The sequence below is a fragment of the Mytilus galloprovincialis genome, chromosome 14 (genome assembly GCF_965363235.1).
Source record: "Mytilus galloprovincialis chromosome 14, xbMytGall1.hap1.1, whole genome shotgun sequence".
Classification (NCBI taxonomy): domain Eukaryota; kingdom Metazoa; phylum Mollusca; class Bivalvia; order Mytilida; family Mytilidae; genus Mytilus; species Mytilus galloprovincialis.
Genome location: NC_134851.1, coordinates 40,144,989 through 40,217,077, shown reverse-complemented (window position 1 = coordinate 40,217,077; position 72,089 = coordinate 40,144,989). Strand labels below are relative to the sequence as shown.

Genomic DNA, 72,089 nt, shown 5'->3' with positions numbered 1-72,089 from the left:
ATTCTTCAGCACGTGGAAAGCTTGTAAGCAAAGGGACTTAACCTCCAAGTGTAAACTATGCTGGCTTGTCTCTTTCTTTACTGTTGTTGAATCAAACACACTCTTTACTTCATAATCAGGAACATTGACAATTGTATTTCCACTCGATTCTTCACATGTCTGCTGAAAATATATTAACCAATAACAAATTGTTTATTTGTACTAATGACAGCATTAGTCACACTTTGAAAAGGACAAATCCCTTTGCCTACAATCCACGTGGAAAACCACTAGGGAATCAGTGTCCCTCGAACTGTAGACAAAGAAATTTAAATTAAAAAATTCAACCATACATAAAATTTAAGTATACATTTATACCAGTATACAAAATCATTCAACATTATATTTATTTATTAATTCAGATAAAACAAAACATGACAAAAAGATTTTTGTGACATATTTCAACACATCAATGAAATTAAATACACATCCAATAGAAAACATCATGAAATTACGGAAAAATTATTAGCATTACTTTTAAATAGGTTCATTTGAACATAAAGCTGCTTCCATCATAAATTTTTTTTTTTTTTTTTTTTTTTTTTAGTACCGTGCCATATTGGCATCTTCTGCCTTTCTCAACACAGACATACATAATTTAGTGTAGTTTCAATATTTTCCCCATTCATTATTTTCCTATTTTCAGAAATCAAAACATTTACTTCAATTGCAATTTGTTCTCACCATATTCTGATTAGAAAAAATCCTTTCCTTTTAAAAAGGTTGTTCGAACTCATTGACATGAATCATCGTGCAATGTCATATTACTTCTCCTTCATTCGTCACCCTGTCAAAGCTGTAGGTAACACCATCTGAAAACAAAAACATTCTATTCAATTATATGTACAATCAAACAGACCGCTGAACGCGGACCTCGACGAAGACACCTTAAAATTCAATACACATCACTCCGATAAAAAACATGAATATCAAGTGATATGTCACAATAAATTATTCCACTTTCTCAATAATTCTATTCTTTTCTAACAAAGTCTTTAAATAGCATTTCTATCAGGATGTACGATGTAAAAATAAATGAAAAGTCCACAACACAGTCAAAAGTAACAAAAGAAACTATTTACTCTATAAACAATTTAATATTCTCCTTTCAACTACAATTTTCCAAAATGGCCAGAGCCCCCATTTCCACATATATTTTTATAAATATAGCAATAGCACTTTGCCCTGTGTTTAACCGGCGCACGGCATGACAAATATCTGACCACCTGGGTTGATAATAACCACCTAAGGTCTAAATCCCAAAACATTTTGCCACCAAGGTCAAACATTACCATCTAGTTCTATCAAGAGGCCGCCAAGGCGAATATAAATAACCACCAAGGTCTTGACGCCCCCAAGGCTAGTATTTTTAATTCATTGTTGCCATCAAGGCAAATGTAAAATATCATAAAAATGACCACCTAGGTCTATTGCCACCAAGGCATATAAAAATGACCACCTAGGCCTATTGCCACCAAGGCATATATAAATGACCACCTAGGTCTTTTGCCACCAAGGCATATATAAATGACCACCAAGGTCTTAAAGCCACCAAGGCTATATTGCCACCAAGGCAAATGTAAGTAAAAGTTAAAGAATATAGTTACTTTGCCGACAACACGTGGAGCACGACCTTCCCACAGCTTGGATATTGAAAGAATGAGGATGTATCACATGTACTTCCGCCAAAGATATCAACCAATGAGGTTACCCTACTTTTGACTTTTTTACCTATAATGTATGTTTGTTTTGTTCACCCATCTTTGTCAATTAGTGTTGTCAACGGTTAACCGGTTTGAACGACCTAATACCGAATACCAAAAACGCTAACCGGTTAACCGGACTTTTATCAATTTTAATAGATTTGAGGTAAATTTGTATTGAAATCATTAAATAATTATGGTTTGAACAAAAATTGTCGTCGTGGTAATTAATTTGACAGATCAATTGTCCAGTATATTGATTGCTTTTGTTAATCAAAAAAAAAAAACAAAAAAAAACATAAAATTAATTAGAATTTGTATCTCAGCTCGGGACAAGATCTAAAGGAAACATATTAGTAGACATGTTTTTTTTAACAGTAACTTTAAATCAGTAATACGATTAAATTTTAAGATTTATTTCATTATTTCATTTTTGATCGAATACTATGTAGACCTACTTCTGAATGTGCGACCTCCGTCGTGCAAGGATTTGTCATTCTTTAAACAAAATGCTAACTCAAAAATTGCGAAATGCAAACCAATGTGAATGTACTCAATGTATACTTGATAGTGCTAATAACATGCTTAATCATTTCAAATTGAAACACACCAGATTATTTTCGGAGACAACAAGAGAAAATGAAAGAATCATCGTTTCAGACATATTCTATTCTATGAGATCAAAAAGTTTTTTTCTTAATATTTTAATCTGAAGTTAGTAAAAACGCCATAGTTGATACGGTGTATTTGATTATCAAAAGTCAAACTTCGCCAGAAATCCTCACAGACAAGCCTTATAATGCCACAACTTCAATTCATCGTATTATAAAAGCGTAAATTTATGACTTGGATGGAAGGTTGTCACATTGACACTCATACCACATCTTCTTATATCTATGTGTAAGGTATTAAAGATAAGGCCTTCAACATGTTCAAACATCAATTTAAACTACCGGTTAACCGGTTAATCGGTCGAACGATTATCCGTGTAACCGGTTAGGCAAAAGTGTACGATTTGACAACACTATTGTCAATATAATTGAATTTTATGCGACTGTCATACAAGTGAGACGCTTAGCTAGCTATAAAACCAGGTTTAATCAACCATTTTCTACAAAACAAATGCCTGCACCAAGTCAGGAATATGAAAGTTGTTATTCATTCGTTTGATGTGTTTGAGCTTTTGATTTTGCCAAACTTTCCTATTGGAATTTTCCTCGGAGTTCGTTTTATTTGTTCTTTTATTTTCTAGAACTTCACCATGGACACTTTACCTGCTTCAACAATATTTTGTTTTCATAAATAACCAAAGGAAGGATGCATAGCAGTTCATTTTACTTTATAAGACACGAATACCTCAACTTTTATTATTTTGATTAACATTAAGAACCAGTATTTGTTAATCATTTGGTTGTCTTTGGTCACATTTGGCATGAAAATGATAAAGAATGTAATTAAACGTTTTATTCAAATACGACAATACAAAGCAGTATATATCATAGAACATACTTAACTATTGGTGAAAGTACAAACTACTGTTTCTCTTATTTACGTGTGTATGTCAAGATTAAACAGATTCGACTTTTGCTAAATAAGTCATTATATGCTTAGCTTAGTACATCTTGGTGGTCGAGATTCAGCATTTATGGTGGAAGTGATCTGCAACATGCAATCGATAAACAATTACAATATTGGAAATAATTGCATCAGATTAATAATAACACAATTGTGAAGGTTTGATGAGCTTTCCTACTTTTTTAAGAGGAACAGATGGAACGTATTATCATACACCATTTTTTTCTTTTCACTTAGAACTGTCTCAAATAATTTATTTATAGGGTATGAGAAAGAAATGTGTACACTCATCAAATTATTCTTATTTTCAAATAATTTTCTTTTTCAGGTATTTGAAGGTCCTTGCAAAAGTCATGAGTGCAAATTAAATGAAGTTTGTCTACCAAAGGCACCTTTGCACAATTGTATTCCGTTGTTTGCACAGTATGATGAAAATGAAAAACGTAAGTTTAATTAGAAATTATATAACTTACCATAGAAGTCCTCTCTTCTACTCTAGCAATAGTATGAACCTATTTCAGACTTAACGTTTTGCACAACTATTTACATTCCTCATTCGCATTCTGTGGTTAAATAAAAAAAGATCATAGATTGTTTTACCTTATAAAATGGCTGTATACGCTATAAATAAATTGCTTTGGGGTACCATAAGGCATATTTTGTTCATAGTGAACAAAAAGGTAAAACATTCTATACAGAGGAACAAGCGATCAGTATGCTGGAGTTCCTCATTGACAACATATTTGTTGGATTTGGACTTTTCAGTTGTCGGCATTCCTATGGGAACAAACTGTGCCCCTCTCCTTGACGATCTCTTCATATTTCATATGAGTCGGAGTTCCTTCAGATACTTGTCAAAATCAAGAAAATCAAAGAAACCGGATCATTCAATTCCCGATTCAGATATATTAATGATGTTCTTATCATTAAAAATACAAACTTTTCTGGGTTCCATTGATATATCCTCCAGAACTAGAAATTAAAATAACATAAGACCCGCTTTCTCCGCCTCTTTTTTATACTAATACCTCGAATTTAACAAAAGCGATCATCTTAATACAGGAATCTATGACAAGCGAACGATTTTAATTTTGAAAATATAAATTTTTCCCACCTTTTGCAACAAAAATATACCTACTTCAGCTGTATATGTGATTTAAATTTCCAAACTCATTCAGTACTGAAGCTGCCACTTAGACTTTATAAAACGTCACCAGTGTCTGAGCAAAAAATTGTTTAGCAAAGATTATGTCAAATAACGTCTCGTTCTTTTTCTAAAAAAAATCATTGGAAGATACCAAGACCTTGTTGATAAATATTTCGTATCAACTTCACATAATACATGATAGTTTTGAAGTATAAATTCAAGGTATGGACGTTGTTTATCATCGTAATTACGTGTTAAAGATCCCTTTTTGTCCTTATATATTGTTGGCCTTTTCTGTTTATCCATTTTTGATTATATATTTATGGTACTTATACATCCCGCCATTGTGTTATAGTGCTATGGTCAATTTTGAGTTCTTATTTTCCATTTTTGCATATGTACTTTGTCTATAAGCCGTTTTGTGTTTCTCATGTTTTTTTGTTGAAATATTTATTTGTTCTTATAGTGATTCAGATTGTATTACAACTTTTACTGCTGTACCCCAATTTTTAACCTATTATGTCTGTTTGTTTTGCTCACATATTGTTGTACCTATAATGTAATAATATGCGACTGTCATACAAGTGAGCGGTTAAGCTAACTATACAATCAGGTTTAATCCACCATTATCTACATAAGTAACTGGCTGTACCAAGACAGGAATATGACACTTGTTTTCAATGCGTTAGATGTGTTCGAGCATTTGGTTTTGCAATTTTATAAAGAACTTTCCGTTTCGAATTTCTCTTGGAGTTCGGTATTTTTGTTATTTTACTTAATATTTCTATGTAGAAATAATTATTTAATACGAAAAATTAAATCTGCATTGTAGAAAAAAAAAATATAGTTATGCATCGATTGATAAAATTTTGAACTGTTCTAAGTTATAGGTGTATCTTTTGTTTCAGACATATTGATAATAACAGTCGACAATGGCGGCTCGTTAGGTGATTGGAGTGATACAGAATATTGTTCAGAAGGACACTTTGCAATAGGATACGTAATGAAGGTTTGATAAGTGCTCTTTCAGTAGGATATTTTAAGATTATTATATACTTAGAATAAATAACATATAAATTTTACCGTATGATAATAGCATTAAATTGACGTAAATTTCATATTTTTCGAATTGGTGCTTAGCGGACTGATATGAAAAGTTTATCACATGCTTCGATTGTTATCACATGCCTTTCCGTAACGTTATCACATGGCATTCCGGTAATACTCGGCCAATTCCGGAAAATACACCTTAATGTTACGTTTTCAGTGAAAAACACTACAAAGTAGTGTACAAAACAATTTCTTGAATACTGGAAAGTATATTGTTAAAAATGATAAAAAAAAACCAACAAAAAAACAAAACAAAACAAACAAATTATTTAATAAATGCAGTTTTTAAGTTTTTCTGAAACATAATTTAGAAAGTTTCTTTAACAATTGACTTTTCCAAACAATGATCATTATGTATATTGTTGACTTATTTTTTTGTCGATTCGTCGATATTAATATGGTTTTTTTTCTTTCTCTCTTTCTGTTGAGGCATATGATAGAAAGATTTCAGATTGAATGTATCAATTGTGGGTCCGACGGCCGTGAACTTTTTTACTCTTTAAACTTCGGGAACCACGTAAAAGGATCAATATATGAATCTGTTATTTTTCTCTACTGTTGAAGCATATGATAAAAAGATCATAACATGCCATTTTTCATATCGCATGTATTATCAGCCCTCGGTCAATATCAGCCCTCGAGCCATGCGGCTCTTGGGCTGATATTGAACCTAGGGCTGATAATACATGCGATATGAAAAATGCCATGTAATAATCTGATATTAAAACCCGAATTTTTTTTTTTTTGATATTGCACTTAATGACTGTGAATTTAATTGCTTAAGGATGCATTCTTTTGACGTTTCAGTCTCATTGGAATCTCATTCTGGAATTGCGTATGAATATTTCTGTTTAAGTTTTCATCTATAAACATGATTTAAGGATGTACACCTCTGAGGAGCCAAATATTTCTATAATTGAACTTTTTTTTCTTAACCTGACTTTTGACTGTACAAAGATAATTGGTAAATAAAACATCATAGAGTGGTGCACTTCTTTTTATCCTACGGCCCTTTGAAAATGCCTAATTTTGATGATTTTCTCATTTTTCATCAATTTTTACTCATTTTTTGGCTATTATCGTGAAACAAATCACATTTCCACAATTAAACTGTTTTTTCGTGCTTTTAATAAAGATGAAGTGGACCAATCTGAATAAATTTAACTTAAAAACACTATAGGTAGGTGTTAATATAAGAAAGTTTTATCATATTGTGATGCTTTTGCGTGTTAAATTTACCATGCTGTCAATTTTGTAAATTGGTGATTTTTCTCTGTTTTAGGGCCAAAATGCATATTATTTCACCTTTTTTGTTATAAATGATTGAAAAAAATACATATCACAGAAATTTGAAAAGAATAAAGGGATATGGGATGTACATCATTTATTGTACCTCTCACCATTTTTTTTAAATTTTGGCTAAACTGACTGACTTGATAGGTAATAAAATTTGAAAAACTTATTACTCATAAACTACTTATTGTAAATACACAGAGTTTAAATTTGTTTATATATTTGTGATTATAGTATTTTGTAAATTCATTGATATTTTATACTTGTTTCACATGTTTTGGAAATAATTCCAGAATGAGATTCCAATGAGACTGAAACGTCAAAAGAATGCATCCTTAAGCAATTAAATTCACAGTCATTAAGTGCAATATCAAAAAAAAAAAAATTCGGGTTTTAATATCAGATTATTACATGGCATTTTTCATATCGCATGTATTATCAGCCCTAGGTTCAATATCAGCCCAAGAGCCGCATGGCTCGAGGGCTGATATTGACCGAGGGCTGATAATACATGCGATATGAAAAATGGCATGTTATGATCTTTTTATCATATGCTTCAACAGTAGAGAAAAATAACAGATTCATATATTGATCCTTTTACGTGGTTCCCGAAGTTTAAAGAGTAAAAAAGTTCACGGCCGTCGGACCCACAATTGATACATTCAATCTGAAATCTTTCTATCATATGCCTCAACAGAAAGAGAGAAAGAAAAAAAACCATATTAATATCGACGAATCGACAAAAAATTAAGTCAACAATATACATAATGATCATTGTTTGGAAAAGTCAATTGTTAAAGAAACTTTCTAAATTATGTTTCAGAAAAACTTAAAAAATGCATTTATTAAATAATTTGTTTGTTTTGTTTTGTTTTTTTGTTGGTTTTTTTTTATCATTTTTAACAATATACTTTCCAGTATTCAAGAAATTGTTTTGTACACTACTTTGTAGTGTTTTTCACTGAAAACGTAACATTAAGGTGTATTTTCCGGAATTGGCCGAGTATTACCGGAATGCCATGTGATAACGTTACGGAAAGGCATGTGATAACAATCGAAGCATGTGATAAACTTTTCATATCAGTCCGCTAAGCACCAATTCGAAAAATATGAAATTTACGTCAATTTAATGCTATTATCATACGGTAAAATTTATATGTTATTTATTCTAAGTATATAATAATCTTAAAATATCCTACTGAAAGAGCACTTATCAAACCTTCATTACGTATCCTATTGCAAAGTGTCCTTCTGAACAATATTCTGTATCACTCCAATCACCTAACGAGCCGCCATTGTCGACTGTTATTATCAATATGTCTGAAACAAAAGATACACCTATAACTTAGAACAGTTCAAAATTTTATCAATCGATGCATAACTATATTTTTTTTTTCTACAATGCAGATTTAATTTTTCGTATTAAATAATTATTTCTACATAGAAATATTAAGTAAAATAACAAAAATACCGAACTCCAAGAGAAATTCGAAACGGAAAGTTCTTTATAAAATTGCAAAACCAAATGCTCGAACACATCTAACGCATTGAAAACAAGTGTCATATTCCTGTCTTGGTACAGCCAGTTACTTATGTAGATAATGGTGGATTAAACCTGATTGTATAGTTAGCTTAACCGCTCACTTGTATGACAGTCGCATATTATTACATTATAGGTACAACAATATGTGAGCAAAACAAACAGACATAATAGGTTAAAAATTGGGGTACAGCAGTAAAAGTTGTAATACAATCTGAATCACTATAAGAACAAATAAATATTTCAACAAAAAAACATGAGAAACACAAAACGGCTTATAGACAAAGTACATATGCAAAAATGGAAAATAAGAACTCAAAATTGACCATAGCACTATAACACAATGGCGGGATGTATAAGTACCATAAATATATAATCAAAAATGGATAAACAGAAAAGGCCAACAATATATAAGGACAAAAAGGGATCTTTAACACGTAATTACGATGATAAACAACGTCCATACCTTGAATTTATACTTCAAAACTATCATGTATTATGTGAAGTTGATACGAAATATTTATCAACAAGGTCTTGGTATCTTCCAATGATTTTTTTTAGAAAAAGAACGAGACGTTATTTGACATAATCTTTGCTAAACAATTTTTTGCTCAGACACTGGTGACGTTTTATAAAGTCTAAGTGGCAGCTTCAGTACTGAATGAGTTTGGAAATTTAAATCACATATACAGCTGAAGTAGGTATATTTTTGTTGCAAAAGGTGGGAAAAATTTATATTTTCAAAATTAAAATCGTTCGCTTGTCATAGATTCCTGTATTAAGATGATCGCTTTTGTTAAATTCGAGGTATTAGTATAAAAAAGAGGCGGAGAAAGCGGGTCTTATGTTATTTTAATTTCTAGTTCTGGAGGATATATCAATGGAACCCAGAAAAGTTTGTATTTTTAATGATAAGAACATCATTAATATATCTGAATCGGGAATTGAATGATCCGGTTTCTTTGATTTTCTTGATTTTGACAAGTATCTGAAGGAACTCCGACTCATATGAAATATGAAGAGATCGTCAAGGAGAGGGGCACAGTTTGTTCCCATAGGAATGCCGACAACTGAAAAGTCCAAATCCAACAAATATGTTGTCAATGAGGAACTCCAGCATACTGATCGCTTGTTCCTCTGTATAGAATGTTTTACCTTTTTGTTCACTATGAACAAAATATGCCTTATGGTACCCCAAAGCAATTTATTTATAGCGTATACAGCCATTTTATAAGGTAAAACAATCTATGATCTTTTTTTATTTAACCACAGAATGCGAATGAGGAATGTAAATAGTTGTGCAAAACGTTAAGTCTGAAATAGGTTCATACTATTGCTAGAGTAGAAGAGAGGACTTCTATGGTAAGTTATATAATTTCTAATTAAACTTACGTTTTTCATTTTCATCATACTGTGCAAACAACGGAATACAATTGTGCAAAGGTGCCTTTGGTAGACAAACTTCATTTAATTTGCACTCATGACTTTTGCAAGGACCTTCAAATACCTGAAAAAGAAAATTATTTGAAAATAAGAATAATTTGATGAGTGTACACATTTCTTTCTCATACCCTATAAATAAATTATTTGAGACAGTTCTAAGTGAAAAGAAAAAAATGGTGTATGATAATACGTTCCATCTGTTCCTCTTAAAAAAGTAGGAAAGCTCATCAAACCTTCACAATTGTGTTATTATTAATCTGATGCAATTATTTCCAATATTGTAATTGTTTATCGATTGTATGTTGCAGATCACTTCCACCATAAATGCTGAATCTCGACCACCAAGATGTACTAAGCTAAGCATATAATGACTTATTTAGCAAAAGTCGAATCTGTTTAATCTTGACATACACACGTAAATAAGAGAAACAGTAGTTTGTACTTTCACCAATAGTTAAGTATGTTCTATGATATATACTGCTTTGTATTGTCGTATTTGAATAAAACGTTTAATTACATTCTTTATCATTTTCATGCCAAATGTGACCAAAGACAACCAAATGATTAACAAATACTGGTTCTTAATGTTAATCAAAATAATAAAAGTTGAGGTATTCGTGTCTTATAAAGTAAAATGAACTGCTATGCATCCTTCCTTTGGTTATTTATGAAAACAAAATATTGTTGAAGCAGGTAAAGTGTCCATGGTGAAGTTCTAGAAAATAAAAGAACAAATAAAACGAACTCCGAGGAAAATTCCAATAGGAAAGTTTGGCAAAATCAAAAGCTCAAACACATCAAACGAATGAATAACAACTTTCATATTCCTGACTTGGTGCAGGCATTTGTTTTGTAGAAAATGGTTGATTAAACCTGGTTTTATAGCTAGCTAAGCGTCTCACTTGTATGACAGTCGCATAAAATTCAATTATATTGACAATAGTGTTGTCAAATCGTACACTTTTGCCTAACCGGTTACACGGATAATCGTTCGACCGATTAACCGGTTAACCGGTAGTTTAAATTGATGTTTGAACATGTTGAAGGCCTTATCTTTAATACCTTACACATAGATATAAGAAGATGTGGTATGAGTGTCAATGTGACAACCTTCCATCCAAGTCATAAATTTACGCTTTTATAATACGATGAATTGAAGTTGTGGCATTATAAGGCTTGTCTGTGAGGATTTCTGGCGAAGTTTGACTTTTGATAATCAAATACACCGTATCAACTATGGCGTTTTTACTAACTTCAGATTAAAATATTAAGAAAAAAACTTTTTGATCTCATAGAATAGAATATGTCTGAAACGATGATTCTTTCATTTTCTCTTGTTGTCTCCGAAAATAATCTGGTGTGTTTCAATTTGAAATGATTAAGCATGTTATTAGCACTATCAAGTATACATTGAGTACATTCACATTGGTTTGCATTTCGCAATTTTTGAGTTAGCATTTTGTTTAAAGAATGACAAATCCTTGCACGACGGAGGTCGCACATTCAGAAGTAGGTCTACATAGTATTCGATCAAAAATGAAATAATGAAATAAATCTTAAAATTTAATCGTATTACTGATTTAAAGTTACTGTTAAAAAAACATGTCTACTAATATGTTTCCTTTAGATCTTGTCCCGAGCTGAGATACAAATTCTAATTAATTTTATGTTTTTTTTTGTTTTTTTTTTGATTAACAAAAGCAATCAATATACTGGACAATTGATCTGTCAAATTAATTACCACGACGACAATTTTTGTTCAAACCATAATTATTTAATGATTTCAATACAAATTTACCTCAAATCTATTAAAATTGATAAAAGTCCGGTTAACCGGTTAGCGTTTTTGGTATTCGGTATTAGGTCGTTCAAACCGGTTAACCGTTGACAACACTAATTGACAAAGATGGGTGAACAAAACAAACATACATTATAGGTAAAAAAGTCAAAAGTAGGGTAACCTCATTGGTTGATATCTTTGGCGGAAGTACATGTGATACATCCTCATTCTTTCAATATCCAAGCTGTGGGAAGGTCGTGCTCCACGTGTTGTCGGCAAAGTAACTATATTCTTTAACTTTTACTTACATTTGCCTTGGTGGCAATATAGCCTTGGTGGCTTTAAGACCTTGGTGGTCATTTATATATGCCTTGGTGGCAAAAGACCTAGGTGGTCATTTATATATGCCTTGGTGGCAATAGGCCTAGGTGGTCATTTTTATATGCCTTGGTGGCAATAGACCTAGGTGGTCATTTTTATGATATTTTACATTTGCCTTGATGGCAACAATGAATTAAAAATACTAGCCTTGGGGGCGTCAAGACCTTGGTGGTTATTTATATTCGCCTTGGCGGCCTCTTGATAGAACTAGATGGTAATGTTTGACCTTGGTGGCAAAATGTTTTGGGATTTAGACCTTAGGTGGTTATTATCAACCCAGGTGGTCAGATATTTGTCATGCCGTGCGCCGGTTAAACACAGGGCAAAGTGCTATTGCTATATTTATAAAAATATATGTGGAAATGGGGGCTCTGGCCATTTTGGAAAATTGTAGTTGAAAGGAGAATATTAAATTGTTTATAGAGTAAATAGTTTCTTTTGTTACTTTTGACTGTGTTGTGGACTTTTCATTTATTTTTACATCGTACATCCTGATAGAAATGCTATTTAAAGACTTTGTTAGAAAAGAATAGAATTATTGAGAAAGTGGAATAATTTATTGTGACATATCACTTGATATTCATGTTTTTTATCGGAGTGATGTGTATTGAATTTTAAGGTGTCTTCGTCGAGGTCCGCGTTCAGCGGTCTGTTTGATTGTACATATAATTGAATAGAATGTTTTTGTTTTCAGATGGTGTTACCTACAGCTTTGACAGGGTGACGAATGAAGGAGAAGTAATATGACATTGCACGATGATTCATGTCAATGAGTTCGAACAACCTTTTTAAAAGGAAAGGATTTTTTCTAATCAGAATATGGTGAGAACAAATTGCAATTGAAGTAAATGTTTTGATTTCTGAAAATAGGAAAATAATGAATGGGGAAAATATTGAAACTACACTAAATTATGTATGTCTGTGTTGAGAAAGGCAGAAGATGCCAATATGGCACGGTACTAAAAAAAAAAAAAAAAAAAAAAAAAATTTATGATGGAAGCAGCTTTATGTTCAAATGAACCTATTTAAAAGTAATGCTAATAATTTTTCCGTAATTTCATGATGTTTTCTATTGGATGTGTATTTAATTTCATTGATGTGTTGAAATATGTCACAAAAATCTTTTTGTCATGTTTTGTTTTATCTGAATTAATAAATAAATATAATGTTGAATGATTTTGTATACTGGTATAAATGTATACTTAAATTTTATGTATGGTTGAATTTTTTAATTTAAATTTCTTTGTCTACAGTTCGAGGGACACTGATTCCCTAGTGGTTTTCCACGTGGATTGTAGGCAAAGGGATTTGTCCTTTTCAAAGTGTGACTAATGCTGTCATTAGTACAAATAAACAATTTGTTATTGGTTAATATATTTTCAGCAGACATGTGAAGAATCGAGTGGAAATACAATTGTCAATGTTCCTGATTATGAAGTAAAGAGTGTGTTTGATTCAACAACAGTAAAGAAAGAGACAAGCCAGCATAGTTTACACTTGGAGGTTAAGTCCCTTTGCTTACAAGCTTTCCCCGTGCTGAAGAATACTTAGATGTTATTAGAATAATGACAATGTTCATTTTGATATGAGTTCATTGCCTTAACTCAACTTTTAAAAGTCCGTATGTGGTCAAATTCATGAGAATTTATTGAATAATGAACGATTTATAAAGAACTGTTTACATGCATCTTTAAATGTTTAGAAGTGTTTTACAGTAATTTTAAAATGAATAATTTTTAATAAAAGTGTTGAATTTGTTTTGAGTATTGGGAATACTATTCCTTAAGGGAAAGCCTTGCTAGTAGTGTATTTTGAGATTGGCCTGCAAATATGCTGTACGGACTATAGAGTTTTCTATGCCCATAACTTAACATGAACTGGATGCAAGATTATATCAATCACTGAGGATATGTGTATAACCTCATTGGTTGATATCTTTGGCGGAAGTACATGTGATACATCCTCATTCTTTCAATATCCAAGTGGTGGTTGGTTTAAGGGCTATGTTTGGTCAGGCAATACATATTGCCTGTTTGGGTTGATGAGGTTATTGATAAGTTCCCCCCTCTCCCACCCAAAATGTGGATATGTTTTTATATTTATATTTCAATATTGGTATTACATGAATGCATTTTGGGTTGATGAGCACGAGACAGCATTAGAAAAACATGAGCATTACCATGGTATCATGTTGACAAAAAAAAACTTCGCTTTATCGATTTTCAAGGGAAAGGTCAATTAGGGCAAGTGTATTGGCAGTTTGTGTTTGCTTTTTCATTACAATGGTAAAAATAAGATTATATATCTCGGATGACAATAATGTTGATTATAATGCTTCATTTTATGAGCTCCAGAGTAGTTTTATAACTGAAAAACAACTGTGCACTATATCCAGTGAGCTCTTCTGCATTGCATTGTGCATGGTAGTCCACATTTTGGTTTCTGAAACGTTAAGATATTATCTTGTATTCGGTTCTTTCCTCTAGAGTTTTCTTTGGTTTTTGATGTTGGTGGTTTGCTAGTAGAAATATCTGGTGAATAGACTGTTGATGTTGGTTGTTCGCTTTTAGAAATAACTGGCGAATTTGCTGTTGATGTTGGTTGTTCGCTTTTAGAAATACTTGGTGAATTGGTTTTTGATGTTGGTGGTTTGCTAGTAGAAATATCTGATGAATTGGCTGTTGATGTTTCTTGTTCGCCTGTAGAAATATCTGGTGAATTTGCTGTTGATGTTGGTTGTTCGCTTGTAGACATATCTGGTGAATTGGCTGTTGATCTTTTTTGTTCGCCTATAGAAATATCTGGTGAATTGGCTGTTGATGACGGTTGTTCGCTTTTAGAAACATTTAGTGAATTGGCTGTTGGTGGTTGTTGTTTGCCTGTAGAAATATCTAGTGAATTTGCTGTTGATGTTTGTTGTTTGATTGTAGACATATCTGGTAAGTTGGCTGTTGATGTTGGTTGTTCGCTTGTAGACTTATATGTTGAATTGGCTGTTGATGTTGGTTGTTCGCTTGTAGAAGTACTTGGTGAATTGGAAGTTGACGTTTGTTGCTTGCCTGTAGAACTATCTAGTGAATTTACTGTTGATGTTTGTTGTTCGTTTGTAGCAATACCTGGTGGATTGGCTGTTGATGTTTGTTGTTTGATTGTAGACATATCTGGTGAGTTGGCTGTTGTTGTTGGTTGTTCGCTTGTAGTCTTATCTAATGAATTGGCTGTTGATGTTGGTTGTTCGCCCGTAGATATATCTAGTGAATTTGCAGTTAATGTTGGTTGTTCGCTTTTAGAAACATTTTGTGAATTGGCTGTTGACGTTTCGGGTTCATCTGTAGACATATCTAATGAATTGGCTGTTGATGATGGTAGTTTGCTTGTAGAATAATCTGGTGAATTGGCTGTTGATGTTGGTTGTTCGCCCGTATAACTATCTGGTGAATTGGCTGTTGATGTTGGTTGTTCGCTTTCAGACATATATGGTGAATTGGCTGTTGAAGTTGGTTGTTCGCTTTTAGAAACATTTTGTGAATTGGCTGTTGATGTTTGTTGTTGGCCTGTAGAAAAATATGATGAGTTGGCTGTTGATGTTGTTTGTTCGCCTGTAGACATATCTGGTGAATTGGCTGTTGATGTTGGTTGTTCACTTGTAGACATATGTGGTGAATTGGCTGTTGATCTTTGTTGTTCGCTTGTAGACATATGTGGTGAATTGGCTGTTGATGTTGTTTGTTCGCCCGTAGAGATATCTGGTGAATTGGCAGTTGATGTTGGTTTACATGTAGTAGAAATATCTAATGAATTGACTGTTGGTGTTGGTTTATATGTAGTAGAAATATCTGGTGAATTGGCCGTTGATGTTGGTTGTTCACTTGTAGAAATATCTAATGAATTGGCTGTTGATGTTGGTTTATATGTAGTAGAAATATCTGGTGAATTAGCAGTTGATGTTGGTTGTTCGCTTGTTGACATTTCAGTAGATAAGTCTTTATATGTCATTACATTTGCTGTAAATCCGTGTGTAGAAGATTCAGGCTGTTCTTTCGTAGACATTTCAGTAGATAAATATTTAGATGTCACTTCATTTGCTGTTAATCCATGTGTGGACGATTTTGGCTGTTCTATTGTAGATTTGGTTGTTACTGTTGCAGATCCTTTAGATGTCATTTCATTTACACTAATAGAATACGTAGAAGAAATTTGCCTTTCTGATATGGTTCCTGTGGTAGTTCTTTGTGAATGGTTGTTTGGTTCCGCTACAATAAATCAGAAAATTTGATTATATTATCAATGTGATAAAAAAATCCATAGGACGGCGAAAAAAGAATCTTGGAATACTAATACCCTTAAATTCAAACAATTACTAATTCGATTTTTAATCCTATAAAATCTATTTAAAAAAACATACAATGGTTGAGAAGGACAGTAAATCAATTATTAAGCGTGAAAAGTGGTTTTCCACCCGGAGAACATGAGATCACTCCAGATTTTAGGTGGACTTCACTTTGCTAGTTTTGTATGTTGTGTTTTGTATACTGTTGGTTGTTTTTTGTCTTTTTTATTGCTTTAGCGTTGTCAGTTTTCTTTCGATTAATGTGTTTTGATGTACATTTGGTTACGTTTGCCTTTTTTATTACCATCAATAATTCTCAACTATCTGTTAAGATGTTTGCTATATCTCTGACGACGGTACACTATAATGACTAAATTATTTTTTAATTTATGGAAACTATCAACAGATGTATTTAGTACCACAAAGTCTTTTTAAGTTAAAAACAATGTATGTTAAATTCAATTTATCTTTTAACTTTACTTTCCGCTGTATAGATGATTTTGTCACACTAAATATTTCATAATTTGGTGACTGTTCAACGCATCTATCTGATCTAATTTGAAATCAAGAATACAACAGAAACAGTTGAGTCTGCCTGATATCTTGACTAACATCTAGAAATTGACAATGATCATGAGGAGATTCGATTTAAATAAGACTTTATATAAAAAAAGAGGGACGAAATATACCAGAAGGACAGTCAAACTAATAGATTGAAAATATCATAAATATACTGCCAACGCAATGGCTTAAAAAAAAATGATGCCTGCTTTCTAATTTTGAAAATTCCATTACTATATAGTAACACACCAGCAGCGCCTGCATTTGGAGTTTATATCTCCAAATTTATACGATATTCCCAGGTTTATTTTCCCTGTAGTAGTTTCCATAATACAGGTTTGCTGTTTACAAAGAAGCTATGAACCCAAAAGTTCCAAATGGTGAAGTTAAAATCATCCCTTCGCAAAATTTACGAACGCCATCCCGAGTTGGGTTATCGTAATGAAATATCCGTTTGTCTGTTGGTATTTTTTCTTTTTCAGTCATGGCGTTGTCAGTTTATTTTCGACTTATGATTTTAAATGTCCCTCTGTTATAATTCGCCTCTCCTTTATAACGCTTATTTATATAATTGGTGTAAACAGTCAATGAAATTACTAAAATAAATGTTTTACGCATAGCCATAGACTAACTACGTATATGTTCTGGTATTTTTTAATATACTTGTATGCTCTGTCAATTATCATGTTTTCCTTAAAGCTGGTGAAATACGATATAATAAAACTCTTATTTGACTGACAGCAAAAAAAATATAAGAAAACGAGGGGAGCACGATGGCCGTGAATAAAAATACAAATCAAAACAATGACAAAATACTACATGATCATGTAGCAACATATACTCAAACAATCTTGGATGCACTCATGTGCTTTAGAAGAGTAACTCATTCAAAATAAAGATACTATTATCACTAAACTAGTATAATATTTTTTAAGGGGCAAGCTGAGGAACGCCTCCGGGTGCAGGAATTTCTCGCTGCATTGAAGACCCATTGGTGGCTTTCGACTGTTGTCTGCACTATGGTCGGGTTTTTGTCGCTTTCACACATTCCCCATGTCCTTTCCCAATTTTAAGATAATTTGCATTCGAAAATGTCATAGTCACCATGTTTAGCTGCGTTGTTTGTTTTAATAAGAAAGAGAAAGCTTTAATATAGATATAATTATATATAATTATTGTAGCTTCAAAAAAAGAAACCATTTCGGTTTTCTATATCTAGGTAAACGCAATCTGGCAATTTGAAATTATTGTGACATTTTTTTGGAGTTTATACACTCACGTGTACTTTTCTCTGGAAACTGTAAATCCAATGGAATGCACAAGTTAATTGTTTTTGTTGGTACACACACTTCACTGAGATCACAGGCAAGACCTTTGCACGAACCAGCTAAGTCCTGAATATAAGAAAGGACATAATTACGTCACTCCATATATTCAATCCGTATCTTTTGTTCGGATATTTATAGTTAATGCTCAAATCAATTACAGAAATTTTGGAATATGTGTTTTTTTTAATTCATGACTTATGTTTTTTTTAAAAAAGGAGACAGAGTGTACCATATACAAACTGGCGTATATGCCGCTTTTTTTTTTTTTTTTTTTTTTATTTATTATTTGCATTATGCACTGCTTCGTTGACAAACAAGGCATTTCTTTTCTACAAATTGCAATAATAGGGTACTCTCTAATTGACGTAGATGCAACATGACAGGAAAAATAGAATTAAAAGAATCCACAATGATGAACAGCATGATCAGCAAATAAATCAAAGTATTAGGCCTACTTGGCCTTCTTTTACTCTAGGGGTCCAAACCCATATAGAGCTTTACTTAACTATCCTCACCCCAAACCTAACCATAACCAATACCTAAATCACACACTAGCCCTAACCCTAAAACATAACCCTAACCTGGAACATCCCCCTTATCTAACCATAACCATGACTAGACCATAACTCTAAAGTATAGGGACCCATAAAGTAAATTGTTTTATCCATACTTCTAAAATAAGACCAAGAGTAAGATTTAGCTTTAATACCCATATTAAAGATTTGGTATTGTAAAAAATAGAAAAGTAAAATAATTCGATATTCATCAAAATAAATTTCAAAAATTATAACACAGAGTAATTGATGTAATAAGTATCAAGAAGAAGGTAAAATGAAGTAACAAAAGTTATAAAAAATCAAAAATCGGTTAGTGTAACAGTACTGATAAAATGTAAAAACAATATTACTTGATTAAAATTGAATGGAATTTCATGTAACCAATTTAATATAATATTCAGTATAAATAAGAATTGAATGGCCCATTCCTCCTAATAATATATAAATAAAAAGTCTTCAAAAGTACATGTATTGGTTATACACTGAATGCAGTATATATCCGAATTCCGTGCAGGTCCAAAGGTCTGTTATTGGAGATTCACTTGTAATTTGATGACAAGTAACAACACGAAAACACTCAATGGAAATTATCTAATTTAAAAAATATACAAATTTTAAATAAACAAAATATTATTAACTTTTAATATATACCTTTTATATGAGATTTCTAATTATTTAAACGCAGGGACTTTTTTCTTTTAAAAACAAAACCTGTGCAAGACAAGTTGTCAATAATAAGTATTAGCATGAGAGCAATAATATTGTACAAAAAAATTGCGGTACATGAAAAATTAAACAAATTGAAAAAAAAAAAACCTTCACGAAATAACTTATAAACAAAGAAAGAATGACTGCATTATTTGAATGATGTTTGCTTGACTAGCCTATTGGTTGGGAGCACTTTGTATGAGTTGAAAAATGATATCATCATTATGACTTTAGTAAATGATGAATGCTTGCTTTTTTGTTAGTTCTTAGGAAGCTTCGGTGAGAGGAATAAGATCAAACATTTTGAAGGAAGTCTTCGTTTCGAATGCATGAAATATTTGGCGTATAGTAAGCTAAATTATTCTATGTAGACCTATTCTTTATTCTATTTAAGGAATGACTGTAATATTTTTTTCTGTCTATGAAGAAATAACTTTAAAAATAGGGTGCACACTGAATAATGCCCGTAGCGGGTTATTTAAAGTGTGCACCGAATTTTTTTATGTTATCTCAAGTAGACAGAAAAAATATTAGAGTCATTTCTTATAATTTAATTCTTAATTCCATTTGAAACCGGAGTAAATCATGAAAAAACGTTGATGACGTCACGGTCACATGACAAAATAATGTCTATGGGCTGATAAACAAAACGATGTCAGCCAATCAGAAGACACGTTACATCCAAAATTAAATTATTTACCTGTGGAAAAGTCGACGCCGCTATAAAAATATTACCAAGACTATCAAGTAGTTCACTGCTAATTCCGTCTGGTTCTGCATCATTTAATTGGCACGTTTTGCTGCATGCCATGAAGTTGATAGATTTACATGCTCGTACTCTAGAGCAAAACTGGGCACACAACGACCACATTGGCATAGATACTTCCAACAGCACATGACCTCCGTATATTCTGTCGTTTTGTTTTTTCATTACGACTATTTCACATAAAGTCCAAGAAAAACATAAAATTAAAGAGAATGTCAGGCGACACATGTCGCTGCTTTTGAAATACCACGAAAAGTACATATATATGTGTGTATTTTTACCCCATAGGCTTGATATGTATTCTAGTTGACTGTGTTGGATAAATATCCAATTAAATTCAGTTCATTCGATTTTAAATGACGCTTTAAAATGTTTTTGTTTGTCAGGGGACTATTCGTAAAAAATATTAATTATTGAGTATCTTCCTTATAAACAAAAAGTAAAATTATTTGATCTTGATAAATATTACATGGTTAAATAGACGACATTTTAAATAAACAAATAAACCATATACTTTTAGCAATAGTACTTAACAATACATGAACAAAGTAAACAGTAAAGTCGTTTCAGAATAATTGTCTTCAGTGAAGCCTGTGCAAACAGATGCATATGTATGTGTATCTGGAGATTCAATTCAAGTTGTTATCATTTTTAGATTTATATTGAGTGTTTCCTATGGGACTGTTCATTGTTTGCCTAAATTTAGATAAATATCTAACAGTCCGTATAATCTACGACGCAAAAGTCACATAATTGCAATCAGAAACTATCAATCCATAAAGTGTTTTCAGATATCAAACCATTATTTTTTTTTGTAATGTGTTTATTGTAAATACTTTATTTCTAGTTGTATTCATCGGAATTCAGTCTTTTTAAACTGATTTTTATAGTTTTTTTATGTTGTATTGTTACACCACTGTCCCAGATTTAGAGAATGATTGGAGCCTTGAAACGAGTTTAACCCGCCACATTCTGTATCAATTGTACGTGCCTGTCCAAAGTCAGGAATCTGTTATTCAGTATTATTCATTTGTTGCTGTGTAACATATTTGTTTTTCGTTTATTACTTTGTACATGAAGAAGGCTATCAGATTTCTCCTTCGAATTGTTTTAGATTTGTCATTTCGGGGGCCTTCAATAGCTAGCTTAGTGTTATGAGCTTTGCTCATTGTTGTAGGTCGTACGGTGAATATTTAATTTTCTGTTAATCTCTTTAAATTTAAATTTAGGTCCGTCAATAACTTAGATTTTTAATTTCTTGTTAATCAACAGAATATGTAATATCCAGGAGCGTAAATCTGATGGAACCCGACTCCAATCCCAACTATACACACATTGTATCTTGGCTGTATTTTTTTCCAAATCCTATTCTTTTATTTTGTCTTCATTAATTGTGAGACCAGATTATCAATCATGTATTTCTAAAATATAAAAAGAGATGCATCTTAAAATTTGTTTTTAAATTTCTTACTTAACACTCAAAATGATTTTTTTTTTGTGCAAAAAGAAAAGAAATATATATATGCAAATCTTTTTAACTTTCTAAGTAAAAGACAATAAGTGACCATAGGGTGAATTTAATTTCAAAACATTACGAATTTCCAGACTTGATATTGCAGAACAAAGAATCTTTGAAAATATGAGAAGATTAAAATGTTCTCCCAAATGCAATATTTTACAAAATTCCTTTTGATTGATATGTTTGTAGCTTGTGGTTTTTACTGGTCAGTTAAAGGATTGATTTGAAAAAAAAAGTATACATTATTCTCATTTTTATTTTTCCCAGAGCAGACATTTCGTTTTGTTTAACCTGGTACTTTATAAACCACATGGAATTTCAAATTAACAACTACATATAATATTTCATATAATATTTCATATAATATTTCATATAATATTTCATATAATATTTCATATACAAATTTATAATATCGAAAAACGAATATGGCAGAAAACACGAGGAATAATATATAGCAATGACGATTTTTATCAATGGAATGTCATTCAAGATATCTAATGATTTTGATTAACACCTGAATAATTGATAATTCATTGGAAGTGGTATTGAATGGTATTTCATATGACTTGAAAATGCTAAGTATGCTTTGTAAAAGACATTGTGATAAACATTCTCGATATATATCTATACTTTACGCAAACTCCGAGATGTGTACATTAATTGGAGTTATAATTCGACTCTCCCGTAAATCCATATATATTGTAGCTTATGTGCAAATACAAATTTTAATTATGATGTACTAGAATATAAATAAATTTGGTGTATTTACTGTCTTCTGACTGGTTAGAGTAATAGATTTATTTTCAATGTTGTCAATTTTTATGGCGACACGTCCATTCTGACGTTGTATATTCACACGCCAACAGGTGTGTACGTTGTTATTGGTAATATAAATAATAAAAATAGTTCATTGAGCCTTATTTTTGATAGATATCTATTAATGTTGGTCCTCAATGCTCTTCAACTTCGTACTTTATTTGGCCTTTTTAACTTTTTTTGGGGATTCGAGCGTCACTGATGAGTCTTTTGTAGACGAAACGCGCGTCTGGCGTATATAAAAAAAATTAGTCTTTGTATCTATGATGAGTTTATTTAATTATGAACAGCAATAATTTATTTTTAATTTATTGAACCATAGAATTATTTTTTTACTCTTCACATTTAACATAATCCGCTTCAATAAGTTCAAAACAAATAATAGCCATTCATTAAATACATTGATAGAAAACTACAGAAAAAAACTAATATTCATATTATGATGCATAACACATATAATCAGTGCATAACATATTTCAAAACATATACATGATATACAACATTCAAATTATTCTGCGACATTTCATGAAAGCTCTTGGTGCATTAGCGACATTCAACATCTTCAGGTACATGACGTCATACTAAATAAAACTCTATAGCTGCACGTTATTCTTTAGTTTTTCTATGTTGTGTGTACTATTGTTTGTTTTTTTTGTTTTTTTTTTCATTTTAAGCCTTGGCGTTGTCGGTTTATTTTCATGAGTTTGACTGTCCCTTTGGTATCTTTCGTCCCTCTTTTATTCCATTACGTGCAACCTTAAAATGTGGATGCATTTGCATTGAAATGGAGTTTTGAGGTAGGTGTTGTCGTTTTTTCTTGTTTGTTTAGAAAAAAATTAAAAAAAAAAACAAGTAAACTCCGAGGAAAATTCTACACGACAAGTTCCAAACCAAATCTCAAAAATCAAAAACTCAAACACCTTTCAAAACGTTTTTCTAGAAGTTCTTTAAAGAAAACGTAAATGCAAAGTGAAATTCATGGGATATATTGAGTCTGATCCTACTGTGGCTTATATAGACCAACCACTTTCGCTTTAGATTAGTAAATGACCGCATTTCCTCTATGAGATCCCTTTAATTTACACAAGCCATATATTTTATATCATTATTACATGTCCTACTATACAGTCATATTCTTCAATTTTGTCCCTCGTTAAAATCTAAATATAATTTAAATATGACGGACCAGGCCATGGGACAATTTCTAACAAATATTTGGCATGCATGCATTACTTCTTGAGTATAAGCTAAATTGATTAAACAAATTAAAAGGATTAGTGTACACAGTTACTTTTAGTCAATATAGTTTCAATACATAAAAAAGAAGATAGTATTGAATTTTCGTGTATCTAATTTTATTGACTTTATTGACAACTAAAATTAAACAAACTCGTATATCTTAACTAAAATGAACTGCATGACTGTGCAGTCTCTGATATTTGATTGAAAAGGCAATAAATATATTGAAATTGTTCTCTGATAATCGTTCAATCCTTTCCTTTAGAACACATTATGCCTTTTACACGTATCTGTTGATTATGTTTAAAGGATGCATTTCAGCGGTGATGTCTAGCTTATCAAATAATTTAAGTGTACAAATGCAAGTACTTTAAAAACAGATCTAATCATCGGTTTTTACGTACAATGCTTTATGTTTGACGTTCAAAATTGTGATTCCAAACTTTACCGGTTAAACGAATTCTATACACAAGCTATTGGTTCAATCGTTCTTTTTGATTCAGACGTAGTCATCTCTGTTTCCTCCTTAATGGAATAAATGTGTAACAGATAATCACATTAATCAGATAAGGATCAAATGTTTTGGTAAAAGAAAACAAATCTGGCAAGCCATCGGTTAAAGTGATCCTTGTGCAAATGCTATGCATTCATTATGTATGATACTCCATATATAAGGGGCAGGAATCCCCATCCCTATATCCGACTCAGGACAAATGACGTTGTCGCAACGCCTTCTTGTTTTCTTAAATCATCACCGATTTATACTTATCACCTATTTTTTAGTTAGTATGACCATTACAACGGTTTAACCATGTGAAGCAGGGTCTACGTATCATTTCGGAGCAGTAGGCATCAAACATCAACCAAAATTGCTAAAATGCTCAGTCTAAACTTTCAATGTAGCTTCTGTTTAAACTAAATGGTAAACGAATGATTCAGTCAGCAAACATGGCAAGTTTATTTTTTTTAATGATTTTATGATGTTATTGATTATAAATACATATTAGATATAAGGCACGTGAACGCTACAACACTTAAATTTGCATACCAGCTATTACCATGTTAAGTGGCCGTAAAAAGTAAAATGGCAAAAATGCTGAACTCCACACAAAATTCAAAACGGATAGTCCTTCATCAAGGGCAATGTAGATAAAATTATAATACCAGATGAGAGGAATAGGAGTATAAACTGGAGAAGAATGAGTTGATATGAGATGGTGTGTTTACAACTATACAAGCAATAGAAAATAGAAAGAAATAGTGGCGACAGAGATAATTATGTTATCAATAATAAACACATATTATGACATTTGGATAATGTTAAGCAGACTGAATACTGGCAAAAAAAGGTTCGGATTATCGTCATCGAATAGTGAAAGTAGACTTTTTTGTACCATTCTTTATTGGAAATTTTAATGGTCACCTGGCAACAATTAGATTGACTATAAATGTCTGGGGAAACCGCTTTTATTTTTTGAAGGTTTTCACAGTTTTGGCTGCTGGATTCTAACTATTTTACCAGTTATCCCAACTATTGGCACATTGTCGTTTGTTTTTGTTGCACTTCAGTGTTCTGTTGTTCCGTTGTTTATCTATTATAGTTGATGTGTTTCACTCGGTTTTTGGGTTGTAGTCCGGATTTGTTTTCTCTCAATGGATTTATGACTTTTGAACAGCGGTTTGTCTGTATTCAACTATTAGGTATTGTAATTGCACAACTAATTTTGATTTTGAATTTGATGAACATTACGGATTTATAAACAAAAGTAATTTAAGTGGGAGGTTGAGCAAGCTATAAACAAGTTATAATCCATCAAACTGAATCAAACTTGAAGTACTGCTTAAAAGTAAAATCACAAAAATACTGACCTCCGAGGAAAATTCAAAACGGAAAGTCCCTAATCAGATGACATAACCAAATAATAAAACATATTAAACGAATGGACAACAATTGTCATATTCCTGACTTGGTACAGGCATTTTCAAGTGTAGAAAATGGTAGTTTGGACCTGGTTTTATATCACTAAATCTCTCACTTATACGACAGTCGCATAAAATTTTATAATAATGATAATGATGCGTGATCAAAACAAACAGACACAATAAGTAAAAATTTCACAGATAGAGGTAAATAGTTTAATTCGGTAGGTCACATTCGTGATAAGGAAACGGGATTGTAGTTTCGACATAAGCAACATAACAGATATCATCTAGATAACAGAAATTCCATAACGGTTGACCAACTCGTGATGGCGTCCGTAAACAGTCAGGGACGTTACTTAAACAAGTTTGTCTTTTTAGTTACTTATATAGGTAATTTTTGTTTTTAAAAAATTACTCAATCGAGTTATTTTAAATTTCAATAGAAGCATGGACTTATGGTAGTTTTCATGAATTTTTACATCATTTTATATCATAAAATTAAGAATTTATTAAATTTGAGAGGAGTATAGAGGTAAAGGGTTACTTTAAGAATAACGACAAAAATATTACTTGAATAAGTTATTTTATACATCTTTGAAATAATCTGTAATAACACTTATCTAAGGAACATATGTAATTGTTTTGAGTTACAAATTATAAATAACTGTAAGTCTTAATTAAATCACAAGTTTCTATTTATTTATATCTGTCTACCATCAAGATTTTTAAGGAAAATGATATTTTAATAGTCCCAAGAGACCAATCTTTGACCCAGAAGCGTCGATATGATAGATAGGTGCGTCAGAAAGGCAATTAGTGTTTTAGAAGGATAAAATTTTATATTTCATGGGAAAAATAACCAGATGACTGTGAAAATTTGTTAAAGCTAGTAAAATCTGTCTAATTTGACACCAGTCCTATAAAAATAATATTTAGAAAAGTTACTTATATAAGTAATATTTAAAAACGCCTCGTTTTCAACATTACTTGTAAAGGTAATTTTAAAAGTGACTTGTTTAAGTAATGCCCCTGACTGGTAAAGTTTACAAAGTGATGATTTCAACATTAATAAACTCTGGATTAAAATTGAACACGTCACAATTTGGAAGCTGAAATCATTTCTTTTGTCTTAAAGTTTTGTTTTCATCCGACCCTCATAGTCAATTTGTAGATTTAAGTTCTTATCAAGTGGCAAAATCAAAAGCTCAAACATACCATTCAAAGGGATAACAACTGTCATATTCCTGACTTGGTACAGGCATTTTCTTATGTTTAAAATGATGGATTGAACCTGGTTTTAGAGCGCTAAACCTCTCACTTGTATGACAGTTGCATCAAATTCTGTTATATTTACAACGATAAATAGTCCTTATAAATTGTTTTGTTTTGTTCAAAGGATTACATACAACAGAAGTTATGTATATTTTGAAATTGTTTTTAAAATTATTTTGTGTTCATAAAGTCTCATTGCATCCCAGTCTCTGTGAACATTTACGAATATTAATAAGTAACACATAGAGACCACCTCCTCTGAGCCTTTTTATTTATATTTTTTTCGGATATTTATAATGATCTGAAGTCTGTTAGAATAAAAACTGACTTCAATTGTTTATTTTGATACTAATCTAATGTTATGAAACAATATCACATTTGTAAATGCATTTTATTATGTATATAATATAATATAAAAATATTCTGTTTGGCACATTTCAGTTTTCAATGTCACATTGAGCTGTATCGACTCATAATGTTAGAGATGTATCTTTTAGTAAATACATCGTCTTCTGTAGTTGTCATCGACCATGTAGAATAAATTTCAGTCAATTGACTTTATTTTCAGTGACCTAACAAACATAATGAATGTATGTCATTTTAAGAAAATCGAACGTCTTGAATGATTGCCATGACAACTTTTAATGTGATCTATTGTCTATAATTATAAAGTTATTTACTATTTTTGGAGGTTGCGACTGTTTATAAAGTTTACATATGAAATATTACTATTTCAATGCAAAAAATGTTTATATGGGATTAAACGATTAAAAAAAGAATGCTAAAATTGTTATACGAATTTCTAAAATTTATAATAGATACACATGCTATCCAGGTTTGTTTTCATTATTGTTTGCTCCTTATACACATGAAACTCATATCTGTAAATTTTAGAGCAAATCTGCAAAGTATTGTCAATTACCCTAGAGATATAAAAAAAAAAGATGTGGTTTGATTGCCAATGAGACAACTGTCCACAAGATACCAAAATGACACAGAAATTAACAACAATAGGTCCTCGTACAGCCTTCAACAATGAGCAAAGCCCGTATCGCATAGTCAGCTCTAAAAAAGTCTATCAGGTAGTGATACGTTTTCGCATCAGATAACCTATGAATCGTCGTATTCGTGTATTATTAATACAACAGATTCCTCTGAACAAACGATTTGACTGGCATGAACTGTGGGTCGCGTGATACCCGTACCAGTAAGATATTAGAGGCCTTTATCACATGTGTGTTAGCTATGAGCCCTTTTTCTAATCTTAAGATGTGGTGGCATTATGAAGAAAACCCTTCATTATGACGTCCGCCTGAGCCAAACATCGTATCTGCATTATAAGCAGGATACCACGCGGGATTAGTGTTGTTTGAATTCCCATACGATGTTCTATACGGATCTATAGGCTGTCTATTGGATGTTCTTCCTTCAAATCCATTGAATGAATGAGATTCACGAACACTGTCTTTGATCATTCCATGATTTATGTGCCCATCATCTCGGTTAAGATATGACTGAAAATATATAAGTGAGATAACTGTTAATGTAATTGATAATTAATCAACGATGTAAAATAATATGAGGTAATTGTTTGAAATGATTTTCGTGTTCATATTGTATTGAACATTATAATTTAAAATATTTCATTTTTTGATATGTCGTCTGAGGTAAATTCAGTGTATACAGCGATTTCGAATTGTACAATAACAGTACACAATCGCTCTAGATCTTTGCCTCAAACATCAAGTTTTATAACAAATTTGCGATTTATGTGTGAGATTGTTTATGTGTATAAAACAATAATTGATTCATTGCATTATTAAAAATGTTCAACCTTGCCTTTTAAGGAGAAAAATCTTAAAGAGACAGTTATATACTTGAATGATATTGAAATTTTCTCATAGATTTCATGATCTTGTGGCTTGAAAATAGCACAGTGATCCAAATTTTTAATCATGTTTAATGGAAAAAAAGCGTAGCAAAATCTACATTTTGGCAAAATATATGAAAATTCGGGCTAAGAAATATAAAAACTATGATCCACCTTAATAAGCGATCTTAATTTCTTCATTCAAAACATTTGAACGGACAATAATTATGCACTATTTAATTATCACATACATTTGATTCATCTCGTGTCACAGACCAACTGTCTCATGAGTGAAACCCATATATCTATTTTAATTGCAGTTCTGTAGGTATCAACCAATGACATGACGCTGTAATGGTATGAAATATATCGCGCAAAAGATATAAATTAAAACATGTGTTACCTTATTTGTTTTATCTGCATTTTGTGATGTTTTCCTCGAACGCATACAACAAATAATAATGCAAATTCCGATGCCTAATATGATAACTCCACCAACGGCACCGATACCAATTATCAGAGGCTCTGTAAATAAACAATATCAAAATTCAGTAAAAAGTAATCATAAAGTCAATATGGTAGGTTATGGAAACCAGACACTGTAATTCAATAACAAAGTTCAGTGAAGTGTTATTATAATATTGTAAATATAGCATATACTCGAAACAGTCAAGTCTGCAAAAATACAAAATGATGATGGTTCTGTTTATAATAAAATTAAATTTAAGATTAAATGATAATTATACGGTGTGTCTACAAGGTAGAAGTAATTATTTGGGAGACACATATTAATACACTGGACAGAACTGTGTGATTTCATTTTGTAAACCTATATGTAACTGTCAGAATTACAATTTTGTATTAACGCATATGTGGAGGCATTTTTTGTAACATAAAAAAATATATCAAGCGTTTTGTAAATCAAAACTGTTCTCACATAAATCAGAGTCCTACACATTCTTTTTTTATTTGTCAGAAAATAAAACCGCTTAAAAAATATAATATTAAGCGTAAAAATAGCAGAAAAATATCTATTACATCATACCTAGATTATCCGTTGTCTCCACTGACTGCGTTGTACTTTGAGTAGTTTCATCTGGTTGCGACGTTGTTTTTGCTAAAAAATATGAAAAGTGATTGATGCTTATAGCAGCAATAAAGTAAGCATGTCATATGTATGCATATAATTCAATCAGAATGGACACGTTCAGTAAATTGTTGACATGGCTTTTTTTTATGTATACAACGATTGAATATAATTCGGTGAGACTTTGCAGTAGTTAATATATAATGACCATTTATGACTTTACGGCAGAAAATTAATAGCCAAAATAATGTATTTTGGGGGGAAAATAAATTTTGGGAAGTTTGATATACAGATCAGTATCCTTTATACATTTCAATCACAAATGATACAAATTCACACTGTATCACCAATTTACTATCCCAAGAAGATAGCTGACATGAGATTTATTTGGCATAAATCTACGGTCTCTTTTGGTTATACAGCTCTGTATTTTTCGGGTATTATTCGTTCCTGGTTGCATTGGTTTCAATTTCAAATACTACGTGGTTCGGTCGCTTCAGACCCATATATTTTACAGATGATATTTACTAAATTTTATTTATTTCAAGTAAATAAGTGAACTTCGTTATAGCAACACAAATATCCGCTGACTAAGCAAGATCTCCGTTCACTTGTGTTCAATGCAACCAATACAGATATATATAAAAGAAATGATACATATTCTAAATTTACGTGCATGCACAGCTTACCAATAACTTCTTCGACAACAATTTTGTCTGTGTTAATCAACTTGATAAGGTCAAAATCTGGTGAAGGATTTGACTTGATATTTTCCACTGCTTCTTTTGTAATATTTGTTATAGTTGTTTCAGATTCTGTTGTCCCTGGTTTCAGTTCTATTATGTAATCCGTAATAACACTGCCATTCCTAGATTAATTACATGTGAAGGTCATGAAAGTCATGAACGTCATGCAATTTACATCAAATGATACGAACAGAAATTAATTATCAATTTTATTTAAAACCGAAGTTATATCCCAGATGCTTGCTTTGCCACACTATTTAATTTAAACATTGGAATCTTTTACATAATGTTATATGTCAAAAGTAAGTTTAAGGATGTTTGCTTGTTATGTTTTGAAATTTTTGTCAGATTTTCGAAATCCTCTGGCTTTATCCAATTTTTTGCCAATGGACCCCCATTTTCCTTTTTATAAATCTTTTACATGTATACTTATAAGCCATTTGTAAAAGTCTTATGAAATCTTATTTATTTTTTAATAGTTTTTGAGAACTTTAACTGGTCAATGATAAAGCTATGAAAAAGCAAGAGAGAACACTTTCCCGCCAATATTCCAATGGCTTATATCCCGAAAACAAACACATTGACCCCTATATTTTTTTAGGCCTTTTTGATTCATCAATTAATCCCCTATCAATATATACTAGTGTTATGAAAAGCTTTTTTTATTTTGAAACTGACCAGCGAACTTTCTTAAATAAATATTGTTTATTTATGTGCAATTAACCAATATTTTTTTATTTGGTGTTTCTATAAAATTTTTGGGAAACTTGAAATTTCGTGGTTCCTAAAACACAGGAAGAAAGAGGGTGATCATTTAATTGCTTAACACTAAGTGTAGGTTATTTCGTTTATGCAATGAATCATTATGTAAAAGTTTGTCTATAGTACTGGACAGAATAAAACTTAACTACTAATGCCAAGTATTTCTTTATTTGAAACACAGATAAGTGCAAATGTAACAACGACGGGTAGGTGAAAATCAATGGTGGTACATATATTATACCTGTACAAATGTATCAGAAATGTGAAGCAAGTACATTTCATGAAAACAGTTACAAAGAAGTGATATAATATAAATATAGTTTACCTAAATCCAGTGATGGTCACATTCTCAATATCGTCTTTTATTGTTGTATTTTCATACATATTCGTAAGCTGTAAAGATTAATAAACATTTATTAAACCTACTCATATGAAAGTCTGTACATTTTCTTAGGCAAACAAGCGAAATATTTTGTGCTTAACTATAAAAAAAATCATACATTCCGTTTATACAATTACGACAATGATGTCATGAACGCCCATTGACACTTACGTAAATAAAGGCAACAGTAGTACACTGTCGTTCGAAATTCTCAAATCGATTAAGAAAATAAAAAACTAAAACTGAGGGAAACACAACAAATACAAGAGGAGAACCAAGACACAACAGAACACATCACTAAAATGCAACACACACAGAAACGAAATACAATACAACAATTGCCACTTTTCTGACTTGCCACAGGACACTCCAAAAAAATAATTTATAACGTAAATCATTCACAAAATACTTTTCGTGACTGGTCTATTAATCACAATTGAAAAAAAGTGAAATGTGTTTCCTTTTGTCTCATGTTGAAAAATAAGTGAGCTCATATAGATTCAAGGATATAATATGCATTGATTTTTCTTTCCCTTGATTACATTACCTTAGCTATATTTTTCAAAATTCCTAAGCAATGTAGGCCCTTTTTGCCTGCAAATGATAAGTGATTTGTATACAAAAAGTGCGACTGTCGTAATTTTGTTTTTAAGTTATACCTTTGACCTAAGTATATCATACTCTTGAAAAGGCAAGACAAATCTATTTGTAGCAGTAAATCAACCAAAACTTGTTTACCCTAATATCATGTAGTGATATCTATCACAACAGAGGCTGCCTAAGTATGCTTTGTTTAAAGAAATAGTTGATAACTGTTGTGTATGTCTAGTACAGTCTTAATGGAACCTACCTGTTTAGTAAAGTTTTTCTGTAAGTCCAAATATTCTGTGCTTGAAGAGTTAGCATATGCTGGATTCCAAGTTTTATCCATTGTCACAGAAGCTTCAAACTGTCCTGGAAGAATAAGTTGATAACATAATTGGCATGAGTTTCTTTTGTATGGCGTAGTTTATATATATATATATATATAAAGATGTACATTTTTTTGAAATTTTAAAAGAAGATGTGGTATGATTGCCAATAAGGCAACTCTTCACCAGAGACAAAATGACACAGTTCTTTTTCATGGAATATCACTTTTAAAGTCAGATGAAATGTAGCAAATGAATAACTTTTCCGTCAGTATAATTAATTAAATAACTGTTTTTGTCATTTATGCTGAAGCACCCAAGTCTTCTTCTGTTAACTTTTGTGAGATATGTGTTGATCAATGTGTTTTGTGTAAATTTTTGTGGACTGTTTGTCATTTTGCTTTCAAATGATAATTTCTATCATTCTATCGCTTAAAATTGTGAAATTCCACCCTGGTATCTACCCCGCCCGTTTTGTATCATTTACTTACTTGACGTATCAACCAATCCTGATGACGAAGTTGATGATTTTCCTAAAGTAGTTGTAAGTAAATCTGTGGTAGTATCTGATGCAGTTGTTATAGGTTCTGTTGAAGTAACTGATGTAGTACTTGGTAATGGCTTAGTTGTTGTAACTGGTTCAATTGTTGTTAGAGGTTCTTGTGTAGTTTGTGAATTAGAGGATGTAACAGGTATTCTTGTAGTTACTGATCTTGTAGTTGTTTGTGGTTGGGTTGTTATAACTGATCCAGGAGTTGTTTGAGGTTCTGTTGTAGTGACTGTTTCTGTAGTTGTTATCGTCTTTGCTGAAGTGAATGATTCAGGTTCTTGTGTAATTACTGACTTAGAGGATGTTAGAGGTTCTGTTTTTCTTGTTGTTAGAAGCTTATTTGTAGTAACCGACTCTGCAGTTGTTTGAAGCTTTGTTGTAGTTACTGATTTTGTAGTTGTTTGTGGCTGAGTTGTTATAACTGCTTCGGGAGTTGTTAGAGGTTCTGTTGTAGTGACTGATTTTGTAGATGTTTGTGGGTGTGTTGTAACAACTGATTCAAGAGTTGGCGGATGTTCTGTTGTAGAACCTGCATTTTTAGTTGTCAATAATTCTGTTGTAGCTAATGATTCAGTTGATATCACAGGCTCCGTTGTAGTAACTGATTCAGTTGTTGTCACAGGCTCTATTGTAGTTACTGATTCAGTTTTTGTCACAGGTTCTATTGTAGTAACTGATTCAGTTGTTGTCACAGGCTCTGGTGTAGCTACTGCTGTAGTTGTTGTCACATGCTCTGGTGTAGTAGCTAATTCAGTTAGTGTCGCATGCTCTGTTGTAGTAACTGATTCGGTTATTGTCACAGCCTCTGTGATGGTAACTGATTCGGTTGTTGTCAGAGGCTCTGATGTAGTGACATATTCAGTTGTTGTCAAAGTCTCTGTTGTAGTAACTGGTTCTTTTGTTGTCACAGCCTCTGTGGTTGTAACTAATTCGGTTGTTGTCAGAGGTTCTGTTGTAGTAACGGATTCAGTTGTTGTCAGAGGCTCTGTTGTTGTGACAGATTCAGTTGTTGTCAGAGGCTTTGTTGTTGTGACATAATCAGTTGTTGTCCTAGGCTCTGTTGTTGTGACAGATTCAGTTGTTGCCCGAGGCTCTGATGTTGTGACAGATTCAGTTGTTGTCAGAGGCTTTGTTGTTGTGACAGATTCAGTTGTTGTCAGAGGTTTTGTTGTTGTGACAGATTCAGTTGTTCTCAGAGGCTTTGTTGTTGTGACAGATTCAGTTGTTGTCAAAGGCTTTGTTGTGGTGACAGATTCAGTAGTTGTCAAAGGCTCTGTTGTAGTAACTGATTTAGTTGTTGTCAGAGGTTCTGTTGTTGTAAATGATTCTGTTGTCGTTAAATAATCAGTTGTAGTCAGTAATTTAGTTGTTGTTGTTTGGGCTTCTGTTGTTAATGCAATTGTTGTTGTTTCAGGGTTACACGATGCGCAACATAGCTGTTGTACTTGTGTATTATCACAGTTGTGAGGACCCAAAATGTACATCTGAGCACAAGTCCACCCAACATCATTAAATACCACTCCTTTTCTGTCGCCGTATAGACAGTTTTCTGATTATGAAATAAAATATAAAAATAATATTAAAAACATGATTAATTTTTTCTGATATAAAAATTGTGTATTGCAGCTATTATTGATATCATAAACAGTACTTCACTTGCAAAGTTTAATATAAAGTTTGATTTTTTGTCTTTTTAACTCATAAAATTGAATGATCCTTCAGTATAGTTTTTTTATTACTTGATCATCATTATTATTATTATTATTATTATTATTATCATTATTATTATTATTATTATTATTATTATTATTATTATTATTATTTTCATTTATTTTATTATTATTAATATTATTATTATTATTATTATTATTATTATTATTATTATTATTATTATTATTTTTATTTATTATTATTATTATTATTATTATTATTATTATCATTATTATTATTATTATTATTATTGTTATTATCATTATTATTGTTATTATATATAATTACAAAGACAGTGGATTCATTATTATTCGTTGGGATATCAATTTTTGTGGATTTTGACAGTACAAGTTAACCACGAAATTAGATGTCCAACGAGTGATAAATTTTCTAAAGACTTGTATGCACATCTCGGTAAAACCACGAAATATATCCACAAACATACAAGTTTTCCTTTATCAACGAAAATTGGAACCCACGAAAATAAATGAATTCACAGTATATCATTATTTAACATATTGTTTGATATGTAATGATATACTTAAGACCGATGACTTATACTACCCTATTAAAAATCTAAAACTGATGGTGTTGTCATGAGTGAGAATTTATTACTTTTTCAATAGATCTCAGAGGCCTTTTAGTATTCCTCAATTTTCATTTTGAAAAAAAAGTATAACAAGATATTTAGAGGATTTCTTTTATTCAAAAAAAATAATTCTTCATTGCATACATGGTATAAAGTAAAATGAAATAGGGAACATCAAGCGTAAATCAAACACTTACCATTCCCAGATGGAGCGTTGCTATCTGATGTGCAAACACCAGAAACACACCACTGCAAAAACAAATTCGTAAATAAAATTAAGCATACGAACAGCAGTTTACCGAAGTTCAAATACTGTAAATGAATTTACGAAAGAGACCTATCAAGGTAAGAAACTACATCTAAAGATCAACGTAGGATAACAACTAGAAGTTCACCTTGGTCTATGTGCATATTAAACAAAGAACACAAATGTATTAATGACAAAATTGTGTTTTGGTGATGGTGTTGTGTTTGTAGATCTTACTTTACTGAACATTCATGCTTCTTACAATCATCTCTATTTATAATGAACTTGGCCAATTAGTTACAGAGGAAATATTTTGTTAAAATTTACAAAAATTTACAAAATTTACAAAATTATTAAAAATTGACTAAAAAGGGCAATAACTCCTTAAGGGGTCAACTGACCTTTTTGGTCATGTTGACTTATTTGTGGATCTTACTTTGCTGAACATTATTGCTGTTTACAGTTTATCTCTATCTATAATAATATTCAAGATAATTACCAAAAACAGCAAAGTTTCCTTAAAAATTACCAATTCAGGGGCACCTACCCAACAACCGGCTGTCGGATTCATCTGAACATTTCAGGGCAGATAGATCTTGACTTGCAAAACTATTTAACCCCCATGTCTGAATTGCTCTTAATGCTTTGGTTTCAGAGTTATAAGCCAAAATCTACATTTTAACCCTATGTTCTATTTTTAGCCATGTTGGCCATCTTGGTTGGTTGGCTGGGTCACCGCACACATTTTTTAAACTAGATACCTCAATAATGATTTTGGCCAAGTATGGTTAAATTTGGACCAATAGTTTTAGAGGAGAAGATTTTTATAAAAGATTACAAAAATTTACGAACAATTGGTAAAAATGACAACAAAGGGCAATAACTCCTTAAGGGATCAACTGACCATTTAAGTCATGCTGACTTATTTGTAGATCTTACTTTTTTGAACATTACTACCGTTTACAGTTTATCTCTATCTATAATAATATTCAAGATAATAGCCAAAAAATCAGTTTAATTGCCTTAAAATTGACAATTCAGGGGCAGCAACCAAACAACCGGTTGTCAGATTCGTCTGAAAATTTCACGGAAGATAGATCTTGACCTGATAAACAATTTTACCTCATGTCAGATTTGCTCTTAATGCTTTGGTTTCAGAGTTATAAGCCAAAATCTACATTTTACCCGTATGTTCTATTTTTAACCATGGCGGTCATCTTGGTTGGTTGACCGGGTCACGCCACACATTTTTTAAACTAGATACCCCAATGATGATTGTGGCCAAGTTTGGTTTAATTTGGCCCAATAGTTTCAGAGAAGAAGATTTTTGTAAAAGTTAACGACGACGGACGACGACGACGACGGACGACGGACGCCGGACGCAAAGTGATGAAAAAAGCTCACTTGGCTCTTCGGGCCAGGTGAGCTAAAAATTATTCAAGTAATTTGGTTTTGTGGTTGTTTTTTTAATGGGGGGGGGGGGGGTAAATTGCCGCAAGTTTTGTTTATTTGACATTGATTTTACATATATCCATATTGATCTATCAATTTATCCATTTTCCCATATTAAGGTTATGAGGGGGAAGGGGGAGGGGGGCAGAGGAAAAACTATGTGAATTAATTTTGTTATCCTACATTTAACTTTTGATGTCGTCCCTAACAACAAACACATAGGTGTGTCGACAGTGTAAATAATTTTTCTGAAACATGCATTACCCGAATCCACCCTCATTGAAAATGTTGCAATCTATAATAAGAAACAATCCGTAAAACTACAGATCAGACAACTACACTCGTATCCAAATACCAAAGAACGCAGATATGAATTCATTTACTAATTAAAACTAGAGGCTCTCAAGAGCCTGTGTCGCTCACCTTGGTCTATGTGCATATTAAACAATGGACACAGATAAATTCATGACATAATTGTGTTTTGGTGATGGTGATGTGTTTGTAGATCTTACTTTACTGAACATTCTTGTTGCTACAATTATCTCTATCTATAATGAACTTGGCCCAGTAATTACAGTGGAAAATATTTTCTAAAAATTTACAAAAATTTATGAAAAATGCTAAAAATTACCCATAAAGGGCAATAACTCCTTAGGGGGTCAATTGACTATTTTGGTCATGAAAACTTATTTGTAGATCTTGTTTTGCTGAACATTATTGCTTTTTACAGTTTATCTCTATCTATAATAATATTCAAGATAATAACAAAAAACGGCAAAATTTCCTTAAAATTACCAACTCAGGGCAGTAACCTAACAACGGGTTGTCCGATCCATGTGAAAATATCAGGGCAGATAGATCTTGACCTGATAGACAATTCAACCCTGTCAGATTTTCTCTAAATGCTTCGGTTTTTGAGTTATAAGCCAAAAACTGCATTTTACCCCTATGTTCTATTTTTAGCCGTGGCAGCCATTTTGGTTAGTTGGCCGGGTAACCAGACACATTTTTTTCAATTAGATACCCCAAAGATGATTGTGGCCAAGTTTGGATTAATTTGGCCCAGTAGTTTCAGAGGAGAAGATTTTTGTAAAAGATTTCTAAGATTTACGAAAAATGGTTAAAAATTGACTATAAAGGTCAATAACTCCTAAAGGAATCAAATGACCATTTTGGTCATGTTGACTTATTTGTAAATCTAACTTTGCTGAACATTATTGCTGTTTACAGTTTATCTCTATCTATAATAATATTCAAGATAATAACCAAAAACAGCAAAAATTCCCTAAAATTACCAATTCAGGGGCAGCAACCCAACAACGGGTTGTCGGATTCATCTGAAAATTCGAGGACAGAAAGATCTTGACCTGATTAACAAATTTACCCCACGTCAGATTTGCTCTAAATGCTTTGGTTTTTGAGTTATAAGCCAAAAACTGCATTTTGTCCCTATGTTCTATTTTTAACCATGGGGGCCATCTTGGTTGCTTGGGGTCAACTGACCATTTCGTTCGTGTTGACGTATTTGTAAATCTTAATTTGCTGAACATTATTGCTGTTTACAGTTTATCTCTATCTATAATAATATTCAAGATAATAACCAAAAACAGCAAAATTTCCTTAAAAATACCAATTCAAGGGCAGCAACCCAACAACAGATTGTCCAATTCATCTGAAAATCCAGCACAGATAGATCTTGACCTGATAAACACTTTTAACCCAGTCAGATTTGCTCTAAATGCTTTGGTTTTTGAGTTATAAGCCAAAAACTGCATTTTACCCCTATGTTCTATTTTTAGTCAAGGCGGCCATCTTGGTTTGTTGGCCGGGTCATGCCACACATTTTTTAAACTAGATAACCCAAGGATGATTTTGGCCAACTTTGGATAAATTTGGCCAAGTAGTTTCAGAGGAGAAGATTTTTGTAAAAGATTTCTAAGATTTACGAAAAATGGTTAAAAATTGACTATAAAGGTCAATAACTCCTAAAGGGGTCAACTGACCATTTTGGTCATGTTGACTTATTTGTAAATCTAACTTTGCTGAACATTATTGCTGTTTACAGCAGGGATGGGGTAATTGAAAATGTAATGGTAATTAAGTGTAATGCATTACAATTTTCCATGTAGTTGAATGTAATGTGTAATTGAGCATTTTTGTAATTACTTGTAATGGTAATTTAATTAATTACAATGAAAAAAGCATGTAATGCTCAATTACTTTTGAATTACATTTCAATTACATGTACCTTTATGGTGTAAATGATAAGGATTTATGTTTAATAATATAAATTGTAAAAGTATATTTATTTTTCAAATATTGATATCACATACTTTCTGTAATTTATTCTAAAGTTTTTATATTACTTATTTGACCAACAGAATTTTTTCTGAATAGTCTTATGATTTGAAAAAATACATATGTTTTTAAGAAAGATCTTTAACTAAATAGATTGAAAAGTAATAAATCACCATGTTAAACAAAAACAAAAAAAAATGTGTGAAAAATCTTTATGAGAGTTCATTTAGAATTTAAATTTACTGCATAAAATCATTGTCAAATTAGTATACACAAAAGGATTATAGAAATAAAAATTAACAGCTGTAAAAACAAACAGCATTTAATCAGATTAAAATGTCCAGGTGCAATGCCACTATTATATGTATTTTATCTAATTACCAAAATATTGCTAAGATATAGACATTAAATACATTGTTTGTACTAAAAATTATTTTCAATGTTGTGACAAGCATACCTTTTAATAATTATTAAGTGATTTTTTTTTATTTATTTATAATTTCTTTATTCATGCTATGTTTTATTTAAATAACTTCATTTCTGAGATGTCAAAATACCCCTTAATGTATTGTCAAGTTAATATTAACTAATTTCTTCTATCAACACATCTACTGATTATGGAAGTATGATACCTCCATGTTCTCATCAAGCGATATATGCCACATTAGCTCCTATAGAAATACTTTTGAAAATGGCTGTCAAAGTGTACAGACCAGAGAGATGCAGACTTAATGACAAAACATTAAAATTACTCATGATTATCAAATGCAACGCTTAAACTATGTTTACATGAATATTTTACACATACATTATACATACATATATAATATTTGTTAACAAACATTATGATGAAATGTAATGGGTAATTTAATTAATTACTTTAGTAAAGTAATTGTAATTTAGTTAATTACATTTCAAAAACTGGGTAATGTGTAATTAGTGTAATTGACCATTTTTTCAATGTAATGTGTAATTTAATTAATTGCATTCCAATTTAATTGACCCCAAGTATGGTTTACAGTTTATCTCTATCTATAAAAATATTCAAGATAATAACCAAAAACAGCAAAAAATCCCTAAAATTACCAATTCAGGGGCAGCAACCCAACAACGGGTTGTCGGATTCATCTGAAAATTTGAGGGCAGAAAGATCTTGACCTGATAAACAATTTTACCCCTGTCAGATTTGCTCTAAATGCTTTGGTTTTTGAGTTATAAGCCAAAAAATGCATTTTACCCCTATGTTCTATTTTTAGCCATGGCGGCCATCTTGGTTGGTTGGCCGGGTCACGCCAAACATTTTTTAAACTAGATACCCCAATGAAAATTGTGGCCAAGTTTGGTTTAATTTGGCCCAGTAGTTTCAGAGGAGAAGATTTTTGTAAAAGTTAACGACGGACGACGGACGACGACGACGACGGACGACGGACGACGACGACGACGGACGACGGACGACGGACGACGGACGACAAGTGATGAGAAAAGCTCACTTGGCCCTTCGGGCCAGGTGAGCTAAAAATGATGTCATTCGAGACACATAGTTATGAATCAAGTAGGCCGGATAACAACAGAGAACTTTTTCAACACGCCTCTGTTTCCTATAGGTACAGTGCATAGTCGCATTTGTCATCCATTTATATGATTATTCAGATTGAGTTATTTTGGGAGGAAAACGAGAAAAAAGGCATCCGGATATTGTCCCGTCTTTGGACGAAATTTTAAGTCAGATTAGACTTCCGGTTTGCGTTTTTCTGTATACTTTGAACATACATATACTACGAATAAAGTGTATTTTAATTCTATCTGCTATCATTTTCAAGTTTACTATCCACGGCGGTCACAAAGTTTATTAAATGGAGAGGGTCTGTATACTATATCAATTGACCACCATGGATCGATTAGTAAACTTGGAATTAAAAGTAAATACACTTTATTTATATAGCAATGAATGTTCATAATATACAGATAAGCGCTAAAATTATTCATGTGAACTTTTGATACCTTTTCTGAAATCCTCCAGTCATTAAATCTTTTACAAAATTCATTTATTACAACAACAAAAAAAGATGTGGTATGATTGCCATGTTGAGACAACTCTCCACAAGAGACCAAAATGACACAAGATTAATAACTATAGGTCACCGAACGGCCTTCAACAACGAGTAAAGCCCATACCGAATACTCAGCTTTTAAAGGCCCCGAAATGACGATGTAAAACAATTCAAACGAGAAAACTAGCGGCCATATTTATGTACAAAAAATGAACGAAAAACAAATATGTAACACATAAACAGATCGAGACATATAATACTTTTATATGTCTCTGACATAAACAAACGACAACCACTGAATTACAGGTTCCTTACTTAAATGTTCATAACATACTAAATGTATGTTTATATTGAAATTGATAGAAAACCAAAAATTGGGAATTTTGGAAATGAAGAAGGAGGGATAAAAAAAACATTTTCCTGTCCCCAATAACCTATGACTTATGAAACATTTGCTGAAATTCTACAGTCATTCAATATTTTACAAAATTCTTCCAACAACATTTTACATACTTTAAACTACGGTCTGAATGCCCGCGATTTCGCGGGTGTGTTCTAGTTACCCTAATATGAAGATTTGTTTTATTTTTATAGATCATTTATCAGTTGAATAGTGTTTCTTGACAAGATTAAATGTAAAAAATTAAGGGCGAACCAGAGGAGGATCCGGTGTGACGTAGAAGAAGTTCTCAACTTCTTTTAATCGCCATACAATTTATCTTAAGTATCGTGCTTTACGCGATGTACCTTGAAATCATCATAACAAATAAAACACCTCATTTGCTCGGCGCTATTTTTTCAATAATCGGGAATCCTGCACCTCATAAACAATTATGGATTTGCCCCTGCGTATATTATGCAGTGTAGATGTTAAGTGTTAATGGAAATATTTGCTGTTATACAAATTTTTAATTGTACTAGTATTTCAAATATTTAGAAAAAAAATGTCATAATTAGATATTTAATCACCGTCAGGTATTACCTTTTGGAGTAAAATGAAATGTATTTACTTGCTTAAGTTGCCCTGTTTTCTTGCAGAGTACTACATTACATACCTTTTTGTTGCCACACAGAGTGCCTTCTCCTGCAATTGACGTAAAACAAGATGAACCGTCTTGATTAGAGCACCACAGAACATTGCATATTGATTCAAAATTACCACTGTACTGTCCCTATAACAATAAATCATTTTCATCATTGAATGGTACGAGATAAATAGAAGTTTTTGTTTCAGAAGCTGAATAATATGATTATATCAGATGTTTTCGTTAACATTAGATGAAAATAATATCGTAAGTTCTCTCATTGACAAATATTTATTTCTGGCTCTTCAAAATGTTCCACCAAAAAGAATTTCGAAAAAAAAAAATGCGTAACGGGTACTTTTCTATCTGTACTAAACGATGTGAAAACAAAATACGATGAGACATTCCGATTTATTAGAAATACATGAACACTTTTAATGAACAATGCAATGCAATTACCTATACATGCAATAGTCTTTTAGATTCTGAAACGGCGAATTATATAGCATGGTGTATGCACTACATCGCATATAAAGGTGATGCATTGATAAAAATGGCGTTTGATATAATCTTTTGCACGTTGCGAACCTTTGTCAAACAAACTCGTGTGTGACTTTAAGAACATGTGTTTATGTAATATTTTGATTTCTTGTTATTTTCACATCCTCCAGTGTCACAGTTATACATGTTCATGTATTGAACATGAAGCATATTCATCTCTAATTTAACATATGACGAATTCTGCTTACCCTGCACATGTTAGATCCGTCTCCATAAATATGAGAACACTGGGCATCAGCATCATACACTTGGCCGGCTAATGACTGATCATAAGGGGTCAATGCAGTCGGATCAAAATTGGAACCAAGTGTTTTCATACAATTATTGCTTTCTCCTGACCTAAATCGTCAAAAATTACATGAATGATCGATAAAGAAATATGTGTATACTTTTATAAGTGTACAAGTCATTTTAAGTATTCATACTTTAAACAAGTTATCCGTAAATATAACTTATTTTTAAATTTCGATGATATTTGAGAAATTTCCTCATGTACAATTTGTTTCCAGCACAGCGAATTTTACGATTCACCAAAAGTGTTCATATAGGAGAAACTTTACAGAAGTACAATAATTGCATTCTGTTCCTAATGTTGATAGGCAGGATTTTAAAGTTTTGAACGAACCAGCTATTTGTTTTGGCCTCATGTTGAAAATCGTCTTCATCCTTTCTAAATCTGATTTAATGTTTTCCCTGAGCAGCAGAAATACATTGTTTAAATAACCAACATCGAACTAGTGACTAGATAATTCCTGCAGAGAATTTACCAATATTATGCGTCAAAAGAAGTCCTGTTTCTTATCAAAATAGTGGTTATCAATTTGTAGTGGAAGCAAAATGTAGTGATCATATATAGGTGCTGATTTATTATATAATATCCCTAACTGGTCAATCCCAGAACTAAGCTAATGTTCAAAACAATTGATCAGCTCAAACAACCCTTTTAACCTCTTTACGGTTTTACTACTCACAATTCAAGTTCGTCTATTTGTGACCTAAAATAATCTGTAGAGCACGTAGAAAATATCCATGGGTGCGTTGCTGTGGTGCCTTGTTGTGGACTACTTGATGAAGCCATTATATAAGCACCGTTGACATCGCACGAGTTTTCATACCCGTCATGTTGGGCGCTCAGACTGCAATGAAAATAAAGATTATAACTTGTTTTTAATCTTGTATCTTATTAGTTGAGACCAAGAATGTATTACATTTTATCTACTGTTGCTTCAGACGTGACGTTTAAAATACTATTTCCATTCAATGCTTTATTATTGCCATTTTATCGCAACAAAAACGTCATAAACTATTCATGATGGAGTTAACGTATTTGAATGTTTGTACACTATAACAAAATACAAAATTTACAATGTTTTATCTGTCAGTCATTTACATATCAAAAGTAATTAAAGTATAAAAAAACAATTCAACCTTACGTATGATCAACAATCATAATAATATTCAGTTGACATGTTGATAATTTAAAACTTTTCTGGCTTTGCTAAATATGGAGCGGCAATGTTAAGATAATTTGAATAATGTACTAGCATTTAAATTACCTGTGTCCTAGTTCATGTGCTGCGACAGTAATAATAATAAAATTAAATTCATCCTGTACGATGGATTGACTTTGAACACTGCAAATTGCACCCGTAAAGGCCAGTCCTAAAATAGACAGTATTATTGAATGATTTTTGGCACAAATCATATCTTCTATTTGAAGACCTTGAGTTTTTTACGAAACATGATACATTGTTAGTAGCCAATCTCGATCTGATAATACCTTTAAGGTATAGCAAAATGTGTAGCTCCACTCATGATAATGATTTAAAATTGTGTAGCCTTGCCAGATGTGGAGTGGTAATAATAAGAGAAGTTAACTAATGATTATATTTTGATTATACATTTAAAGGAACGCACTTATAACGCATTTATATAATATGCATTGTCTGTGAAATCGTCATAGTTTACAGTTTGTTCACCAGTTCATGAAGTTACAGATAAGACGTTTTAATCGAAGTAAACTTTTGAATCGAAATTTGAGACCAGTTTCTATAAACAAGTTATAGATAGATATAAGGTGTTATACGGAGAATCTGTCCATATAGTTCCGTCACTGTAGCATACTGTATATCCCTCAAAACGATATAATACTCACGGTAGATCTGTTATTCATGTTTTACATGAGAAAATGCCTGTACCAAAGTCAGGAATATAACAGTTGTTATCCGTTCGTTTGATTTGTTTGAGCCATTTCTTTCACCATTTAATAAAAGGACTTTTCGTTTTGACTTTTCTTTGGAGTTCAGTATTTTTCCTGTTTTTCTTTTTCATATACTGTATCTAAAATCTATGGTACGTATAATTATCGCGTATAATTATCGTTGTTACAATGTTTCACTGTGTCTTTTACTTTTACATGTAAGACCTCAATGAAATGTGCAAGTACGTCGGCCAAGTTCAACTCATCTGACATAATGTGTAATCCTTAAATACAGCAGTCTATAAATAAAGGCAACAGTAGTATACGCCTGTTCGAAATTCACAAATCGATTGATTGAAAACATATCCGGGTTACAAACTAAAACTGAGGGAAACACATCAAATATAAGAGGATAACTACGACACAACAGAAACACAACATTTAAATATAACAAACACAGAAACGAACTATAATATAACAATGGCCATGTTCCTCACTTGGTACAGGTCATTTTAAGAAACAAATAGTGGGTTCAACCTGGTTTCATGGCATGCCAAACCTCCCGCTTGTATGGAAATGTTAAATATAACATTAAAATTACAACATTACATGACAGGACTATAACTATACATACCAGCATTTCCGTTATTACCATTATATGATAAGTCATATCTACAATAGGAATTTGTATCTCTTTGAAACAAGTATATGACGTGACGGTCCATTAGGGGCAAGCTGAAGGACGCCTTCGGGTGCGGGAATTTCTCGCTGCATTGAAGACGTATTGGTGCCCTTCTGCTTCTATGGTCGGGTTGTTGTCCCTTTGACACATTCCCCATTTCCATTCTCATTTTTTTTTATTTCATATACATTTATTACAGTACCGTACCAGAAAATATGAATTGTGTATTAGCAGACTCCACACTATATTATACTTGTTAAAACCGATACCCTCTTAATTATATAACGTGAGGATACAAAAATGTCACCTCATTTGACAGTTTTTTTCACCTACTTTTTTTTATCTAACAAACAAACATGTCAATTCTGCGATCATTTTTTTATAATATAGGTGACATTATCACTTAAGGCTTCCAATTCATGAGGTACATCGCAAATATAAGTCTAGAAAGTAAGAGGTTTTGCTAGCTACAAAACCAAGTTTAAATCCCCATTTACTACATAATGAAACGCATGTACCAACTCATAAATATGACAGTCATTTTCTATTCGTTTGATATGGTTGAGCGTTTGATTTTGCAATTGATAAAGAACATTCCGCTATGAATTTCACTTGGGGTTCGGCATTTTTTGTTTTTCTACTTTTTGTAAATTGAAATGGTTAAAAGAATGAAGTTGTACCTTGAAAATAACATAGAATGGTCTCTTTCTGGTAAATGTGATGAATTTGCTTGAATCCATGCAGTGAATTTGTTCAAGGCTGCTAATGAATCAACTGTGTTGGGAGAACTAGCTGTATTCTTAATACTTTCAGTCCATGGGGCGTCATTTGGCGTCTGTTAAAAGAAATGAATTTGATCATAATATAGGGTTATTGCATGAATATTGGAGAATATCGTCCCGAGAAGAATTTTATATTGCACGAGCTTGCGAGTGGATATATGTTCTACGAGGACAATATTTCCAAATATTCATGCAATAACCCTTTTATTGTATAGCAATATAATATTTGAAAGTAAAAATTGGTTTAAACTAAGATTTTGTCGTTGATGACGTCATGAATTTTGAAGATTTATTGCACGCCAACTTTTGGTTACTTTCTGTGGGAAATATTATATTGCTATGCAATAAATAAATATAAAATGTATATGCTTTCAAGATTTATAAAACTTTACACAGTTCTACGATAGGAAAAAGATAGTCCATTCTATTTGTCACAGCAATAATTGGTTTTCTGTCGACCACTATTCAAATGTTAAAGACTAGACATGCTGGAGGTAACGATTCTTCTTAAGGTGATCCCTGTACGACCAAGTATGATTGATAACAATTATATATAGAATAAGAGAATAAGTAATCAAAATCTAAGCTGACCGAAGTGCACTTTTTACTGACTTATCCATCATGTTTAATTCCAAAAGCAAATTCATCTTTACTTTGCACTCATGGAAACAATTGCATGGTGCCATTCATAATGTATTGCGTTTTAATAAGTTGTTTATTCATTTACTAAAAATATGTAATACATATTGTAACGCACAAAACAAATATTTATCAATCCGTAGAATGTATTTCACGCGTGGTTTAGAAGACATTTATGATTGTTATAGTTAATAAAAACTCATCATAGATTACAGGATTGATTTTTTTTACTTCTACTTAAGACGCTTAAGTGGCGATAGAATCAAGAAGTTAAAAGGGCCAAATAAAGCACGAAATTAAAAAAAACAATTATGCATGTCTTTCTAAATTTAAAAATTTGAATAATTGAATCAAGAATGTGAGAAAGAAACAAAAACCCCAAACATTCACCGAAATAAATAATTTTCATAAGTTAGTTGAACAAGAAACCGTATAGTAAAACCCATGTTTTTTTATTCTTCTAAAACCATACCTGTGCAATAACAATCCCAGCAAATAAGACTGATATTGTATAATCAGTTGTTTGGATATTCTTATACATAGCATCCATCTGAAATTTAATAATAATAATTATAATAATCATGTTTAATATTTTACACTTTGTGTTAAAGAAGCATTGCATTTCCAAGTTCGTTCATCATTTTTTAACAGATAATTTCAGAATCTATCAGTTGGCAAGTGAAAACAAGAATGTGTCCCAAGTACACAGATGCCTCATCCGCACTATCATTTTCTATGTTCAATGGACCGTTAAAAATGGGGGGAATTATCTAATTAGGTGTGCACATGGGGTAAAAGCTCTAATTTGGCATAAAAATTAGAAAGATCATATCCTAAGGAACATGTGTACTAAGTTTCAAATTGATTGGACTTTAACATGATCAAAAACTACCTCGACCAAAAACTTTAACCTGAATCGGGACGGACGAACGGACGCACAGACCAGAAAACATAATGCCCATAAAAAATGCATAAAAAATTTTTTTTGTGAATCACTAATAGGCAATTTATGCAATTGTAATGTTACTTTGCAACCAATAGCCAATATTACAAATTATCTCGATCTTTAAACCTATATTTATTTTCAACGGGATATTTTAGCAGATTCTGCATAATTCCTTTTACGCTGGAGGAAAGGAGACAACCCTGACTAAGTAAAATATCTTTTTAAGGCGAGAGATTAAGTGTAAAACAGCTTAGACTAGAGTAAAACAATTCAGGCATAATCTATGTTTGATGCGAGATATGTACTAATGATCTTGCTGTACAGCGATCTTTTTTAAATTTGTACATACAATACCAGATGAACATCTCTGATACTGTATTGATGAAAGTTGACTTACCCCATTTAAAACGAAGGCATAATATTGGCGGACAGATGTTAGTGCTTCAGTCTCTTTTTCCGATGGTGTCGAGGCTTCACTTTGGCCCAACCAACTAAAACAAAATGTATTATGTTCAGTTGTTTTTAAACGCGCATATTATATTGACTGTCCCTCTGGTATCTTTCGGCCCCTTCTTTATCGTGCTTTATACTGACATTTAATTCTGTTTTTCGTTTGTTTGTAATTTGCATTTTACTTGTCACTAGCTTATTATATAACAAAAAAACTTTTTAATTGAAAGAGTTTGACGAGGATCTTTCGGCCTTAGTTTTATTTTGCCTCAACTGAAGCTTTGTTGTATTTAACTTAGACAATATACAAAAGTATGAAAAGTCACAAAAGAAAACCAAAAAAAGTGTTCTGCCAATTGAATGTTTTAGACGTTGTTGATGTTTAGCTTAAAATTCGCAGTTAACCTTCATTTTAAAGGTGTATTTCTTTGTAGGAAAGTTGCGTTGTTCATACATGTACACACAGGAAATGTTATGGTGAAGCAAACCCGTCAGAAATAAGACCAAACATTACCCCAAAAATATAACTAAGTTGTCGTATTGTCATCATTAATTAAGTCATTTGATTTGTCGGCATGATCGTTATCATAACACAAAAAAATAAGGTTTATGATAATGACTCCATTGAAACTTCATACAATTAGAGGGCCAGTCTTTGCCCGTCGGGAACCTCCTTTATTTTTTTATTATTTTATGTCCACTATACTTACTAATTATAAATAGCATAGTCACAAACAATTAAAAGTTCTACTTGGTTCGATCCCGTAGCTCTCTTCTGTCGATGATGTTTTCTTACAGGTAGACTTTTAAAATTATCACCTACAACGAAGTGACATAACAAGTTATCTACCGCGTGTTATCCAATCAAAATCGGCCATTTTAAAGTAAAGTATTATATAATAAGTTAATGGATACATCAATTTACTACCGACCGTGCGAGGGCTGAAAAGCCAGTCAAGGTCGTTAAACACTTCCATATATATATATATATTTACTAGCTGATTGTTGGGTATGTTGAATCTCCAGCGGGCGACTGTATAAACGTACATGAAGAGGTTAAATAGTATTACTGAGACTTCGGATCGGGGTTCGTTCATTTTTGTATGCTTTAATTCTTCAGAACTTTTCAACAAGTTTTACCCATTATTCCCCTATTATGTTTTTTTTTAATTAAAAGCACCCAATTGTTCTTTATACTTGACATCTTTTAGTCTATTTTTCTCTATTCTTTCTGTGGTTTGTCCATTTATCTCTTTTTTTTAACCCTAATCCAGACCTACATACATGTAACTATCACAAATTTCCAAATGTCATGCTTATTGTTAATATAATTATTAATTCGCATAATACAACATGTATTTTTATTTAGTGTTTTTTATAAGTCTGTAAATTACTGTATATAGTATTTGCTGTCTGTTGTACGCTTTCTGGTTTTTTTTTTATTTCTGTTAATTTTTTTTATGTTATATCTATTAAAAAATATATATACGCCACTACTTCCACGTAGTCTAAAAAGAAAATCATTTTTTCTTTTACTATTTTGCGAGATCTTAATTAATTTTAGTACAGTTAAGTATGAATAACATAACTCTAAACAAAATGTTTCCTATGTTTGTAAACTATTATATCTTGAATCATATGCGACTTTCATGCAAGTGAGAGGTTAAACTAGCTATGAAATCAGGTTTAATCCGCAATTTTCAACAAAAGGGACTATGCCATTTGTTTTCCGTTCGTTTGCTGTGTTTGGGCTTTTGATTTTGTCATTTGATAAGGAACATTCCGTTTTAATTTTTTTGTTTTTTTTTTGTTTTGTTTTGTTGTTGTTTTGGTGTTGTTATTTTTTTTTTGGTTTTATGTTTTTATAATATATTATGCAATAAGTTCAACTTAAGATGTGATAGACATGTCTGTAGATTATAACGTTATCAGTTGACTTTTCATGCAAGTTCATCTAATTTTTCATATAATGAATACTAACTCACCGGATTTCAATCCATCTCCGAACTCGGTTCGATTTCTTATTTCTTTTATCAACTCAAATCTGTTGCTGCCGGAATGTAACGAAGACAATCTTTCTTTAGGAGATTGGAGGATAAAACTGTCACCACCAGAATTGAAAGTCCCAAACTATAAATGAAGGTACTACATTATTTTAAATGTGGACAAGAGCAGGCACTTTATGATTTATTTGTGCAAAGAACTTTCGGTATTCCCTCTGTTTTCTAGATTACAACCATCTTTGGATTGCGAACCTATGGAATAATGTTTGACGTGATTTTTGTAAAGTTTAGATATTTCTTGAATACATGTATAAATGTTTACTATCTAAGGGAGCTACCATTTGATTTTTATGGGGGGGGGGGGGGGCTAGGATGACATTTGAAAAAAATAGGCAGGACAGGAGTTTTGAGTAAAAAAAAAGGCAGGTGGGGCGCGAATGATTTGTGATCCAAACATAGTATAGTCAAGTTTAACCTGAGTCGTCAAAATAATGGGCGAATGTGCAGGTTAAAGGGCCCAAAAAATACAGAATAATGAAAAATAGGACATCAAAATGAAGAATAAAAAATTATTTGGTGTTAAATTATAAAGTATAAAAAATGGCCTAAAAATTAAAGAACATAAAATTAAAGGACCCACATCCTGACACTCCTCATACAACTACGATTTTAAAAATTTGTGATTTAAGTGTATTTCATAAAAGTTAATCCAGAAAAGCCATACTTTATGTGTTCGTTTCATTCTCAAGAACTCGGTGATGGACACATAGATAATTGATCGTGGTTTAAATAATGACTATAGTTGTCGAGCAAAAAATCAACCTCCATCAATTATATCCTATTTTCCAATGAATATGTTTCGCAGTTCACCTTCCATGTCGACCCACAAAAAAAGTACATGTTTATTCACGTTTCAACTGATTAATGTGCGTGTTCTCGTACTACATATGCATCAAATATCTGTCACTGGACGTGAAAGAAACAATATTAAATAAAGCATCAATCACTTTAATTAAGAAATTTCTTAAGATTTATAGTTACCAATCGTTTGGTATCTATAAATGATAAATGCTAAGTTATTTCTTTTTACACACGAATATGACCCATATGCAGGTGCAAGCTATTACTTTCATTTAGAATTATGGTCCCACCCTTTTCGAAGAATCGCTAACCATCAAGGATAGGCTTACGAATTTAAATACAAAAGAAAATAAACAGCTTAATTACAATAATCGATAAATGTTAATTACAGTACATGTACTTTATTTTCACAGGTACACACGAATCTGACCCCACTTGGGTGCAGGGAATTATTTAATAGCATTTTGTTTAAACCTTTTTCCTTGTAAGTATCGTTTAACATCCTGGATTATAGCTTTACAAATTTAAGGAATGCGTAAAATATTTTTTATGTCACGATTTATTTTTTAAAAATTTGTACGAAAAACAGGACAGAAGTGTGATCACGCGATGAAAGTAATTTTACACCGTCACAATAGGAGATTCGAAGTTCAATGTTTCTTTTCAAGTTATCCTATCACTTTATGCTACGCAGAGCAAAACATCGCTTTTCTTTGCATCGAAATCATTGATCAATGTTCATGATTTACAAAATATGAACATATTCAAAAACTATAAATTAGTACCAATAATTAACTTATTTAAAATAGATTAAATAAATTAGGCACATATATGACACCATGACCTTTCAACTCTCTCATTATCATGCCCAGTGAAAAATGAATTCTTGGCCAAGCCTCTTATTTGACAAAATATTTAAAAAACAAGATAAAATCACAGTTAGAATGTATACTGAGTTTCAATCTTGTCTGACGCAAGCTCTCCAATATGTCTACATGAACACAAAGGCTTTAGCCTGATAAAAGACGGAATTACGGACGAACGAAAACAAGGATAATAAAATTGTAATTAAATTGCATTGGTCATCACAAAAAGCACACCAAAAAATAAACATAATTATAATGGTATGCCTTGCAAAATTTTGCATTTTTTTCTCCAAATGTAATATCTGGTGTACTGCCCTAACAGTAAAGTCGTTATTTGAAAGTAAACAGTAACAATTTAGATTCTCTGTACCATACAATGTAGGTTTTGTTCACAACAGTTTAAATTTGTATTATGTAATTTGTATGCCCCATTTATAGGCATTATGTTTTCTTGTTTGTACGTCCGTTTGTCCTTGATGAAGTTGAGGTCCAATCAACTTAACTCTTAGTACACACTTTCCCTATGATATGATCTTTCAAATTATAATGCAAAATTAGTGATTTTCCCTCATTTTCATTGTCCACTGAACATAGAAAATGATAGTGCGGATGGGGCATCCGATGATCAGTGTACTATATAGATACATGTATAGGAAGATGTAGTGCGAGTGCCAATGAGACAACTCTACATCCAAATAACAATTCAATTTATAAAAGTAAACCATTATAGGTCAATGTACGAACTTCAACACGGAGCCTTGGCTCACACCGAACAAAAAGCTATAAAGGGCCCCAAAATTACTAGTCACGGTAAAACCATTCATTCGGGAAAACCAACGGTCTAATCTATATAAAAAACGAGAAACGAGAAACACGTATAAATTACATTAACAAACGACAACTGCTGCATACATCAGATTACTGACTCTGGTACTTTTGATAACTATTAGGACAGGTGCAAACATTTGCAGCGAGATTAAACGTTTTAATGGTACCAAACCTTCTTCCTTTTTCTGAAACAATAGCATAACATCACAACATAGAAAACCACACGATAAAATATCAATTGGAAGGCTTAATTCAATCAAAAAACGTAAAGTAACACACTATGAAACATTCTTGTTAATGTATATCTTAAGATTGTCTATGTTGTCTGTATTGAATTTATAGAGGGAGGTAAGAGAATTTATAGAGGGAGGGGAAAAAATGGTCTATATTTCGCTCAATTCATATTATTTTAAAAATACCTTCAACGAACATAAAGCGTGAACCCTCATTTATGTTGTTAAACAGTTATTATGGTTCAGACAAAGCAATATAAAAGAAGTAAAAATTTTGTAGGTTTGCTTATATCGATCTTACCATACTTTCTGGGTGCATTTTGTCTTGTTGAACCACAAACGATGCTCCGTTCTTTATGTCTTGATAAAATATGGACTCCTGCAATAATTAAATCTATAGATGAACTACATATATTATGGTGGCTTTGGTGTCATTTTCCTCTAAGTCAGTTTATCCATTCAACGTCATGATAACAAAAAAAGAGGGGATAACCTAAATTAAATCACTTTAAAATTGTCTGAAAATTTTTTAAAATATGCTAGCTTAACCATGTGATGTCTAGTTTACAACCCTCCCCACCCCAATACTGCCGCCAGGGAATCCATCATTTCTACACCAGAAAATGCCTGTACCAAGTCTGGAATATGACAGTTCTTGTCCATTCGTTTTATGTGTTTGAGCTTTTGATTTAGCTATTTGATTATGGATTTCCCGTTTCGAGGTAAGTATTTTTGTGATTTTGCTTTTTAGTACTACTATTTATTACTAGTATTTGATATGTTTTATCATTTCGTAGACCATTGCAATAAAAGCAAGAACTATGAAGTACATTTTTTTAACAATTACCATATGGTATACATTATATTATTTAAATGCTCAAAAACGGCGCAAGCCAGGTCCGACAATGCAAGGGATGTACAGTTTGTATAGCCAGTCAAGGTCGTTAAAAACTTCCATATATAAAAGGATAACTCTACCTTTTGTTCCTGTAGGTAGATGTCTGTTAGTACTCCTTGACTTAAAGATAGAGTTGGAACATTAGTATTGATGTCGTCATTCCGTTCTAAATGGAAATGAACTTGTGATCCTTCAACTTTAAGGTCAAGGTCATAAGTCTGTGGATGAAAGCTGTCGTCTGTTGATCTTCTTGTACGTTGACCTTGTGAAATTTCCACCGGAATTTCTTCTGTACAATAGATCAAAGAAAATGTATAAATATAACATAAAAAGAGCCTTTATAAATCTTCTTTAAATGTGGCAATTAACATTTGCAAAAGCAGTTTTAATATTGTTCGACTGCAAACAAGCCGTTTTTTTAAAGTGCGTGTTTTTGTTATAGTAATGGTCCTGATAGCAGTAATTAGTAGCCTTCAAGCTGTGAACAAACATGTATCGTAAATGTCGAAAGGCAAAGCAGAAATACGTACACGAATATACATAAGGCAGCTATCATTTGATTTCTATGGGAGTGGGTTGGATTGGGATGGGGAGAGAACTGCAATGAGATATGAAAAAGGCAGGACAATAGTTTTGAGTGAAAAACACCAGGATGAGCAACTTGCCCCCAAAAAAGGCAAGTTGACAATGTATCTATAAAATATTAAGGATAAAATGAATTAAAAAAACGGGACCGAATAGAACTAAAAAAGGCAGGACAATATTTTTCATGCTAGACCTACCAACCCCATCCCCTCCCCCCCCCCCCTCCCATCTTAATAAAGCAAAAGGGTGTATATCGTCGTAAACGTCTAAATTGTTCGTCTTACATTTATGACAATACTATAAAAAAAAAAACAAGATTCAATGTGTCAAATATTATAATATCAAATGACATTAAACGTATAGTTTAAAAAGTGTCTCGTTACATCCTTGTTCAACCTGATACCAGATGTGTTTATACTGAGAATATACATTAACACTTTTAAATTTAATAGTATAGGTTGGATCATATCAACGTAGAAAAATAATAAATCCACTTTACACATCTCAGTTTACACAAAGGTAGGGCAAATTTCCCTTGTGAATCTTTTCATTCACAAGGTCAAAAGTTAAAAGTTGTCAATTCTTCTAGAAACAGTTTCTCAATTTCACATATGAACATAAAAAAAAAAGTTGTCATCCATTGCTTTATTTATCTGTTAAAGGCATTTTAAAACAAAATTGTTACTTTTCTGCCAATTTTGCATCAAATGAATTGATTTATCGAAAGACAATACGTCTTTGAATGTATGACCCTCCCCTAAGTCTAAATGTATTAATTGCATTATGCGGATGGGACGGCACAGGAGTTGGTATTCATTTTTCGTATTGTCTAATATGAATAGAATCCTCTAGTTTTTTCCATGTTGTGTCAGTACACATTTTGCCCGCTTATTCATGTTATTTCTTGTTTTCTTTTAATAATTTCCTTAGCATATGTATACAGTTTATAAGACCGTTTCCAAAAACCTTTATAAAATCCATATTTGGTTTTTTTAAATAGTTTTCAAAAGAAGAAAAAGTGCCAGCTCAAGTATAAGAAAAGTCAAGAGAGAATCGTTCCAACTAACTTTTCAATTGACAATTTCTCAAAAACGAAGACATGAGCTTGTCATTTTTGTTTCTACTGTTAGTTTGGTTATTTATAACAGTATTTCAGAAAGCTTGTTATTTTGAAACAGACTAGTGAACATCATTAAGAATTGCCTTTTTGTCATATTGTACCTTTAAGAGACAACGAAATATATATACATTTACAAGATTCCAAAACTACATGTAAGTCCAATACAGGCGGGGCCTTTTATAATAGCTGACTTTGTGGTATGGGCTTTGTTCATTGTTGAAGGCCATACGGTGACCTATAGTTGTTAATTTCCGTGTCATTTTGGTCTCTTGTGGTTGTGGAGAGTTGTCTGATTGGCAAACATACCACATCTTCTTTTTTCATATATATATATATATATATATATATATATACGCATTACATAAGATATACTAAACCTGTTACGTTGAATTTAAGACTTATAAATCATATTTTTCGAAAAATATTTGACATAAGAGACACTTCATTGTAATATTTGCTTTTGAAATTAAGAATCTTTCATTTATAACTTTGTACTCTACATTGTCATGAGAAGACCATCTGAGGAAACATGATATATTTTGAATCCATACCCAAAACAATAGAGAAAAACTTCCTTTTGATGCTAAAAAGGTATGAATCAATATATACACCCGGAACAAAAATTGGAAATCAATGGTTTTTCATATTAAGGAGGTTTCTCATATTAACTGTTTTGTGCATATTCTTGTGAATGCAATTTCACGTTTATTATAAGTCAAGCTTACAGTTACGTGTCTTATATAAATGAGAAGTTGGGATATGAGTGCCAATGAGACAACTCTCCATACAAGTTACAATGTATAGAAAGTGAATATTTATAGGTCAAAGAACGGCATGCAACACGAAGTCTTGGCTCGCACTGAACAGCAAGCTTTTAAGGGTCCCAAAAATGACAATAGTGTCAACTACAAGTGCCAACTACACATTACTTAAAATATATTACTTCTTTTTTATTACGCAATATTAATCATGATTAATACCACACATATTCTTGTATTTAAAACTACAGACTGAGTATAAAACCAACTCGCGAACCATTACTTTTAAAAATATTTGAAACCAGTTCGATTATTGTACTATATGCGTTCAAAATTTGGAATTATATATTTTACAGGATCCTACCTTTATACTCAACGTTGTCGTTTGATGACCATCGGAGAAAGCATGCAATATTTGGAATCCATAACACAAAAACAAATGAGAAAAACTTCATTTCGATTTAACCAGCTATTGTAATTATTTAAAGTACAGATCAATATATATCCACCCGTAAACAAAAATACCAAGAGTTAAATTGATCTTAAATTCCTAAAAGCTGTTGTCTTCCTTGTGGCTTCGTAAAAAGTAATTCCAATTATAACTTTTATGTTTAAATACCCTCTCCATACACACGAACGCAGTAATGTAAAATTTAAACAGTCATAATTTAAAAAAAAATAATATCTATTGTTATGAAACGGTTAAATCGTGATTCGGGTGAATGAGTCAACCAGGTACAGTTTCTGCTATTACGGAAAAAGATCGAAATCGTGATCACCAGACTAAGAAATGTATACAATAATTTAAATAATTGCTTTGATTCTAGATTATGACCTTTGAAGCATTTGTAAATAAAAGATGAATGGAATTTAAAGAACTAGCAAATATTATAAAACAAATATTGTTTAATATTTTGGCACATTTAAATTTCAGTAGCGGATCCAGGGGGGGGGGGGGGTTCCGGGGGTGCGCACCCCCCCTTTATTTTTGCCGATCAATGCATTTGTATCGGAACATATGTTTTGCACCCCCCCCCCCCCTTTGCCCTGGGTTAGCCTGGGTTAGCACCCCCCCCCCCCCCCCCTTTCGAAAATTCCTGCATCCGCCCCTGAATTTCTTTTCATTTATCTAAAAACAATATATATACAAAGAATTGACAAACTAATTGATTAAAGATATTTTCTGTTCAGAGTTACAGAGTTATTAAATTTCGAATTGTGCACATGCATAATATGTACACATACATGTATATGACTATACATCATAAGATCATAAGAACTCGTTCAATGACCATTTCAACCGGTACATATATTATTCAAATGAATTGTTATAAGGAAGAGTTTCACCTGTAACACGCGAATATTCTCACAAAACTAAATGTCAGTCATAGTTACAGAAAAATATATATAAATCTACAATCACATATTATCATATCAGATCTATCTTAATTGGTGTATAACTTTGTTAACTTTAATCAGAAGTCCATAAATCGAGTATAGTAATGGATTTCTGCTATAATATGTCAATTCGGGGGGGGGGGGGGGGGGGGGGATCAATGAATATTCTGGATTGGTAAGAACTGGATAAAAGAATCTTGCTTTAAGAAAGGTGATATTGAAAACTCTGCCGGAACAGATATCGCCCTTCCAACTCTCCACCCCCTCCTTTATTTACATTGATGCAAGCAATAAACACCTTGTTAGAACGAAAGACTTGTCATTTTTACGATTCAAGTGATATTGGTGATAATTATCATTTTTACGATTCAAGTGATATTGGTGATAATTATCATTTTTACGATTCAAGTGATATTGGTGATAATTATCATTTTTACGATTCAAGTGATATTGGTGATACTTGTCATTTTTACGATTCAAGTGATATTGGTGATACTTATCATTTTTACCTATTAAAGCAATTATTGTAATGAAAAAAATAACTAATAAAAACACAAGGTGCTATTTTAACTTTTATACAATAAATTAAAAAAAATAAGATAGGCGTTATTATACAAATATATAATTAGTATGTCGTAAATAATTCAGAATAGCACAATTCAAATGTTATTTTTCAAAACACCAATATTTAAACAAAGGTACAGAGAATGACATGCCATATATATATATCAGCGGCGGGGCGGGCGGGCGGTCATCTTCGCTAGCCAAGGGTTACGATCCACTCACTTTGGTCATCTTCGCTTAAGAAAGTGAGTGGGTCGTAACCCTTGGCTAGCGAAGATGACCACTAGAAACATGAGAAAGTAACAAAAAAAAATTTTGTGAGCGGAGCGATGCGATTTTTTAAAGAAACAGTGAGTGGATCGTAACCCTTGGCTAGCGAAGATGCAAGTGGTGTGCCTGGGACGAAGGTTTCATACTCCTATATATATATATATAAACATGTACAGTTAATGTATGAAAACTGTTGTTTCTTATTTGTGTTTGTTACTATGTATACTGTATTGTTTATTATATATGGGTAAAAGAATATTAATATTATAACATGAATAATGATATTATATTATTGAGAGCCCATTTTATTGAAATAAAGTATCTTCTTCTTCTTTAGTAATAAAAACACCTCACACAAACAAACATGGTAATGTTGTCAAGGCAGGAGCACCGATTATAATGTATCTCGCTTTTATCAGGATTATTACTTTTTACACAGAATTATAACGTAAGCTTCAGTTTACACAGCCTTTTTTAAATGAATATAATGTTTCGTTGAGTGGCATATGAAACTACGCGGCTTTTGTACAAAAAAGGAGGATATTTAATTTCAGTTTGGAGTGAGTTCAACTGATTTTATGTTGTGTAGATTTTGTAGTTTTGAGTGACTATTTTAGTACTGAATATTGTATTTGATAAAATCTATTTAAGGTTCATCATAAGGAATTGAAAAATATGGCCGTGTTTACACCTCTAAAATTAATATGAGTACAGACAAACTGGTACATCCAGGAAAGTTTTAAGGCATGGCAGGAACTAGATATATAAAGGTTATATGAAGTTTACGTTTCAGAAAATTAAAAACTTACCTGGATTTTGATGTTCATTTTTTCCAGTCTGCAGAAGATAGCAAAATAAACAAACACCCGAGTTTCATTTGATACGGTCCACTCAGTTACACAGTTTAAACCTGTTAAATAACCTTTTGTTTACAGGTGTCTATTGTCCATCTATTCAAGTGCATCTATTGTCCATTTAAATCAATACTACTCACAACATTGATTATATGAGGGGAGCTTCTCAATCGTTTTCACTACTTAGTTATTTTTTGCACCTTCTGCAGGAACGAAAAAAAATGGATAGCAAAATCTAGAAAAAGTTTATAATTTTCTGAAACATAAAATGCATTTAAAATTTATATATCTAGTTCCTACCATCCCTTAAAACTGATGCAGGTGTATAGGTTAGTCTGTACTCAGAGTAAAATTTGGGGTGTAAATACGGCCATTTTAGCCAAAAGGTTATGATGAACCTTAAATCTGAGGCCCCTCATGGGGGGGTCCTAGTAATCACATAATCACCATTTTTTTGCCAATATAATCACATAATCATTAAATATTTGCTTATCTTTAGTAATCAAATAATCATAAACTAAAAATACAGTCCTAGGTAATCAAATAATCATGAAATATTTGGCTTAATAATCAAATAATCATTAAAAAAACGGCCAAGTAATCACATAATCAAAAACCCCATGAGGGCCCTCAAATCTGAAAATTTGATTTAATAGAATATTTATAAACATCTTTTATTTTAAAGAATATTTTACATTACCTCCCTTTGTATAGTTTCTTTTTTCCTTAAATTATTACCGAATTAACAAAACATTACAAGTAAAATAAAAAAATATTCATCAAAACTTATGTTTCACAGTTTTAAATTGTATAAAAGTAAAAATAAATAATAAATAAACATTTTATTTGAAAGAATATGTTATTTGTCGGACCGTTGTATTATGTAATTGATTATGCATACAATAACTCATTTACAATATTTATTGGTAATGTGCCTGTACCAAGTCAGGAATTTATTTATCTTTTCGTCCCTCATCAAGCAATATGCTTGATTAATAATAAAATAACCGTAGCTAATATATCACAAAATACTTACGTCACATGCATTTACCTTTGCGAAGAATTTTAAAGGATTCATAATATAAAAGAACCTTGAATCTGCAAACCATATATATAGCTTTCATTACATACGCTCTTACATGTAGCAGAATTTTGCATTGTAAACATGGGTCCGAGAGGGGAGATTCCTCATACATTGTATCTTATTAAGTATTCTGATTCACATCCGCAATTATATTCATTGTATAGTCTATTTGATTGGATTTTTAGACATCCGTATTTTCCGGAAATACTCTGAACTTCTCCGTATTTTCACTAGTGCTTACTTTCTCTTCCTCACCGGTCTATTGCAAATGGATGCCACGACAAAACTGCTCCTGCGGATATTGTGACAAATCACCGTCAAGTACGTTTCAAATCAATTATAAACTGTTAAATATATATACCGTTAATTCCGTTAACTTGGATTCCACGTTTATTCAACAATACGAACTGTAATTGTTTATTTCTATGAATTGAACTGAGAATTCTACTTTCGTTTTTGACTTGATATTATTATTGCATTGAACATTCATATATTTCTTTCGTACATATTGTAAAATATTGTATTTTTATTTCTTTCAGTTTACCAAACATTACACACTCTGTAAACTCCTGTATTCTTTCTGGTGGAATTATAATCTACAAGCTTCACTCACAAGTTGTTATTCTTTGTAATTTGCCGAGATTGCGATACAATCCCATGGTTATACTAGCTGAGTCAGGCTCAGCACAGTAAATTGACGACAACCTGTCTTTACATATCCAGACAAGGAACGACAACGTAGCAACGTACATACCTTCACACTGACAGTGGACTACATATCGTGTGTATACTCGACAGCAACCTAACAACGTTGAGTCAACATGGATCCCAGTCATGAGGAACAACAAGAAGAGGTACAGCCCCAAGAAGGAGATGTCCCTGAAATATTAGAAAATCCGTCTAATACATCTCAGTCAGATGAAATTCCCGAGGCTAGGCGAGTTCGTGACCTCACGGAAAAAGGACAAGGAGCTTTCACTGAAAAACGTGACAAGTTCTGTCAGGAACTAGAGGCTCTCTGGACAGACATTGAATCCAAGTTATTGGAAGTAACAACGCCACCTAACGAGCTCCAGCAACTCCTTACAGCTCAGGACAAACTAGTTAAAGCCTGTAATAACTATCGTAGGCTCACAGATGAGTACCTTGACTTTCTGAAAAGGACCAGAACACTGGAGAGTCAAAAAGAAATAGATGCGTGTAAACTCTCTTTAGATTTTCGTCTGTCCAAAGTGGAACTGGTCATGGAAAAACTACACGAGCAGCGCCTCGCTCTAACAAAGTCCAAATCCACTAAAACAAAGACCTCAAAAGGTAAGAAAACCTCACGCAGTGGTAGCTCTAACGTGTCAGACATGTCAAGCCTAGCACGGAGAAAGCGTGCCAAGGCAGAGGCTGCCAAGTCTAAAATAGCCTTTGTAGAGAAACATGCCATTATCCTACAACAGGAAGCAATGTTAGAAGAACAAGCCCTGTTCAGACAAGGTGAAATGGAACAGGAAGCTGCACGCAAACAGGCAGAAATGGAGCAAGAAGTCGCTCAACGTAAACAAGAGGCTATGCGCAGGAAGGCTGAAATGCAACAAGAAGCCGCACGAGTAAGCCGGGAAAAGGTCGAGCTTAAAGCCAAATTTAACCTTCTTGAAGCACAGAAAGAAGCTGCAGCCGCAGAAGCCGAGGCTCGTATCCTGGAATACGACGATAGTCAAGCCTTTAGCGAACTACCTGACGAAAAGGAAGACCCGCTCCAGCGTGTGCAAGATTTTGTCAACAAACTTCCTGTATCAACAGCTGTGAAGGAAGTAACAGCACCTCAAAAGAAAAAGCAATTTCCTGTTAAAATTGAGCTGAGCCACGAAGCACCAGCGTTCGTGCCGTCCGCGGCACTGAACTTGCTGTCACAGACATCTGCTGTCTTACCTTCCGATTCTAAGTCACCGGAAGTTACCTTTATCCCAGATCTGGGATTAGTAACCGGCATACAAAAATTAGGTCTTTCAGATGAGAGCCCTACTGAACATCAAAAACAGGGTGTTAAAGAAGCGATCCCTGTCTTACGCATAAAACAAGACTTTATAGAAGAGATCCCTGTTTCACACCAAAAACAAGGCATAGTAGAAGAGATCCCTGTTGCACACCAGCAACAAATCAACTTTACATCAGAGATAACTAGATTCCTTTTACGCAAGGACTTGCTTTTCTCCCGATTAACAAGCTTTAACGATCGGGCAGAGTCATTTCATACTTGGAAAGCAAGCTTCAAGAACGTGACTGATGAGTTACAAGTCTCTGACTCAGAACAGATCGATTTACTGATCAAGTGGCTCGGTCCAGAGTCTGCTAAACACGCCATTAGCATAAGAGCGTCGAACGCTAATAATCCTACCATAGGTATACAGAGATTATGGAAGAGGCTTGACGAGCGGTATGGTGCTCCAGAAATGTTGGAAGCCTCTCTCAAGAGTAAACTTGAAAAATTCCCTACCTTAACAAATAAGGACAACGCACGTCTCTACGAACTGTCTGACATTCTATCAGAAATAGAATATCACAAGGAAAATCCCAAGCTGGGATGTTTGCTAGCATATTTTGACTCCTCGTCCGGGATAAATCCTATTGTTGAAAAATTACCGTACGGACTCCAAGAAAAGTGGACCACAAGGGCTACAAGATACAAGGCTAAATATGACGTTGCCTTTCCACCTTTCACAGAATTCTCTGCCTACATCAGGGAAATCAGCAAAACAAAGAACGATCCTGGGTTCATCTTTGGGTCAAAAGCCACACCAAATACAAAAGGTGCTGCGCCAAGGTCTACGCCTTACCCTAGGACTAAAGTTGGTGCTCATAAAACAGCAGTTGAGCAGCAATCTAGAGACGCCAGCAAACAAGGTCTTTGTATTCTGCACAATACAAAGCATTCCTTAAATGAATGTCGAGCGTTCCGAGCCAAGTCAATAGAGGAGCGCAAAGGTCTTTTGAAAGAAAACAATGTATGTTACAAGTGTTGTGATTCTACCACACATAGAAGCCGGGATTGCAATGCAAGCATAAGTTGTAAAGAATGTGGAAGTAAACAACACACTACCGCACTTCACATCACTAGACCACAGCAACCTACAAGTTCGCAGTCTAGCTCGCCTAAGCAAGCCTACGGCGGGGAGCCTATAGAATCGGCTGAAACTAAGGCAACCTCAGTTAACTCTACCTGTACTGAGATCTGCAAAGATACATATAGTGGGAAATCTTGTGCTAAAATACTTCCTGTGAATGTTTATCACAAAGATAACCAGTACAAAGTTATTCGCATGTACGCCATCATTGATGACCAAAGCAACCGGTCACTAGCATCGCCCGAATTCTTCAATCTTTTCGACGTCAAAGATAAACCGGAAAACTATACTTTATCAACATGCTCCGGCAAAGTAGTCACTTCCGGCAAAAGAGGAAGAGGTTTCGTCATGGAATCAATCAATGGTAATGACAAGTTTGACCTTCCTGTACTGATTGAATGTGATCATATTCCCAATAATAGGGACGAAATACCTACTCCTGAAGTAACAATGCATCACCCTCATTTAAAAGAACTTAGAGGTAGCATTCCACCAATAGAGGAAAATTGCCAAATTCTTCTCTTAATTGGCAGAGACCTTATAGAGGCACACCATGTCCTCGATCAGCGCATAGGACCACCCAGAACTCCATATGCACAACAATTGAAACTTGGTTGGGTAGTGATAGGAGAAACCTGCATTAACAAGCAGCATGTTCCTCTTGAGTTAAATGTCAAAATAACCAACATTTTGCCTACAGGACAACCCTCAACCTTTCAACCATGCACAAGCAAGTTTGACATCCGGGAAAACTACACAGACCCTGTAACGAAAGACTTACAATCGCCACTCTTTGAAAAAACAAGGGACGATGACAAGCCTGGACAGTCATATGAGGACAAAATGTTCATGAAGCAGATGGACAACGAATTTGTAAGAGACTCGGAAGGAAGTTGGGTAGCACCGTTGCCGTTCCGAGTGCCAAGACAGCCATTGCCAAGCAACAGACAACAAGCTCTTCATCGTGCTAATATGTTAGACATCAGTTTGAATAGAAACCCAGTTAAGCGGGAACACTTTCTTACTTTTATGAGTAAGATCCTGGACAATAATCATGCAGAGCTCGCTCCACCATTGCACGAACATGAGGAGTGCTGGTATTTGCCATTGTTTGGTGTTTATCATCCGAAGAAACCCGATCAGATAAGAGGTGTGTTTGATTCTTCCGCCAAATGTAACGGAGTTTCACTTAACAGCGTCCTGCTTACAGGTCCAGACTTGACCAACGATCTCTTGGGAGTACTGCTGCGTTTCAGGAAAGAAATGATCGCAGTAACTGCAGACGTTCAACACATGTTTCACTGCTTCGTTGTCAGAAATGACCACCGTAATTACCTGAGATTTTTATGGCATAAAGACAATGACCTACAGGAGAACCTTGTCGAATACCGCATGAGAGTTCATGTTTTCGGGAATAGTCCGTCACCTGCTGTTGCTACGCTTGGACTCAGAAAAGCAGCTCAAGCATCAGAACAAGAGTTTGGCAGTCACGTGACTAGCTTTGTTACAAGAGACTTCTATGTCGACGACGGTCTTACGTCATGTCCCACTAAAGAGGAAGCTGTTACGCTCATGAAGGACACACAGCAAGCATTAGCAAGATATGGAAACTTACGCCTTCACAAGTTTGCCTCTAATTGTGCGGAAGTTATGTCTGCATTTCATGCCAGTGATTTGGCTTCAAATCTTAAAGACCTAGACTTAGAATGCGATAGCAAACCCCTACAACGTAGTCTTGGTCTCAGCTGGGACGTAAACACTGATAACTTTTTATTTCAATTATCATCAGAAAACAAACCGATCACTCGGAGAGGAATTTTATCAACGATAAACAGTCTCTACGATCCTCTGGGATTTTTGGCTCCGGTGATTATACAAGGGAAACTCCTATTGAGGAAAATAGTATCAGAAACCGTCGATTGGGACCAACCTCTCACTGATGAGACAGCAGATGAGTGGAAATCTTGGAGAGATACTCTTATTGCTATCGAAACATTGCGCATTCCACGTACCTACGTGCCGTATCTGAGCAAAACCGCCACAAAGGAGTTACATGTCTTCTCTGATGCATCAGAAAAAGCCATAGCAGCTGTTGCATATCTACGCACGACCGACAGTAGTGGTGAACCAAACATAGGATTCATTCTTGGGAAAGCTAAAGTTGCACCAACAAGTGGTCATACTATTCCACGCCTTGAACTATCTGCTGCAGTATTAGCAGTCGAGATAACACAGACCATCATGGATAATTTAGATTTACATATAGACACCGTAAAATTCTACACAGACAGTAAAGTAGTCCTAGGCTACATAAGTAACGAGACAAGAAGGTTCTTCATCTATGTCGCCAATCGAGTGGAGAAAATAAGAAAATTTAGCTCTCCAAGTCAATGGAATTATGTACCAACTCACCGTAATCCCGCAGACTCGGGAACAAGGTCCGTACAAGCCCATGAAATTCACAGCAGCGAATGGTTATTAGGACCAAAACAACTTCTTTCCTCAGAACAGAAGAATTCTGAGGATATACACCAGCTAATAGATCCAGAAGAAGATGGAGAAATCCGTGCAACTGTTAATGTTGCAAAAACATTTTCCACACCTGAGCATAAAGGTATCGGAACTGATAGATTCAATCGATTCTCCAACTGGACATCACTTGTGCGAGCGATAGCCTTTTTGGAACGTTTCTCTCGTTTACACGGGTCAAAACAGGCATCATCAGTGACTTCTGTGGATAGTTTTTCAAATGCCGAAAATTTCATCTTAATATCTGCACAACAGGAAGTTTATGGAGATGAAATAGATTGTATAAAACGTCAGGAACAAATTAATAAGCGGAGCCCGATAGCTAACCTCAATCCGTTTTTGGATGAACGAGGACTATTACGAGTTGGAGGCCGTATTGTAAAATCGGACTTGAACCTCCGTGAAAAGAAACCATTGATCGTCCCCGGACGCAATCATGTAGCAACATTATTAGTTCGACACTACCACAACAAGATAAAACATCAAGGTCGCCATTTCACAGATGGAGCGATTCGTTCCGCAGGATTTTGGATCGTAGGAGCAAAACGCTTAATCTCATCTATTATTCACAAATGTGTGACATGCCGCAAACTCAGAGGAAAAACTGAGTATCAAATCATGTCTGATTTGCCAGAGGACCGTCTTGAACCTTCACCTCCGTTTACTAACGTTGGAATAGACACCTTTGGACCCTGGACAATTGTTTCACGTAAAACACGTGGTGGATACGCCAACTCCAAACGTTGGGCAATTTTATTCACATGCTTAGTGACAAGAGCTATTCACATCGAATTAATCGAGGAAATGAGTTCTTCGGCCTTCATAAACGCCGTCAGGAGATTCGCCGCTATAAGAGGCCAAGTAAAGATTTTCCGATCTGACCGTGGAACAAACTTTATTGGAGCAATCGACGATTTAAAAATTGATTCAATCAACGTTGAAGATGGACCCTTCAAGAACTTTCTGTACAGTTCTGGTACAACTTGGATCTTCAATGCGCCGCATTCGTCCCATATGGGTGGAGCCTGGGAAAGAATGATTGGTATCACCAGAAGAATTCTTGATTCTATGCTTCTAAATGCAGCCGGAAGAAGTCTTACGCATGACGTGCTTAACACACTAATGGCAGAAGTTTCAGCAATAGTGAACTCTAGACCTCTGGTACCGGTATCAACAGATCCAGAGAATCCGTTAATATTAACTCCGGCTATGTTATTGACACAGAAAACTGACTACGTTTTCACTTCAGACCATCTTGGGGAATTCGACAAACGAGATCTCTGTCTTGCCGAATGGAGACGAGTACAGGCTCTGGCCAGTGTTTTCTGGTCCCGTTGGAGGAAGGAATACCTGCCGTTACTACAACAACGACGAAAATGGACCGAAGATCGCCGTGATCTCATCGAAGGAGACGTCATTCTTCTTAAGGACAAAAACATTTGCCGTACCCAATGGCCCGTTGGAATTATAGTGAACTCATTTAAAAGTTCAGACGAACATGTCCGAAAAGCAGAAGTGCGAGTTATCGTTAATGGAAAAGCCACAACCTACACACGCCCTATCGTGGACATGATTCTTCTCATAGAGAACACTCCTGTGTAAATATATGTATATATCTCTGGATTTATATAGTGACATTCATATGTGTTATATCTTATGGAATAATAGTGATATCAGGTAGATTTCAGACGGGGAGTATTCTGATTCACATCCGCAATTATATTCATTGTATAGTCTATTTGATTGGATTTTTAGACATCCGTATTTTCCGGAAATACTCTGAACTTCTCCGTATTTTCACTAGTGCTTACTTTCTCTTCCTCACCGGTCTATTGCAAATGGATGCCACGACAAAACTGCTCCTGCGGATATTGTGACAAATCACCGTCAAGTACGTTTCAAATCAATTATAAACTGTTAAATATATATACCGTTAATTCCGTTAACTTGGATTCCACGTTTATTCAACAATACGAACTGTAATTGTTTATTTCTATGAATTGAACTGAGAATTCTACTTTCGTTTTTGACTTGATATTATTATTGCATTGAACATTCATATATTTCTTTCGTACATATTGTAAAATATTGTATTTTTATTTCTTTCAGTTTACCAAACATTACACACTCTGTAAACTCCTGTATTCTTTCTGGTGGAATTATAATCTACAAGCTTCACTCACAAGTTGTTATTCTTTGTAATTTGCCGAGATTGCGATACAATCCCATGGTTATACTAGCTGAGTCAGGCTCAGCACATTAAGTATTCTAATGTTGTTGCTCATTATCATTAAAAAGTAACGGCTATTTAATTATGGTTTTACTTCATATAACTGTATTCTGGGCATTGTTTTTATACCCCCGCTTTGAAAAAAAGGGGGGTATACTGTTTTACCTCTGTCTGTCCTTCCGTCAGTCCGCCAGTCCATCAGTCAGTCAGTCCGTCAGTCTGTCAGTCAGTTCGTCCGTCCCATGAATATTTTTCGTCACATTTTTCTCAGGAACTACACTACCAGGATTTCTGAAATTTGGTTTCAGGCTTGATATAAGTCAGCTATACTGTGTGATGCGTTTTCAGATTCATCACTCGACAACTTTCTGTTTACCGAACACTTGTATCATTTTTACACCTGATAGCCAAGTTGAAAATTTTTCGTCACATTTTTCTCAGGAACTGCACTACCAGGATTTCTGATATTTGGTTTCAGACTTGATATAAGTCAGCTATACCGTGTGATGCGTTTTCAGATTCATCACTCGACAACTTCCTGTGTTTACCGAACACTTACCATTTTACATTATTGAGATTAGATTATCCAGTTGCCTCTTTTCCATTAAAAGTTTCGAAATGCATATTTGGACGGGGGTATCATCAGTGAGCAGAAGCTCACAGTTTCACTTGTTTCTTCTGTAAACAGTATATTCAACTCATTTTTTTTGCAGTTATTCTTTATATTGTAGTATCGAATTATTTCTATTCTATATATTTTCTAACCATTTTTCTCTGTTGTATATATTTATTTATTTTTTAACATTTTCTCTATTCATGATTTTTTACGGCCATTTTTCTCTATTCGGTAAACACAACCCAAACCCTCATGCATGTATCAATGAAGGGTCATGGTAGATATATTGTTGCTGAAGCTCGTAAAATATTATCAAATACAAGGAACAAGACTGAGTTACGGATATTTCTGTTATTGGTACGTCTTTGGGCTCTTACCTTAAAAATATCAAGAGTTATCTTTCTTTCAATAGTGTTGATGGCAAACCTGTCAGATGAATAAAGTAGGCTTAAAATTTGCTAAATATAAGGAAAGTTGATATTTTGATTTTTGTTTCAGTCTTAAATAGCAGAAAACACTGTGAAAGATCAACAGGGTAATTGCTGGTCTTTAAATTATCCGACCGCAGTATACAACTCTTACGAAAGTAGGATGTCTGTTTGGCTTAGCGGGGTGTATAATACACCGAAAGTAGACAGAGTAATTGGAGAAATCAGCAACATGAGCGTCAATACACATTTAATAGAAATCCGTGGGACAACCATCATGACCATTCCTCTCAGTGGCAAGACAAATTCACAAACAACAACTTCAATGACTACCAACAAACAAGTCGTCGTAATTCAGACATGAATCTCAAGTTACTACGTTTGGCTCTTGAAGGCTTGCACTATTAAAATGTTTTGGTTACTGACCATGTGTACTGTTAATTGTTATCATTAAAATGTGTTCATTATTATTTTTATAAATAGCATTTTGTGGTTATGATTGGATATATAGAAAACAATGAAAATCTTCTAATTCTAAATAAGAGTAGAAAGTTCTATGAAACTGTTTTTGTTTTGTTTCTTATTTTGAAATTTGTTCTCATAATCCATAAAAATAATTGAAATATGAAAGTTTTTATGTACCATGTATATATACCATGTTATTCTTTTCAAGTATATACAAGTACAAGTATGATTGGTATATATTTACTGAAAGGGGAAAAAAATAGATAAATTATCATGATTATGTTTTCTTAAACTTTTATTGAATGTTAATGAGGGGTTAAAGAGAAAATATCCCTGTGTCTAGTTAATTTTGTTTGTTCTACATATCATTTCATAGTTTAAATTTACCTAAATGCAGCATCAAAGGAAAAAACAAACAAAAAAGGAAAAAAGAGTAAATATTAAATGTGAAAATTCTATATCTGGGAAAAATTTGAGTTACTTCCCTTTGCCCAATAAATTTTATAGATCTATATCTTGCTTTACACCAGAAATTGATTTTGAAATGAAAACAAATTTGTCGATTGGTAGTTGGAATATTCAGGGCCTGGGAGGTAAATTAGAAGATGACTATTTTTTATCTAGTCTTAAATATGACATAAATATTTTAATGGAAACTTGGAAAGGTGCCGATTCTAGTACAAACATTGTAAATTTTAATTATGTACAGAAATCTAGAAAAAAGAAATTAAGATCCAAAAGATACAGTGGAGGTATAATTGTATATTATAAATCTACCTTACATAAAGGTATATCTGAAGTTTTAAATGTAACAAAATCTGACAACAGGCTATGGTTAAAGCTTGATAAATTTTTCTTTGGTTTAAAAAAAGATATATATGTGTGTGCATGTTATATTCCACCATTGTCATCTACATACTTTAATGATGACTTTATATTACTTGAAAATGAAATCTCAAAGCTGTCATCCAAAGGTAATATTCTTATTATTGGAGATCTTAACGCTAGAGTCAGTAATCATTTAGATTTTTATCTCTGATGAAAATAATATTCATGATGATCTTTTAAATTTATTGCCAGATGACTATCTGGGTGATTCACATATTTATAGAAATTCTCTAGACAAAGTATTAAATCCTCATGGAAAACAACTAATTGATCTATGTATTGCCTCCAGGCTCAGAATACTGAATGGTAGATTTGTAGGTGATCTTTTTGGTAATGTAACTTGTTACAAGCATAATGGTTCAAGCACTGTTGACTATGCCTTGTCTGACATGGATTTGATGTCCTCTATAGAATATTTTTATATTGGCGAACCAACATATTTGTCAGATCATGTCCCTATATCTGTTATACTGAAATGTAATATATGTCACACAGAACATAAAAGTCATAAAAACTTTACTCAGATAG

At 32.9% G+C, this 72,089-nt stretch overlaps 1 protein-coding gene and 3 long non-coding RNA genes across 4 annotated transcripts in view; 2 read left to right on the top strand and 2 right to left on the bottom strand.

Moving 5' to 3' along the window:
• The window catches only part of LOC143058842 (uncharacterized), a 1,937-nt gene extending 187 nt beyond the window's left edge, over positions 1-1,750 (bottom strand). The window contains exons 1-3 of the long non-coding RNA XR_012973252.1: positions 1,647-1,750; positions 724-851; positions 1-162 (exon numbers count right to left, since the gene is read on the bottom strand). The exon at positions 1-162 is cut by the window's left edge and continues 187 nt beyond it. This is a non-coding gene — a long non-coding RNA (uncharacterized LOC143058842). The remainder of the gene's footprint in view (positions 163-723; positions 852-1,646) is intronic.
• A 10,056-nt stretch (positions 1,751-11,806) lies between these two features.
• On the top strand, positions 11,807-13,536 carry LOC143058991 (uncharacterized). Its single transcript, XR_012973322.1, has 3 exons — positions 11,807-11,910; positions 12,706-12,833; positions 13,395-13,536. It is a non-coding gene; the product is annotated as an uncharacterized LOC143058991 (long non-coding RNA).
• Positions 13,537-27,402: 13,866 nt separating this feature from the next.
• LOC143059659 (uncharacterized) lies at positions 27,403-57,734 on the bottom strand. The gene is made up of 21 exons (XM_076233194.1): positions 57,487-57,734; positions 54,740-54,948; positions 54,063-54,140; positions 50,956-51,100; positions 49,681-49,789; positions 48,918-49,011; positions 48,047-48,124; positions 46,834-46,988; positions 46,106-46,143; positions 44,828-44,933; positions 44,243-44,407; positions 43,460-43,610; positions 42,741-42,857; positions 35,835-35,886; positions 33,280-34,887; positions 32,728-32,831; positions 31,821-31,888; positions 30,677-30,855; positions 29,946-30,017; positions 29,304-29,425; positions 27,403-28,544 (listed from the first exon to the last, which is right to left on the bottom strand). The coding sequence occupies exons 1-21, from the start codon at positions 57,575-57,577 to the stop codon at positions 28,311-28,313; spliced, it is 3,975 nt and encodes a 1,324-aa protein (XP_076089309.1). The 5' UTR covers positions 57,578-57,734; the 3' UTR covers positions 27,403-28,310.
• Positions 57,735-61,425: 3,691 nt separating this feature from the next.
• On the top strand, positions 61,426-69,112 carry LOC143059507 (uncharacterized). Its single transcript, XR_012973496.1, has 2 exons — positions 61,426-61,613; positions 61,832-69,112. It is a non-coding gene; the product is annotated as an uncharacterized LOC143059507 (long non-coding RNA).
• Positions 69,113-72,089: the final 2,977 nt, after the last annotated feature.

What these genes read in the sequence shown, in the direction of transcription:
- LOC143059659 (XM_076233194.1), bottom strand. Translation starts at nt 57,577, where the DNA reads ATGAAGTTTTTCTCATTTGTTTTTGTGTTATGGATTCCAAATATTGCA. An exon ending in CGACAACGTTGAGTATAAAG is followed by an intron (nt 54,949 to 57,486) that starts GTAGGATCCTGT and finishes TCTATTGTACAG; the next exon opens with AAGAAATTCCGGTGGAAATT. An exon ending in CAAATAGACGAACTTGAATT is followed by an intron (nt 43,611 to 44,242) that starts GTGAGTAGTAAA and finishes TTGACGATTTAG; the next exon opens with GTCAGGAGAAAGCAATAATT.